The sequence below is a fragment of the Dipteris shenzhenensis genome, chromosome 23 (assembly GCF_047967505.1).
Source record: "Dipteris shenzhenensis isolate YYH24624 ecotype China chromosome 23, Dip_SZ_1.0, whole genome shotgun sequence".
Taxonomy (NCBI): domain Eukaryota; kingdom Viridiplantae; phylum Streptophyta; class Polypodiopsida; order Gleicheniales; family Dipteridaceae; genus Dipteris; species Dipteris shenzhenensis.
Genome location: NC_141618.1, coordinates 42122151 through 42194080, shown reverse-complemented (window position 1 = coordinate 42194080; position 71930 = coordinate 42122151). Strand labels below are relative to the sequence as shown.

Sequence of the window (71930 nt, the reverse complement as noted above, 5' to 3'; positions counted from 1 at the left end):
TCTGTGGGAGGAAGGAGAAGCTCTGTGGGAAGCTTTGTGGGTGACTTTACTTGCATCCGAATGTGTAGAGACCTTGGAGGAGCCTTTGGAAAAGTCACTTTGGTTTTGCGAAGTGGTTTTGAGAGCCTGTTAAGTGTTTTCAAAGAAAAAGTCGTTTTTTGAGCTTTTCCCTATTCCGTTCGATGACAAAGACTCCGTATTGACTTGTAGAGGAAACTATTGCTTGCTTTTGGTGTCCACTTCACTTTAGGAGCTTGGAAACACCTTCATTCTTGAATCTAGGATCATTTCATTGGATTTTTGACTCACTGTGTCAGTTTCTACGTTTTTCTGCCCGGGTGTTGGAACTCAAGTTTGGAGCAACCATTTGTAGATCTATAAGTTCCGATGGACTCAGGAGGTCCTAAAACTTCTATGTTGCTCATCATTCGCACTCCGATGGAGTTCACAAAGAGCTCTGTTTCCAAAAACGTTTTTCAGTCCGTGTGTTAGACCCAGTGATTAAGACCACGGTTTCCAAAACCGTCTGTCCCATTGTGTTCCGGATGCCCAAAAACCCTGTCAATTCTTACGTGATTCGGTGGAGGATTTTCAGAGTTATAGATCTCTGCTATGCATTTTTCATTCTAAGGTTTTGAAACCTTAGATTCATGCCACATGGCAGTGGATAAGTGTTGACTCCCATTTCTCACTCATCGGTTAGGATTTTGGAGTTCCGGCAGAAGAGAGATATTTGCAACTTTTCTTGCTGAGTCCGATTATGCAATGGCGCCCATGTTTTGACGCATCTCAGGTTCTATTTTCAGTAGCAGTCATTACCGTGGGACTATGATTTCTTGAGCATACCTTATGCAGGTCACTCTGGTTGTAGTTTGAGTAGTGTGCGCTCATTTGTGGTGTGCATTAGGTTGCAGTGGATGATTTATAGGCCATTTGGATGCATTGCGGTCCTTATTGGATGCGCTGATAGGCCCAAAATTACCTTGTGGGATGCTATTTTTATGGACGCTTTGCACATGGATGCTATTTTATGCTGAGGGACAGCTTTGACACATTGCAGGTGATCCACTGATAGTGCTATGGTCTCTTGGATGAGATATTATTAATACATATGCCAGTGGATGGTGTTTATGCTTGAGTCATTTGGCACTTACTGGCATTTTGGATTGCCATTGCAGTTGGCATTTTCTTTTAGGCCAGATTTGCTCATATGGATGCATAGTATATGCACATGAGTCAGATGCTTTGAGACATGAGTTTTGGTGATATTTCACTCTATTGTGGCATACACATTTGGGTGCACCTGGTATTTGGTGTGATCTCTCTTGTAGGCACTAGCATTTGGGATTTTTGATTCATTTGCATTATGGCATCCTCTTCCATGTCTGAAAAGGAGTTTTTTAGCATTAAAAAGTTTGATGGGACAAACAATAAGGGATGTGCTTATTCAAAAGAAGCAGATTAAACCCTTGGCAAGGATTGAAGCTAAGCCTGCAAATATGTCTGAGGATGATTGGAATGAGTTGGATGCATTAGCAAAATCTACTATTAGAATTCATCTTGCAGAGTCAATTTATTTCACAGTAGTAAATGAGTAGACTACGGAAGATTTGTGGAAGAAACTGTGTGCCATTTATGAAAAGGAAACTGCCTCTAATAAAGTTTACCTCATGAAGAGGTTGTTTGAGCGCTGCAGATGAAGGAAGGGGTCTCCATTGCTTCTCACTTGAATGAATTCAATATTATTTTCAGCCAGCTTCAGGCTCAGAAGATGAATTTTGATGCGGAGACTAAGGCAATATTTCTCTTATGTTCATTGCCATCCTCATGGGATACCTTCCGTACAACTGTCAGTAACTCTGCACCTGGTGGAGTACTAAAATTTGATGATGTTGTGGGTAGCTTGTTGGCTGAGGAGATTAGACGGAAGTCTATGGATGGCAACAAGCAGGATGCAGCCTTAAATGTGCAAAGGGGCAGATCACAGTTCAGGGGGAAGTCCCAAGAAAGAGGAAAGTCTCGTAGCAAATCTAGGGCACGGAACATTGAGTGTTACCACTGTGGCAAGAAGGGCCATATGAAAAAGGATTGCCACAAGCTAAAAAGAGAGCAAACGGATAAGAAAAAGAATGCAAATTGGAGTGCAAATCAAAAGGAAGAGAGTCCACCAAGGCAGGACAAAGGAAAAGTGAAGATCGGGGAGATCAATGCAGTCACACATGATAGTGACAATGACGTTCTCTTCATGTCTAGTTTATCTGCAGAGTTGCTTACCACTTCAGATGATCATATTCCCAGGATTGGATTTTAGATTCTGGTGCTTCATTCCATGTTACTCCCCATAGGGAATGGTTCTCCACTTATGACAGTGGAAAGACAGGTTGTGTGCATCTTGGAAATGACTATGCATGTGACATAGTGGGAGTAGGTGACATAAAGTTTTATTTTGCAAATGGGTCTGCATTTATTTTGAAACATGTGAGACATGTGCCTAAGTTGACCAAGAGTCTTATTTCAGTGGGTCAGCTAGATGATGCTGGTTTTCACACCACTTTTGTCTTTCAGAGTTGGAAAATTCAGAAGGGCTCTATGCTTTTAGCCAGGGGTGCCAAGTGTGGGACTTTGTATCCCTTACATGTATCAGGGGTATTTGATCATGTTGTTACAATAACCGAGCAGCCAAGCACTTCTTTATGGCATTGCAGGTTGGGGCACTTGAGCCAAAATGGAATGAAACTCTTATGCCATTTGGGTTATGTACCGCATTTGAGTTTCTCTGATTTTGAATTTTGTGAGCACTGTCTCTATGGGAAGTGGACTAAATCAACCCATAAAAGAAGGGGAAAGAAAGAGTTTGAAAACCTTGATTTGGTGCATTCAGATGTATGTGGTCCCATGCCTACACAATCATTAGGCAGGGCTGAATACTATGTGACATTCATTGATGATGCAACAAGGAAAGTGTGGCTTATGCTATAGCTCAGAAGAGTGATGTGTTCTGGGTATTTCAAAAATGGCTGGCCTTGGTTGAGAATCAGTCAGGTAGAAGGCTTAAATGCCTACGGACTGACAATGGTGGAGAGTATCTCTCTCATGACTTTCAGCATTTCTGTGATACACGTGGGATTAAGAGGGAGCTCACATCCCCTTGTACTCCAGAGCAAAATCTAATTGCAGAAAAGATGAACCATACCATTCAAGAAAGGTTGCAATGCATGCTTTCCAATGCAAGTCTTTCTGGTGATTTTTGGGCTGAGGCAATGAAGATTGCAGTGCATGTGATCAATAGATCACCTAGTAAGAGTTTGGATGGTGGTATTCCTAAAGAGGCATGGAGTGGCAAGAAGCCCTCTTACTCTCATTTGCGTATATTTGGGTGTGAGGCATATGCACATGTGCCAAAAGAGCTTCGAAAGAAGCTAGATCCTAAGTCTAGGAAATGCATCTTTCTGGGTTATGGTGAAAGTGGAGAGATGGGCTATCGTCTCTGGGATCCAGAAGCAAAGAAGATCATACGCAGCCATGATGTAGTCTTCAATGAGAAGAAGATGCATAAGGCACCCATAAGGGATGTGGAAATGAGGAGAATCACTTTCCAGGATGTGAATCCACCTACATATGTTGATAGACAGCAATCTGTCCATGCACCAAATGTGCAAGAAATGGTACCACCAAGTACTCCCACAGGTATACAATCAAGGGTAGATGATGGATCATCTATTGGTGGAAATGATGAGCCAAATGTGGCTGATATATGCAGGTGGGACAACAAGCTGAAATGCCCTTGAGAAGATCATCTAGAGTGTCTAGACCGCCTGATAGGTTTGTTCCAGGGGTAGACTATGTGATGCTTACTGATTGTGGGGAGCCTTCTTGCTATAGAGAGGCTATGATGTGCGAGGATCAATGCAAGTGGAAGTATGCTATGCAATCAAAGATGAGTTCACTTATGAAGAATAAGACTTGGGACTTGGTTTCTTTACCACATGGAAAGAAAGCATTGCCATGTAAATGGGTCTACAAAATGAAGGTCACAGGTGATGATGTGCCTAGGTACAAGGCCTGTTTGGTCGCTAAAGGGTTCAAGCAAGAGAAGGGTGTGGACTTTGATGAGATATTCTCTCCGATTGTGAAGATGACCACACTTAGATGCATGCTTAGACTAGTGGCATCAGAGGATATGGAGCTTATGCAGATGGATGTCAAGACAGCTTTCTTGCATGGGGATTTGCATGAGGAAATTTACATGGTGCAGCCGGAAGGCTTTGAAGAAAAGGGCAAAGAGCATTTAGTTTGCAAGCTGAAGAAGAATCTCTATGGTCTTAAGCAAGCGCCTAGAGAATGGTATCAAAAGTTTGATGCTTTCATTCGGTCCCAGGGTTTTAGAAGGAGTGAAATTGATCACTACCTCTACACTAAAAGGGATAAGGATAATAGCTTGATAATCTTGGCACTATATGTGGATGATATGCTATTGGCTAGGAAGAATACTTATGAGCTAGATGCATTAAAGGCCAAGTTGCATGAGGCCTTTGATATGAAGGATTTAGGACTTGCAGGTCATATTCTTGGTATGCGCATCACGCGTGATCGGAGTAGGAAACTCCTTTGGCTTTCACAAAAAGAGTATGTTACAAAAGTATTGCAGCGTTTCAATATGGAGGGGGGGAAGGCAGTGAGTAATCCATTGCCTCCATATGTGAAACTGAGTCATACAGATAGTCCCAAATCAGATGAGGAAAAGGCCATGATGGCCAAGGTTCCTTATGCATCAGTAGTTGGGAGTCTTATGTATGCTATGATAGCTACTAGACCAGACATTGCATTTGCAATGGGAGTTGTTAGCCGGTATATGGCTAATCCAGGAAAGAGGCATTGGGAGGCAGTTAAGTGCATCATGAGGTACATGAAGGGTACCAAGGAGATGTGCATTTGCTTTGGTAGAGGAGACATGCGTGTACTTGGGTACACAGATTCAGACTATGCAGGGCATGTGGATAGTAGGAGATCCACTTCTGGTTATATGTTCACCTTTGCAGGTGGTGCAGTGTCGTGGATGTCTCGCGCATAGAAGTGCATTGCTTTGTCTACTACAGAGGCTGAGTATGTTGCAGCCACAGAGGGTTGCAAGGAGGCTATATGGCTTGATCAGCTAGTGGGAGATTTGGGGATTCATACAGGTGTACCGATATTGCATAGTGATTCCATGAGTCCTGTTCAGCTAGCACGAAATCCGGTCTTTCATGCAAAGACCAAACACATTGAGGTCAGGTACCATTTCATTAGGGAGGTACTTAAGGACAAGCGCATAGAGCTTGTCAAGGTTCATACAGATGATAACCCTGTAGATATGCTGACGAAGAGTCTACCTAGTCAGCGGTTTGAGTATTGTCGTGTATTGATGGGCATTGGATAGTATGTTCACTAGTTGGTCTCCCTTAAAGGCACATTGTCCTTTAAGTGGGAGATTGTGGGGGTTAAAGGTCACTGTGCCTTTACCCCGGTTATGTATAATACTCAAACACATATATAAATGAATGAAAAAGAAGATTAGGATGGTTCTGCACCCACCAAAACTTGTGTGGCTCTCTGTTTCTCTCTCTCCCTCTTTTGTTCTTGCTTCCGTTGAGAGCACTCTTAGGGATGGCTACAATAACAAGGGAAGTGGGAAACTTTAGTTATCTAGGGACCATGTGAACATTTTGTGAAGTGCATTTTATGAATTGTATTCCAAAGCACTCATAAAAGAGATGTGCATAAACAAATGGAGTGATAGGGAGATGGCGATATCAGGAGCAAGATGGTTAACGGGAAATGAAAGTTAGTAGCAAATAAAAAAATTGGTATGAAAAGTCTACCTAGTCATGGTTGTCCTTCTCGATATCAAGGTGCTTAAGGAACTCATTGGGATGAAGCCAAGGGGCATATCAAGGGAAAATAGGCAAAGTGGGTAAAATAGAGATATGTGGAGACAAGGGAAGTTGTGAGCTAATTCTAATGGTCCAATAATGTGAGGGTATCTGAAGCTCACTTACATGACAAAATAAATTGAGTATACATAATGTGATCCATAAAAGGAAAGTTGATTTTGTTGAACTCCATAATATGGAGGCACTTTCAAAATGTTTCATTATGGAGGAGATCTTCAAATTATGGTGATGGAGATCTTGAAAGAGACCCAAACTTTTGAAGAAGATTTGGGGGAGGAAAAACTTTCAATATCAAGATGGGGGTCCTAAGAACTTGTTCTTTTAATGGTGCATAATTCTAGCATGCTTGTTTCAAAGGACAATGAATATTGATCCAAACTCGAGGGCACAAGACATGCTTTGATCTTATTCTTGGGGCTTCTTGTTGCTCGAAGTGTCAAGATCATCATCCAACCTATGAACAAGCACAACTATGACTATGCTTAAAGGTCACCTATGTATCAATGGGGACGTTTGTGTGAAGTGCCGCCTTTGTTTGTTTCAAATATGCAAATAAGATTAGTACCAAACCCACCTAAGATCCATAATAGCCAAATAGTCTAATAGAGTAGAGTATCTAAGATGACTTTAAGTTGATATTTTTTCTTTAAGTACATGGATAACCAAAGCATAACCTTCATGAAGTTTGATACTTCTTCACTCATAGATCGTTGATGAGTGCTCCTAGTAGTCTCTATTCTAGCGTGGCTAAGTAAAGTCTCCAAGTTAGGATCACCTTCATAATAATGTCCACCCATTGATGAACTTGGCCATTATTCCAAGAGCTTGCTTGAATACCAAATCATCCACCGTGGCCTTGCCTTGTTTTCTATATTTTTCCACACTTGTTGGATAAACATTGTCTCCGTTCAATGCTCTTCTAGTTAATGTAGATCTGGAAACCTTATATTGCACAAGAGATTTCTTTTGCATAAAATGAAATGGCAATCCCACATTGCTGTGTGGTTTGGTGGCTTAGATTTCACTCATCGAGTAGGTGAGATCTCACTTGGTGAGTTGGTGGCTTTAGTTTCACTAGACAAAGTCCATGGTTCCAATCTCACCTAGTGAGTTGCATGGAGTAGGTGAGGTCTTACTTGGTGAGTTGGTGGCTTTAGTTTCACTAGACGAGTCCATGGCTCCAATCTCACCTAGTGACTTAATATGTGCATCCATCTATAACGATCAGACTTGAATATCTTCATTAGTATATGTATCTCTCTCAATAAGCTAGTGTGGTCTCTTGCTTAGTTGGAATGCATGGGCTCTAGTGATTAAGCATATCCTCTCAGCCACTACTAAGGATAGTGGTACATGTAGAATGCATTATATTTCCTGGAATGCTCTTAAAGCCACTAAATGTCAAGGGGGACTTGTGTTTCTAGATGTGGTTGTTAAGAATGTCTCTTTAATTGGAAAGTGGCTCCCCTGCATATTCAAAGGTGCTGATCCTTGGATTGAGCTAACCAAGTGGTTCATTGAGTCTAGTCGTAATCCCAAAGTGGGTGCTTGGAATGGGCTTCCGTGGTATGAAAGACTCTTTCCTGACTTCCCAATGAAGATAAAGGGTTCGGATCTGATCAGGGGAACAGTGTCAGCCTAGAAAGTGCTCATTAGGAGATGCCCTTGGAAATGTTTGGGAGGTCGAAGGGGTGATGCAGGTCTGTGTGAGTCCATTTGGTGGAGTAAGGCAATGGTATTCAATGGGTAGCCCCTAGCCCTCTTGAATATAGCTCTTGCTAGAACTATTTTTAAGAAAGGTTTGCGTTGTTGGTCTCAGATTTGGGATTCAAGGAAGGGGAACTGGCTCCCTTTGGTGGACATAAGCTACAATTTTCTTTTGAATACTCATGAGATAGCTCTCATTCATTTAATCCTCAAATGCTTACCTGAGAACTGGCCTTCAAACTGTACCAAAGCTGAGGATAGGCATGGGTTGCATTGGTATGTGGGGAATGTTCGGCTAAGAAGAGCTACAGCAAGGGTTCTGTATAGACAAATGATGGATGGTCAGGTGATGGTGGTTGATGACCTAAATAGCAAATGGGGTCTACGCAGGTCAGAAGGATCGTGGAGAGCTAGACTGAAGGAGATTTGGCATGGTAGCTGCTGTGGTAAACTGAGCTTTATCCTATGGAAGTTGATGCATTGGTGGTTGCCAGTGAGAGCCAAGTTAGCTAAAAGGATTAAGATTAACCTGGGTTGTGTTTTGTGTGGCCATGCCTTTGAGTTAGCCATGGAGATGCCCAGTGTCTAGGGGTATTTGGCTTAGGATTGAGGCTTCCATAAGAAAGTCAAGGCTGATGTTCAAGTTCAGGATTGGTAGCAACTGGAAGCTTGTTCTGCTAGGTGATTCTCATGGCCTTCCTTCCACCATGAAGGCTTGTTGGCCCTACATACGGGGGGTAGTCAGCGGGTCTATTTGGTCCGTGAGGAACCAATTAGTCTTTCGAGATACTAAGAAGGTTGCCTTTGCTGCTGATAGCCTCATATTAGCAGGTATTAAATCTTCTCTGGTGGATATTTCCAAGGTTCTGGAACCGACGCAGTCCTTGGAGAGTGTGTGTTTGGCCAAGCCTTGACTTAGGTGGGCTGGGTCTCTTATGCTTTCTAAGTGTACGCCTAGGGGTTGTGCCCCATAATGTAGGCCAAGGTTTTTGTAAGGGTTGTTTGGGGGTTTGCCCACCCATCCACCTTTAATACAAGTCGGCATTTATATTTAAGGAAAAAAAAGAAGAAGAAGAAGAAAAAAAGGTAAGTGAAGCTGCAAAACTAGAATGCTTGGCGAGTTGCTAACTATATGGGCCAGTTGCTAACTATATGGGCTATTGTAAGTAGCTAATAATAGTTCAGTTGATCTAAGGGTTTCGAATGATTTGAGTTTGATAAAACTCTAGATTCTCCAGTGCTGGCGAAGTAAACATTTGTGTGAGTAGGATTTTAGAGTTTCATAAGAGGACAACCCCTCCGGAGAGGTTAAGTCAAAGAAAAAAAAGGAAGAGGGAAAAAAAAAGCAGAGGGAGGTGTGTTCGAAAATTTGAATGAGCGCGAAAAAAGGCAAAGGGAAGGGGCTAACGGCTAAATTTTAAATGTTAATTATAATTAATATAATAATAATAATCTTCTTGTTAATTGGGAATCAAAACCATTCTTGCTTTCAATTTTGGTAATTCAAATGCTGTTGGTTCATCCGCCATAGCCAGAGCTCTCTCTGCTTCTTTGATTCATCCGCCATAGCCACACCTCGCCATAGCTCCTCTCTCTGCATCCATGGATCGTTACGAGAAACTCGAGAAGGTCGGTGAAGGCACCTACGGCAAAGTTTACAAGGCTCGTGAGCGTCGCTCCGGTCGCCTCGTCGCCCTCAAGAAAACTCGCCTCGAAATGGAGGAGGAAGGCGTCCCTTCCACTGCCCTCCGTGAAGTCTCCCTCCTCCAGATCCTCTCCCAGAGCATCTATGTCGTCAGGTTAGTCCTTCCCCCTCCTCCCTCCTGTTTTTGTTCTCTCCCCTTGATTCGCATGCACCGCGGCTCATTGCTCTCTGTCGTTCTTCTGCTTCGAAGCTCCGCATTCTCTGTTGCTCATTTGGTAACCTTTGAACCTTCCATTTGCTCTGCATCAATCCTGCCTTCCATTTCTTTCAATGCTTCGACAGTAATGAACTCTCTCTTCCGCCCCAGACAGAGATACCATAGCATCATCTTCATCATCGGAAGTATTTGTCTAGTTTCGCGAAGCATTGCCTCCTGTCGTGCTTGTATGCGTCTTCAAGATCTGCTCCCAGGTTGACGATGGCTAAGAGGAGGAGGCTGTTGAAAGAGAGAATGGGAAGGATGTATGAGGAGTATGATCGGAGGCGTGAGCATGTGCTTCATGTGGTCAATCAGGCAAACAGGGAGGCGTACTCGCTTGCCACAATAAGCTGGGAGACTCAGGATGCTATTAACAAGTCAAGGGAGCAGATTTTTGCGGCAATTGTCCAGACTTGGTGGAAGGAATGGCACGAGGAAACCTTACAAAACGAAGAAATGAGGAAGATGGCGATTGAGGTGCAAGATGCTCAGAAGCGGATCCTGGTGGCTATACACACGAGACTCGATTCCCTTGATTATATCATAACAGTAATGCATCCGAGTGAGGATTTCGGATTGACAAGCAAAATGTCGAAGTTGATAAGACTCGTCTCTCGTTCTGAAGCAGCAGCAGACACTGAGAGGCTACTCCGCAAGGCGCAAGAAAGAATCGACCGTCTTAAGAGAGCACAAGGAATACTCATAGAGGACTCAAACCCCCAGCTAGGAAAAATCGTATGGTCCCATGAAGAATTCCGATGGACATTAGAGCAGAAAGTGAAGCACCTTGATGCCAAGGGCTTAGAGCAAGCCAGCCTTGAGGCTATAGCGGACCTGGCAAGCTCAGCCAGAGAGGTGGTCCAATTGGCCATCAAGGAGATGTGGGAACTCACAACACTTGTCACCTTTCCGGTTGCTGCCCAAGACACCCAGTTGCCTGAAATGGAGAAGACACTACATATGAGGAGAAAATTAGTCGCTTTTGTGGAAGCTTCAAATCTAGAACCCATGGAGGCTACCAGGTGGAGGCAACATAGAATGCATGTAAAGCTTTTGCTATTGCATCATCCCACATTTGACCCTTATTCTATGCTCCTATGGGAAGACTTCATATCGCGGAAAGAGACTTTATGGAGCCTCCAAGAGGCAATGAAGGAGGAGGGATCTAAGGCGGAGGTGTTAAGGTGGGCAATGCAACGCTTGCACAACATAGCAAAGGAGCTAATTAAGTTGAGAGAGGAGCTCTTGGAACAAACTTCTATGGAACATGAATTACTAGGTGAGGAAAGCCTTAAAAGATGGATCATGGCCACCCAATGGCCTTACTGTCTTTGCATCCAACATTGCCACCGCATGCGAGAGCTCGATTTCTCCCAATGTTCCCAAATGACTCTTCGCCTCCATGAGAGATTGCTCTCTAAACATGGTGGAGATGGTGTAATCATGGTCAACTCTGCCTATAACAAACACTGTCAAGAAGCATAATTAACAATGTGAAAGCTACATGATGATGTTGAGAGTTCACGCTCAACATCATGTGATCATGTGTGCATAGCACCATCACGTGATCATATGTGCATAGCACTAACCTTATAGAGTGCTATAAAGGAAAGGGTTATTTCCCCTAACCCTAACCCTAAAAGGGTTTGTATATATTCTATTTTTTCAACTATATCTAGTGTACAGTTAGTCATTTGTGGTGTGCTCTCTAGGTGTGTCCTCTCTCCTCATCTCCACTCTTCTCCTCTCCCCTCTTCATATTTTGTCATGGTATCAGAGCATCCTTGTCTTCCGCTGAGACATTGAGATTCTTGAGAGTGTGAGAGAGATTGTGAGATTGAGAGTTCTCTTGAGTGATTGTGAGATTCTTCCCTTCACTTCCGTTAAGAGAAATTTTTGTCCATTTGAGAGGAATTTCCGTTCATCTCTTTTGATAGTTTGTGAGAGATCTATTGAACGAGAGAGAGTTTTTCGTTCATTGCTTGAGTTCTTTGTGAGGATTTCCATTGTGAGATAGATTGAGAGTTATCCATTGAGAGCAATAGAGAGAGATCATTGGAGGTTCTTAGAAAATTCAGTGAGAAAGAGAGATTTCTATTGAGAGATTCATTTCTGAGAGAGAGCCTTTGCACTTTATGTGAGAGAGAGCCTTTGCTTCTACCCTAAGTCTCGACTCTCCAGTGCATCTACGAGTCTACATCATCGAGACAACGAGCTTCTACAGTGCATCTACGACCAAGCATACTCCAAGCTTTAAGGCTTCAGCGACTAAGGCTCAGCCTTCAACGATCAGGATCCTACAACGACGGCTCCCCAGCTCCTGGCATACAACCGAATGTGACACGACCTCTACGAACTTCAAGCTACTCCAAACGGCTCTCCCTTCAGCCATCGACCTTACCTCGCATAGCGCTAGGCTCCAACTCCTAGCCGCCGCCAACAACAACCTCTCCAAGCAGCCTCTCCAAGCAGTCCCACAGTGGAGCAATGGCAGACTTCTGTCTCTACAAGCCTCCGAGCTTCCAGTCTACAGGCTATCTCAAGACTCACAGCTCCTAAACCATCCACAGGCATCCAACTCCAGTAGCACTATTGCATGCGCCTCTACGAGCTTCTACGACAACACGGCTAACTCTATCGCCTTCCACACGGCTTCCCAAGGTGCAACAGCGATCGATTGCTATTTTCTGCAACCTCTCCAACCACCATTGAATGCGCGATCTCCAAGGCTCTCACAGCCACCACAGCCACTGACGGCTCCTTAAATCAGCTCCCCAACACAACTAGCACCAACGACTTGATGGGCTCCATAGCTCTCGGCGCCAGTCGCCATAGCTCCAACTACAGCAAGCCAGTGAATAGGAAAGCCTTCCAAACCTTCAACAGGGACCGCTCTACTGCCCACAGCTTCCACAACGCCCGCTCTGACGACGCTCTCTGCTCTGTAGTCACGGGAAAACAATGAACTCCCGTAATCTCCCGTAGATGTCGACATAGCCTCCTAAGGCTCGAGCGCCACCCGTGCCTGTAGCAACGACGGCCTCGACGGACATGAAGATGGAATCTTCATAGATTCAGATTCCGTCGATTCTCAAAAGATTTCGTAAGAATCTCCAAGTGACATGTGGCACCTTATCTTCACTGCCACGTCAACAGTCTCCATCGCATACCACGTGGCAACCTTATCTTATCGTGCCATGTCAGCACCTAGCAGCTCGTCTGCCACATCATCTCCTCTGTTGTTGTGCCACGTCATTTGCAACGATGGCAGCAACGTCATCAGTGCCACGTCACCATCGATTGCCATGTCATCATCGACAACCACGTCATCAGGCCACGTCATCTGCCACATCACCAGTGACACGTCATCAGTGCCATGTCATCACGATTGCCACGTTAGCATTGCCACATCAGCTTGCTGACATCAGTAGTGCCACATCATCTGTGCCACCTCAGCACTGCCACCTCAGCAGTCCAGTCAGCACTGACCCCTGCCAGGCACACACAGTGCTCCACATGCACTTCATGTGACCATTCCTGCCACATCAACACAGGCTTCACAGGCACACCTCTTGCTAGGCACAGTGCCACATCATCACTGCATATGTGACACAGTGACACATCATCATTGAGCACCATTTGCACTCCTTTTGCCCCTCCACCTAGATCAAGTCATATCTCTTGATCCAAGAAGAATTTGAGGGTGCTCCAAAAAGGAAAGTCGCTCGTTTTTTTGTGCTCTACGCGCTCGTTACATCACGCACACATTTCGGTGCAAGTTACACTCACATTTGAGCCTCGCCGACAAAACCACTTCCTTCATGCACATTTGCCTCTACATCGACGCATCTGACCCAGCACTTAAAAAGAACAAAAGAAAAGGAATTATTTGTTGTTCTTTCATCGATCGATGGTTGGTTTAGATCTAGATCAGAGTAGACTAGATCGCCATAGAGGGGACGCTTTGAATTTCTCCAAGTTGCCAATCTAAGCCATGCTCGAAATTCCCGACTAGTACCTACTCGGAGTCAGTCCATATGCTCACATCCGATTTCACATCATTACATTACCTGAAACCTTACGTTCATCAGTTCAGTGAGCAGACTTCAGAGTTCAGAGGCATTGCAGATTGATTCAGTGGGCAGATAACATTTGATTTCACACACATGCCACCATTGTAAAGCTTATTTAGCTATCTCACGGCATCGTGCACATCATTTTCAGCCTTGTAAAGCCTCTTGGCTATTCTCAGCATCATTGCCACAAGCCTTGTAACACAGATCAGATTTTATATACTGCAGTTCTATCTTGATCGACGGTACATATATTTCACTTGGCATCTTCAGTGTATTTGCAGTTGATTCATACAGAGATTTTCATGACACTTTTTGAGTACATTTTTTGCACCATGTCGACTAGCAACCTCAATCTGGAGGCATCTGCTAAGTCAGACAACTCCAATTATGGTACATGGAAATACTGAATGGAGACCATTCTTGTGCTTCAGGACAAATGGGAGTATGTCGATGGGTCTACACCTAGACCATTGGCCGATCTAGCCACTAGTAGCTCTACTTCATCTGTTGTCACAACACCAGCAACGGAATCTACATCTACACAAACAGTTTTTGCACCAGTAGTAGATCCTGCCATTGCCCGAGCTCAAGAAGAATGGGATAAGAAAGACAAGTATGCCTATCACCTGATCAAGCAGAATGTGCAAGATGTCATGCTAGGACAGCTCAACACAGTCAAGACAAAAGAAGCATGGGATATGTTCGCAGCTCTCTACAAGTCCAAGAACACATCCAGGATTCTCACCCTGAGAAACCAGATCAACCAGAGTTTCCGCAACAGCGGTGAAACCGGTCATGCTTATGTACTCCGCATCAAAGACTACAACAATCAACTTGCAGCAGTAGGAGAGACTATGAACCCCGTAGAAATGGTTCAAGTAATCCTGAATGGACTAGGAGAAGGATATGAGAATCTAGTCCAGAGTATTGCCATCCAACAGCAAATTTCAACACTGGAAGAACTTCAGTCAGTTCTACTTGGTGAAGAACTCAGGACTCAGGCCATTCAAGCACGTAAAGGTCATTCTAATGATCAGGCATTCACAGCTTCAGACAGAAGCAGAGGCAAAGGCAGAAACAGAGGTAGATCATATCAGAAAAGTGGTCATCATCAACAAAATCAAAGTCAGAATCAGCATCAGCATCATCCTCACCAACATCAAAATCAGCAAAGAGGAAATCATTCCAATCGAGGAAGATTCCAAGGATGAGGGAATGCATCCACCAATGTGTCAAACATTCAGTGCAACTACTGTCACAAGTTTGGACACTATGAAAGAGATTGTCGCAAGAAGCAGTACGACCAAGGCGGTCAATCCAGTAGTAATCGAGGGAATTCTCGAGGAAGAGGAAATCATCGTGGTGGACATTCTAGTCACAGTCATTTTACAAATGAACATGGAAATATGTTTCTTGCAAGCGAGGAATTGCATCAGACTGATACAATGCACCTAGATACTGATTTCAATCCCAAAGAGGATTTCAGCTATCAAGTCGACCAAGTGGAACAGGATCCTTGGTACATTGACAGCGGTGCATCATCTCATATGACAAATCATCAGGAATGGTTCACAGAAATGAAACCATTAGAAGGTCAGAAAAATGTCATCTACACAGCAGACAATACACCGAATCCAATTCAAGGGACAGGTGTTATCCCTATGAACAATTTCACTGGTACAAAAGGATTAGTCAAAGATGTGCTCTATGTTCCGAAGCTCAGTAAGAACCTTTTGTTAGTAGGTCAAATGACGGAACACAACTACAAAGTCATCTTCAACGGTGATGAATGCATTATCAAAGACAAATCCAAAAGTTGTCAGCTAGTAGCAAAATGTGTCAAGGAAGGACGCTTATACAGAATGCTAGCTACAGTACCAGATACGCATGCCATGTCAGCTCAAATGCAACCGATGCCACTATCTGCAAAATGGCACAGATATGGTCATGTCAACTTCAAGTACTTGTTCGATCTAAGGAATCAAAATATGGCAATTGGGATTCCGAAGCTATAGTTTCTTGGAAAGGTTTGTGAAGCATGTTGCTTCGGCAAACAAAAGTGAACCAACTTTGTCAGAAGTACCTCTCGTGCACGAGGTATTCTTGATTTGATTCATACAGATGTATGGGGTTATGCCCAGACCCGCAGCATCAATGGTTCACTTTACTACTTGACCTTCATCGACGACTACAGCAGATATTGTTGGGTCTACTTTCTGAAAAAGAAATCTAAAGTGCTTTCTAGATTTCAAGAATTCAAAGCCATGGTAGAAAACCAGACAGGCAGAAAGATCAAGGTCATGAGATCAGACGAGGTGAATACATGTCTTCAGCATTCATGAACTTTTGCAAAAATCACGGCATACGAAGACAACTCACATGTGCAGATACTCCTCAGCAGAATGCAAGAGCTGAAAGGAAGAATGGGACTTTAGCAGACAGTGCTAGAGCAATGCTTAGTGAAAAGCATCTTCCGAATCAGTATTGGGCAGAAGCAATAGCTACCGCTAACTACTTGCTTAATCGGCTTCCTACCGAACCCATACAAGGTATGACTCCTTATGAAGCATTCATTGGACACAAGCCACGCATTGGGCATCTCCGCATATTTGGTTGCATAGCATATGCCCACATACATCATGATCATCGCAGGAAATTGGATGCGAAGTCACGCAAATGCATCATGGTTGGCTACAATGAAGAAAGCAAAGCATACAAATTGTATGATCCCATCAACCGCAAAGTCATTATCTCCAGAGATGTAATTTTTGATGAGGAATCAGAATGGAAAACCTCACCTACACAAGAGATAGAAGCATTGACTTCACAGTCATCTACAGAACAGGTTGATGAAGAAGAGCAAGAATTGCCAGCAACACCCCAAGCAGCGCCATAGAAGCTCAAAGGGTCTACTAGGAAAAGCAGACCACTAGCTAGATTGACATATGCTCAGAAAGGCAAAGCAATTCAGGTGGAAACCACCAACTATGCTCTTATGACTACCATCATGGCTACAGAAGAGCCAGTGTACTTCGAAGACGCAGTAGATAAGCCAGAATGGCAAACTGCTATGAATGAAGAAATGGATGCTTTGTATAAGAATAATACTTGGGAATTATGCGACCTTCCACCAGGAAAGAAGGCCATAGCCAACAAATGGGTATACAAAGTGAAGTACAATCCAGATGGCAATATTCAGAGATACAAAGCCAGATTAGTTACAAAAGGATTTGCATAACAATATGGTCAAGACTATGATGAGACTTATGCTTCAGTAGCAAAGATGGATTCCATATGGTTCTTGATATCACTAGCAACACTCAGCAAATGGAATGTGTATCAGCTCGATGTCAAGAATGCATTTCTCAATGGTTATCTAGACAAGGAAGTCTACATGCAACAACCTGCAGGTTATGTTGAACCAGGAAAGGAGAACAAGGTTTGCCATCTCAAGAAAAGTCTCTACAGCTTAAAGCAAGCACCCAGAAGTTGGTACAGCAGAATTGACAAGTCATCCATGGTTGCATGGATACTGTGACAGTGACTATGCTGGAGATCATGAGACCAGGATATCGACACAGGGATATGCATTTTTCCTTGGTCAAGGTGCTATTTCATGGTTGTCAAACAAACAACCAACTGTTTCTTTGTCTTCGACTGAAGCAGAATATAGGGCACTCACTACAGGTGCATGTGAGGCTATATGGCTCAGAAGACTATTGTCAGAAATAGATTACTTTGATGAGTCAAAGCCAACAACAATATATTGTGATAATCAATCGGCTCAAGCATTGGCCAAAAATCTAGTATATCACTCCAGGACAAAGCACATTGATGTCAGAGAGCACTTCATCAGAGAAAGAGTGTTACTTGGTGACATCACTCTGCAGCATTGTGATAGTAAAGAAAATGTTGCAGACATCTTTACCAAACCACTCGGTAAAGAGCTATTCGAGAAACACCAACTAGCTCTTGGTTTGATGCAGAGGAAGGACATTCCCATTAAAGGGGTGTGATGGAATGTAATGCTCAGTCCTTCTTCGATTCCCCAGAATCATCATCTTGAGGGAAGGCCTACTTCATGATGTTGATCTTGAGGGAAGGTGTTGAGAGTTCACGCTCAACATCATGTGATCATGTGTGCATAGCACCATCACGTGATCATATGTGCATAGCACTAACCTTATAGAGTGCTATAAAGGAAAGGGTTAGATCCCCTAACCCTAACCCTAAAAGGGTTTGTATATATTCTATTTTTTCAACTAAATCTAGTGTACAGTTAGTCATTTGTGGTGTGCTCTCTAGCTGTGCCCTCTCTCCTCATCTCCACTCTTCTCCTCTCCCCTCTTCATATTTTGTCAGATGAGATAGTGCAAGTGGATGGAATTGTTGAAAAAAGTGGATAAGGAAGCATTTTTCCAACACAAACATTAAAGGCAATCGTCATCCATCATCATATCAATTTGTATCCACCACCTACACTCACTCTATTTAAAATATAATGGAGAGAAACTCTTCATCCACACAATTGTGTTATTTATCTTTGTACTTATTTGTTTATGAAATTATGTTAAGTTTATGTTTCTAATAAATTGTGTATTCAAAATAAGTACAAATACATTAATTATAGTTTCATTATATATTTAATATAAATTAACACTTTTGACTTTTGCTCTCCATGGATATTTATCGATGTATATCTAAGAAAGTGAAAAACATCATGAAATTTATACAAAAAGTAGGTTATTGCTCATACTATGGAAAGATACACATATGCTAGCCAAGGTCCCAAACTAGAAGGATTGCAGTCATTCAGAGTAATTCTTGCAATGAATATATATCCCATAGTTGCACATGTGTCACAAATGTGTAAGTATACATATTGCAATTGGAGCATGAGTTGATGATGCTAAAGTAAATTCATAGAAGTTAGAGCATGAGTCGGTGACACTATATAAATTCCTAGAGGTATGGAACATGAGTTGATGACATAATATATATTCATAGAAGTTGGAAAATGTAAGGCCTTTGGAAGACTATTTTGAGTGTAGCCAAACACAGGGCTGTCTAGAGGTTTGTTAGATGTATGGAGGTTTGGATGCAAGTCGACATGAATTTGTGAATGGAGGCAAGATGGGCAAGGAGATTGTCTAGTGACATCAAACTATGGAGTGGAGACATGCTACTGAAACAAGAGGCCCCAAAACCCCCTCCATCGTGAATGCTTGGGTGGATTTCAAGAAAATGTAAAAATACAATGCAGCGGAGAGATCATTTCACAACAACGATAGTACACTAACAAGAGGATAGACAAAATAGAGCTAAATTAAATTTTATATCAGATACAACTGATGGTGTTGTCCACCCGTGCGCTCTCCAGTACAGCTTCGATGGCGATCTAGACAGACTCTGGATGGAGAAGACTGGAGGTAGAGGTATTGGCATTCGATGATGAGGCTTGAGAAGTGGCCTCCTTATATAGCCCTTCGTAGTAGACCAATTCCACCACAATGGTGGGCTGGCGTTGGCACATGCATATTGACTTACCACACTGTGTGACGAAGTGTGAGGACGGTGGCACATGTTGCTTGACTTTCGCCACCGGCCAAAGACCATTGACCACCGACCATCGATCACACGTGCGAGGGCAAATTCACACATGAATGATCGTGTGCATGCAACGGAGGGCATACCGTTGTGGGCCAGGGCCTATCAGCAAGCTGTGGACCTCACCGTTGGGGGCATTGCTCCCACACCCCCATCGAGCCCGCTGCCCCCAAGCCTCCGAGGAGTACATTGATCCTTCTACCATCTCCTAACCATTAAATGGTCACCATGAGAACTCATCTAGTGTCAAAACTAGGATCCTACCAATGTCCAGTGCTTACACCATGGCTTCTCCTGATAATGGGGGCCTTACAAAAGGGCACTATGCAACATTGGTGGTTACATATGAAAGGTGGGCATTGCACATATACCAATAGAAAATTTGTCAATTCCTTTACGTTCAAGCTTGCATGTATTGGAAAGTGGAGCTTCTCCTGCTCTTTGTCCATCTGAACTCTACCCTCCACTTCCATAGTTTGCCTTTGACTAAAGTCTTTATTGTAGAGCCTCTGAACAAGCTATCAACGATGTGCAACTAATTATAGCAATTTGACCTCCAAACAATTATGCATGTGACCGTGCTCTAAGGGAGTTAAAGGAGTTGGAGCAACAAAAACAGAAGGCTTCTCAAGACCCTCAACAACCTCTCAATGCTCAAGCATGATGCAACGAAGAAGAAAACAAGGAACCTCTGGACTTTTGGCAAGCACCAAAAATGAAAATCTCCTCAAGACCCTCTCAACCTCTTGGTGCTCAAACAAGAATGCAAGGAAGACAACAAAACTTTTTGGCTTCTAGCCCAAAAAAGATTGTCATGTTTTACTATAAAAGTGAATCATATATGTAGGATTTAGGGTTTACCACCACAAGACCTATCAACAAAATTCCACCACTCTTCCACCTAGTGCCCTTATCATTTTGGCTCATCATGTGTATACCTCTAGTCCTTTTAAACTAAATCCTTATAAAAGAGTAAGCAACGACCATACTACATGCTCGAGCATTTTTGGCATGGTAGATCAACACCTTGCTTGGGCCATGTTAACAACACGTCAATGAAGATCACGTAATCACTCGAGTGTAGGGATGGGTTGTAAGAAACTGTGTTGATGCTAAATCTTTCTTTTTAGTTTTCCACCCACCATGTTTTGATTCGAATATTCGTTCTTTATGAATGCATTCAAGAGCTATGTAAAGCTCTTTGCAAAAGATTTAACAAAAAATGCTAGTTGCAAATTAGTAGGTTGTCCCTTTAAAGGGTTTATTTTGCAAGACTTTCTAGTCACAAGGTCTATCACATGCTTATTTTCTTAGCCTTAAGCCCTTTTCAATCCATGTTATCATGGGAAAATGACCCTCTTACTAGCTTCCCATAGCTAAGAACTATGGCAATGATAAGTTTAGACTCTAAAAGGACTCTTGTGGTTTCGTTATAAAAGAAATTTGTGGATCCCATCTGATCAATAGAACGCTTGAAATACCAGTTTATTTGTGGGATTGGAATGCATTTCAATCACCTTCTTATGAAGTTCTAAGCACTTCCTTGTGGCATTGAAAGCTTGGAAGCCTCACTTCTATTATTAAAGTCTTATTGGGGTTTTTTTGGGGGTTCATTTGGTTGATGCTCAAGCCAATCATAAGTAGCGACAAGTTATCTATCCAACTCGTTGATAGTCTTCTTTCATTAATTCCAATGAGTCTTAGATTTGACACTATTGCATATGAAGAAACGAGAAAAAATTTGGAATATTCTTTTTTTGGGTAAAAACTGAGAATTTTTAATAAGTTTTCAAAAAAGTACTGCATGGTATAACCATGTAAAAAATAACATACAAAAAGAGGTCCAAATTTTGAACAATTTTTTAATATAAAATTTTAAAAGTGCATAATTTGGAACATTCTTCAAAGCATTAAAATATACACACATGACTTTTTTGATAATCATAGCACTTGAATCTTTTAGCAATTTTCTAGCATACTGTAGCTTAAAATGTTATGTATGTGATTTTGTTACTTTAACAAAATCACAAGCATTTAATATAATTAATAGGTATTCTCTCAAGATATAAAAAGTAATTATAAATTTAAAATATGGAAGCATGAATAGTCCTATTGTAAAATTGTAAGAATTTTGACTCAAAGCTTCAACATGTCAAATTCGGTTTTTTTTAAAACTGATCTTGTTTGGACTTGAAAGACCTTCCCTTCGCTCTTTATCTTCCCATCAAAGATTGGTTTTGAAACCCCGATTTTGATTGAGGAGATGAAAGAAAAGGCTAGGCCTTACATCCCCTAACCAAGACCGGTTTTAAAATCGATCTGGGTGAAATAAAACTTGCATTGGGGCTTTAGCCTTCATCCCCAAAGGCTAGTCCTTACATCCCTTAACCAAGACCGGTTTTAAAACCGATCTCGGTGAAATTGAACTTGCATTGGTGAACTTGCATTGGGGGCTGAAATTCATCTCCTAATCCAAGATCAATTTTTAAACCGGTCTTGGATTAGGGTATGAATGTAAAAGCCTTTGTCGTTCATCACCTCAACAAAGATCAGTTTTGAAACCGATCTTGGTTGAAGGGGATGACAACGAAAGGCTTTTACCTTCATCCCCCAATGCAAGTTCAATTTCACCCAGATCGGTTTTAAAACCCAATCTTGGATTCAAAACCGATCTTGGATTGTGGGATGAAGGTTAAAGCCTTTAGCTTTCATCCCCTCACCCAAGATCGGTTAAAACTGATCTTGGTTGGAGGAATGAAGGGAAAAAGATAGGCTCTTTATTCCCTAACCAATATCTTATTGAGACATGCAAGGCCTAACATTTGCCCTTCATCCCCCAAGCATGGTTGGTTTTGAAACCAATATTGTTTGGACTTGAAAGACCTTGCCTTTGCCCTTTCTCTTCTCATCAAAGATCGGTTTTGAAACTAGAGACGAAGGAAAAAGGCTAGGCCTTCCATCCCCTAACCAAGATCATTTTTAAAATCAATCTAGTTTGTTGAGGTAATGAAGGCCAAACGCATTTACATTCATCCCCCAATCCATGATTGGGTTTAAATTCAATGTAAAATCAATCTTGGATTTGGGGATGAAGTTAAAAGTCTTTTGCCTTCATCCCCTCAACCAATCTTGGATTAGGAAATGAAGGTGATTGCCCAATCCAAGTTTAATTTCATCTAGATCGGTTTTAAAATCGGTCTTGATTGAGGGATGAAAGGCCTAGCATTTTTCCTTCATTACCCCAATCAACATTGGTTTCAAAACCGATCTTCAATTGGAGGATAAAGAGAAAAGGCAAGGCTTCCAGGTCCCAACAAGCTCAGTTTTAAAACAAATCATGGTTAGGGGATGAAGGGAAAATGGTTTTCATGTCCCAATAAGATATTGGTTGGGAGAGAAAGAGCCTAACCTTTGGTATTCATCCCTCCAATCAAGATCGATTTCAAAACCGATCTTAGTTATTAAAAAATGCAAAGTAAATCAAAGATTTCTGCCACGACCTCCCGCGGCAACAAATCTCATCCCAAAACCTCGAGCTCACCTGAATCATTGTGTTGTGAAATAGGACATGGCAAGTAAGAGTACCAAAATGTCAACCAAGAAGTAAAAAGGAAAGTGGTAAGCCTTTCAAGAACTTCCACACATTGTTTGTTAAAAGAAATGATTCTTTGGTCTTTGAAGATGTCGAGCGTGTAACATGAGTAAATAAGGGTTAGTGGGTCAAGAAGGTGATGAGGCCATCTTCATCCAAGTTGGCGTAAAAGTCTACTAGCTGTCACTTACATATTATGTTGAATCAAAACATAAGAAGGGAAAGAAGGACTCGATTGAAAAAATGGGTTGGAATATTGTGATTGATGAAAACACAACTCTTGACATGATTATTGATGCAATCAACACAATCGCTCAAACCATTAGAATGCCAAGAAAAACAGGTGAGGGTAATGTAACACTAGTAAATACTAGGGAGTACATGAATGAGCCTTGATGACTATCACTGAAGCAGAGCCATTGAGGATAGTGCCATTAGAGGAGGACATTATTGGTTGGAAGGAGAAAGGAGAGAAGGGAGACTTTTTAATAGTACTATCCTTTTGGGTCAGAGGGGTTCTTGATCCCTGTTATGAATTGTATACAAGCACCAATCGATTATGTGTATAGGCCCCTCACGAAACAACATGTTTGCAATTTACTCAAAGAATTCTGCATGAATCTAAAGGACTGCTCCACTATAGCAGATGTGATGCCATATGATCCAAACACCAATTTTCCACTCACCAACGTGTCATCTAAAGACATATACACAAACTCTTATCGGGTGCTATTAGGGAAACAATCAATTGAAGCAGCTAAAATTTTGCAATTGACTAATTTCCCAGTGATAAAACAAATCCAAGGTGTTTATGCAAGAAGAACCACAAGAATAGTATCGAATTGTCCAAAGAAAATGTGTCAGGTAATTTCACAAAAAACACTATAGTAGAGAATTTGGGGATTCCCAAAAGGTAAATATTTGGTCACATGGTCAAATCTCAAGCCCTTACTTGAAACTATACTCTCCCTACAAATATCAAGGTACATGCTCTCATTACAAAGTTTTTGATGGTCAAATATCGGTGCTATTCAAAAACTAACCACCAAAAAATACATAATACATAATAGAGGATTCTCCAGACGAGCTCATTAATTGTCCCTTGACAACATTGATGACATGGAAGTTGCCATTGCAAATTATTGTGGTTTCAACTATGGTAACATGAGGCTTTAAGCTCTCATCCAGTTATCTTCTCTTCCCAATTAGAAATAGATTTTGACACACTCTTATTTTGTAATGATTTCGTGAAAAATACACCGACAAAGTAATGATTCGTAACCAAGGAAAAATCTTTTTTCACTATTCCCTATGACCTTGAACATGCATGGGAAGATGGGACCGCATTGGCTAAATCTAAACCAAATCATTTTTGAAAGTATTGAAAACTGAAAAAAAAACATTTACTTAGGGAAAATGGGATCCCATGGTGATTCAAAGTCTTCCCTCCATCATTCTTTTTATCCTTGCAAAACCATGGGCCAAATGAATATGGAGAAACGGTCTTAAAATTGCCAAAAAATGTATTTTAATGATATTGAAGGTTGAAATGGATCCTTAAGGGATATGACCTTGCACAAATCTCCATCATAAAATCTGGATTTGAGTTTGTGCTTCATCTTTTCACATATATCAAAAATTAGCATTGAGTAGGTTGTTGAGGTCTACTCTCAACTTTCACTTGAACAACTGGGTATGGTTTAGCCTCATATAGTTCTTGAGGTGTCCCATGATCATTTGAACTTCCAAATGTCTCCCGCCTTTAGTCACCACCATTGTGATAGACAAATTCCTTCTAGTGAGCCATTATTTCTTGGTTAACAATGCTAAAATTAAGGCATTGTGATGGTATACGCCGTGAAGAAGTTTTGCCACTATTTGTTGGCAAATAAATTTGTGTTCTTTGTATACCATCAGGCACGTCTTTATTTAGTGAACAAACCCTATATGACTGGACACATCATGTGGTGGATGCTTATACTATTAGAGTTTGATTTCACCATTATGGCTTACAAAGGAAGAACCCATTTTATAGCAGACCAAATGTCTAGGATTCCCAATGGAGAGCCATTGACTGGCATTGATTATGATATGCCTGATGCCCCATTATTACTTGTTGATTTAATACTAGAATGGGCTCAGAGGGTTGGCCACTTTTTGGCCAACACATTTTCACAAGACAAGCGCCTTTTAATCAAGACATGACCTAGAAAATTATTAATGACGCAATGCCATACCAATTATTCAAAAGTCATGCTATCGAGTCAATTATAGATCGTATCCAAGTTGTGCTGTCAAGCTGGTGGCCATCGTATGCCACCAAACCCCCAAGCCCTTGGATGGGGGTTGCCCTCCCACAAACCCCCTACTTCTTGGGGGGGCTACGCTCTATCCCACCTAAGTAAATGTCAATTCCACATAGGCCATCTCATAGCCATCTAGTCTATGGACTAAGACCCCTTCCAATGTCTAGACTGGGGACCCTCCCAATATCTAGTGCCCATCATGGGCTCTCCTCATATGGGACCCTTACAACATTAGGAACGTAATATTGGTGGGTAACTTAAAGGAGATGTGGACATTTGACCTAACTCTAACAACCCCCATCAATGTTGACCCAGAGGTGAACTACTTGTTTAGCCCAATGTTGAGTCAATAAGATGCCAAGCTGCACTCCCAATAGCCTTTGTGAAGATGTATGAACAATTGTCTTGCGTGGGACAACACGTTTCTTCCACAACTCCATCCTCGATGAGCTCTTGCACATAATGATACTAGATGTCGATGTGTTCTGTGCAGGCATCGAACACAAGGTTCTTTTAGTAATGGCCATGCAACTTTGATTGTTGCAATTCAAATTTGTTTCTTTACTAACTAAAACTCCCATGTCTCTCAAGATCCTCCTAAGCCAACTACTTCACAAGAAGCAAAGCATGCTGCCTTGTATTCAACTTTTGTGCAAGAGAATGTCACTATTGGCTATCCTTTGCTAATCCAAGAAACTCCTAATCCAAATGTGAAACAATATCTAGAACCAATTTCCTAGAATTTTGCCTCATGCATTCCATTTCTTCTAGACTCCTTTTCCTCAAGCATGTATTTAACCCAATCTGGATTGTGCCAACCGTCTATCCATAGCAAGACTGCCTTGTGATTTTATGCTTGAAATCTAGAGCCCTTGGGTTTGTTAGTTAAAACTACAGGCAGGACTATCAAACTAGTTGAGAAGACGCCAGCTTTAACTGAGAAAATATTTTGTGGAACACTTACCTTGCTCTTTCAGATATCCACCACTAGGAGCGATCATTGAACTAGTCTTGCTAGCAATGCTTTAAGAGAGGGAGCATGGGGGGGTGGGATCTACGAGGGGGGAAGCACATGTGTAGGAATAGAGAGGGGCCCACACACACAAATACACACTAGGGGAGGGGGGTATATAAGAGAGAGGGAAGACAGACACACTCCAACTACAAGAGGGGGTACGAAAAGGAGGGAAGGGGGGGGGGGGGAACACTACTAGGGGGCACATGCACAAATAGGGACATGCACATACTACTTGAGGGGAAGAGAGGTTTACTTTTGGGGGGCGGGATCTAGGAGGGAGGAAAGCACATGTATAGGCAAAGAGAGGAGTCTGCACACACAAATATAGGAGACAGTAAAGACCCACACAGGAAGTCCCACTATAGGAGAGGGAATAGAGGTCGTGCAAAAGAGGGGAGGGGAGCACACTCACACTATTGGAGGGAGGAGAGAGTTGGGTGGGTTCAAAGGTACCTTAAGGATGAGGGCGCTCCATGACATACACTATTTTTGGCCTGCCCTATGAGTAGCCTTAGCAATGGTTCCAATTTTGCAAAGCTAAAAATCTTGATTATATCTATTTGTTGGGGTGATAATTTCCTATTGGTTTCTAGCAACTTTGGCAGGCCGGAATTTGTTACAAAAGTCATCATTTATTTAATGACCTACATGTTCTTGAGTATGACACTGGACAAGATTCGCTCCTTCATTACCCTTCTATCATCCCGTTCATCCTCCCAAACTCTTTGTCATCTTCCACTCCCACCATAGCTCGTGCGTAGCTTCCTCTTGGCTTTTCCCTTGTCCACCAGTGTGGGCAGATGGGAGCACAGCCTAACTTAAAGAAACGAGAATCCTAAAGGAACTCACATTTTCTTGCTTGGAATCGAATGTACGACTCATAGAAGCCATCGTAATGATGAGAAGAAAAGCACATTGAACAATTTATCCCCTTTTTGAATGCTCTTCTGTGCGGTATTGGATTCTCGTTCTAGGTTTTGCGCTCAATGAATGTAAATATTGTAAATGTGCTCAATGAATTGCAAGAACTCAGTATTTGTGGCTTTGTTTTGATGAAATCTGATCAGTAGAGGCTCGTTTCACGAAGGAAAGCACGATTTACTCAAGGAAGGTATCTTGCTTTGTTATAGTCATTTCCGTCCCTCCCTCATCTCAGCTTTGCTTATGGAAAAAGAGTCATGTTTTGTGCGAGAGGAGGAGATGATGGAGGTTCATCGGTGGGATCAAAGGCAAGAGGAGCAACCTCAACTAGAGCGCAAATTGAGGCTTTCGAACCAGCTGTAGATCACGAAGACCATCGTGCTCTCCCAGTATGAATCTCAAAGTTGCCTGGCTGCTTACAGTCTCCCATCCCTCTTTGCCAGTGCCTCCTGAAGTAGCTTCGTCTCTTCCTCCATTGAAAGCATTCATACTAAGTAGTTTCCCATTCCTCTTTGTGAATGCCTCTTGAAGTTGCTTCATCTCTTCCTCAATCGACAACATTCAGTCTGTTAGAATTTTGATTTCTTTCAGCATCTTGAATATCTTATTAGAACCATTACATATAATGGGCAGGCCCATTGAATGTAATTCACCTTGTTTATTCTTATAATTGATTGTGAACACACACACACTCAACCCTTGGGGCAAGGGGATGAGCAACACATACAAAAACATGCATGCACGTTACCTTAGGGGGACGAGAGAGGGTTCAGTGGTTGTCATTTTTTTTGGGGTCGGGGGGGATGTAGGAGGGACGGAAGGGCAAGATTAGGAAGAGAGTGGGGAAGGGGGTGGGGAGAAGTGAACAAAATACATACACATGTGTGGACCTCTCTCTCTCTCTCTCTCTCTCTCTCTCTCTCTTCCTGTGTGTGTGTGTGGGTAGATGCCTTTGCTATAAAGGAAAGGGTTAGATCCCTTAACCCTAACCCTAAAAGGGTTTGTATATATTCTATTTTTGATCCCTGTAGACCTCGCCCGAAGGTAGTAAGTCATAGCCTCGGCGAAGAAGAGAAACAGGTAAGGAGCAAGGGGGCAGTCCTGACGCACTGATCTCTCCAAGCTAAAGCGCTCACCCATCCTGCCTCCAATGATGACCCTGCTAGAAGCTGTCCTGTACAAAGCTGAGATACCCTGAATCCAACCTACTGGGAAACCTAGCCGCTCCAGAGTCCCCTCCAAAAAGGACCAGTCCACTCGATCGTAGGCCTTCTCAAAGTCGAGAAGTAGAATGGCAAGGTGTGATCCGTTGTGCTGAGCCCACTCCGCCGCCTCTGAAAAGGTGAAGACATTATCCAGGATACTGCGATCCTGGACAAAGCCTGTCTGAGTGTCATGGATGAGGTCTGGGAGTAGAGGCCGAACTCTGGTGCTGATCATCTTGCTCTCATCTTGGCGAGGATTTTGTAGGCAGTGGTAAGGAGAGTGATCGGGCGCCACTGATGGATCTCCTGTCTATCTCCTCCCTTCGGGATGAGGCAAATCAGTCCCGAGGAAAGGCTCTCTGGCATCTGACCGCTGCTGAAAATCCTCTGCAGAGCTGCAAGGAGGGGCTGATGGATGTGGTCCCAGAAGGAGGTGAAGAATGCCCGGGAAAGCCCATCCTCACCTGGGCATTTATGTCCGTCGATGGCCATCAAGGCCTCCAACATCTCATCCATGGTGAACGGTGCCAACAACGTCGCCTGCATGCTAGGCTGGACTAGGGATGGAGTGTGCCTCCACACCTCCTCACGGGCACGTCGAGTACGAGGGGGCAAGCGGCTCCTGCTGGAAGAGGGTCCTGTAGAAGTCAGTGGCCAACCCCAAGACCTCCCCCGGATCCGTAACGATGTGACCATCCGCTGTCCTGAGACTCCGAAGCTGATCACCTCTGCAGCTCTCTGGCCATGCGTCCTGAAGAACTCCCTGCACATCCGGTCACCTTTCCGGGCCCAGAAGGAGAGAGAGGCGTGATAGGAAAACTCTAAGCGACGCTGGAGTGTCTCCTCCAGAAGGGCTCTGGCTCGAAGGGCCTAGATCCGAAGCTCCTCCGAGCCTGGGGAAGCCTGTTGGAGTCGCTGAATGGAGGCGAGGTCCCTCCGAAGAGCTCTCTCTTTGCCCCACCAATCCTGTCGAACCTGTAGGGCTGCAAGCTGGCAGATCTGGCTGGACTCCTGCAAAGCCTGCGCCACCTAGCCAACCAGATCCACGCACTCGCCCCAGTCTCTGTCCCAAAGACTGCAAATATTGCTGCGCACATCCTCCCTCGAGAAAATGGAGTCAGGAATCCGGCATGAGCGGGGGGGAAGGGACTGAGCTGCCGAATCTAATGATAAGAACACAGGCGCATGGTCGGACAGTGTTGTCCCTGGAACTATACCCGCCTGACCGCCTTTGCCGATGGCCCAATCACTAACATAAAATCTATCCAGCCTCTCCAGGAGTCTGCCTCCTTCCCTGCGGAAGCCCTATGAAAAGTCCAAGCTCCCGTGCCAGCGTCGGAAGGACGGGTCTCGCCAACTGTCCCTTCCTCCTGTCGCAAAGATAAAAGAGTCCCATGCTGACTGCTCTGCCTGAGACATACCTGTAAAATCCGGTCCTCTGCCCTGCTGGTCCTCCAAGGTCTCCAGATTGTTGAAGTCACCTCCAACAATCCAGGAATCCATGTCTGGGAGAATCCCTGTAACTGTCCTCCAGAAGGTGGCTCTACAACGGAGATCTGTGGGAGCATAAATGTTGAGGACTCCAACTCTGGATCCCTCCAGTTCCAGGCCTACCCAAAGGGCACGGCCTGGTATCAGCGTGCCATGACCGAAAACTCCCTAGGCTAGCTGCTCGCCCACGGAGGTACAAACACCACCACTCCTCCCCAGCGTTTGGCGGCGCAACGCCACCGCAGGCGCACGTCACCCTCGGACCACTGAGTCTCGAGAAGCTGCCCACCGGACGGGCCTATCCAGGAGCAAACCTGAGCATGTGTCTGCTCCCTGAGAGCCTCTCAGACCGAGTCGTCTGTCCAGGTCTCGGTGCCGTCGCTAAGGAACGTGAAAGCAAAGCTAGGGCCATCGTTGGGGGCCAAGGCGGCTATCTTCCCATCCGCCCCTTTGCGGAGCAGGAAGATACTGATGTCGAGGCAAGCAGGGAAAGTCCCGAGGTCAGCCACATCCAAGTAGTCCCAGGGGCCAGATCTGTAAAAGTCGCGGGGGAGCTCTCTCTCCTGAAGATGAGGCCCGTCGGAGTCTGCTACTGAGGGGCTAGCGGACAGAGAAGCCTGCTCCGGTGAAGGTGTAGACTCAGGGTGTCCTGCTAGCGGAGGGGGAGGGGGAGGAGGCTGGGGAATAGGCAACACAGACTCCTCAGGGGCGACTAGTGGAGGAGGAGGAGGAGGGGGAGCGGGGGCTGCCCTCGGCTGAGGAGCCGTCGGTGCAACTAGCTCTGCGGGAGAGCTAAAAGAGGCCGGGGGGGGAGGGATGGGGATGCATCTGGAACTGGGGCTGAGAAGGAGGGGGAGAAGACTGAGGAGGACGAGGAGGGGGCTGAAGCTACGGGTCGGGAGAAATGGGGTGCAGATGGGGGATGGCCTGGGGCTGAATGGGAAGAGGCTGGGGGGAGGAGGAGAGGGGGACCTGAGTCTGTGGAGGGCGGGCTACCATCGAAGAAGATGCTCTCCCAGGTCCCTGGGGCGGCTGCCCGTCAGGTCTCTGAGGTGCAGCTGCAGGTTGGGTAACCTCAGCCTCTTTGCCTTTATCAGAAATCTTCTTGTTCTTTCCTCTTTTCCTTCTAACCTCAGTCCATAACCTCAGTCCAGCCGCCAGCTAACTCTGGTCCGGGCTCCGGCTGCCTCTGCTCCTCCTGGCGTGGCTGCCCGGAGGGGGGGGGAGGGGGCGGAGAGGGGGGGGCGGGGGGGGTCGAGAAGAGCTGGCGAAGCGTGGACAAACAGCCGCCAGGTGCCCGAAGCCGTGACACCTCAAACACTGCCCTGGCTGTCCGGTGACTACCATGCTCTGGGTGATGCTGCCGGCATCTGTCACGATCTCGATCACTGTCGGGAGAGTCGCAGGATCCGCCACAGCCACACGGACTCGGGGGGCTCCTGCCGTAGTCACCGCATCGGCGAAAGTATCGTGCATAACCCAGCCAAAGTGGGAGCCCAGGTCCCTGACAATCGGCCGTAGCTCAGTAGCAAGACCTGGAAAAACTAGCGCCACTGGATGACGAGGTATACGGAACCGAGCATCAAAATCCGCTGCGCTAAATCCGCGGTACCACGGGACTATCATGACAATCTTTCCATCCACAGTCGTGGGGGAGCCAGCAATCAGGTTGCTCGCCGCTTTCGCATTGGAGAGTTTGAGCCAGAAGATGCCCCTTCCCATAAGGGCCACCTCCTCAATATGGCCGTCCTCTAGCATGAGGGTGGACTGGAGCCAGTCCCTGATGGCTGATCTGGAGGGGGAATGTCCAATGACTCTGCCATAAACAGAGGTAAGGGCAAAGTCATTGGCAACCTCCTGAACCCGAGATGATTGTTGCTCTGTCAGGATGACGCGGTAGGCATCTGGAGAGGGAGGGTCCGTCTGGGCCTCCGGTTCCGGGCAAGGGGCCGCCATACCGCCAAGACAAACTGCGAGGCTTCCGATGAGGAAAAGGCTGCCACCCAAAAAAGGGGGGGGGTAGATGCGGGAGGGTGGAGCCTGGGTGTGGCGGGAAGGATGGAGGGCGGGGGGCGAAGTAAGCGGGATGGGGGGGCAGGAAGCGGAGATGGCGCGGGGTGGAGGAGTGGGGGCGGGGATCGGGGGCGGTGGAGAGGAGGCGGGGGCGGGGGAGAGGCGGAGTGGGGCGAGAGGCGGACGGGGGGCGGGGGGAAGGGTTTTAAATAAATTAATTAAAAAAAAAAAAAAGGTGGAGCGAAGGGGCGGGGGGCGGAGAGCGGGAAGGGAGACGGGGGTGAAATGGAGGGGGGGCGGTGAGGCGAAAGGGGGCGAGGGCGGGGGGCGAGGGGTGGGTGGGCGGAGCGGGAGGCGGGGGGGGTGTGAGTGGAGCGGAAGCGGGGAGGGGTGGAGCGGAGGGGCAAGGGGGAGAGACGGAGCGGGGGGGGTGAGCGTGGCGAGGCGGGGAGGGTGAGGCGGGGTGAGGGGGTGAGGGGGGGTGAGGTGGGGTTGCGAGGAGGGTGAGCGGAGGTGCGAGGGGGGGTGAGGCGGAGGTGAGCGGGGATGGCGAGGGAGGGCGCAGCGGCAGCGGGTGAGGGGGAGGTGAAGCCGAGGCGAGGAGGAGGAGGGCTAGGGGAGGTAGAGGTACGGAGGGGGAGGGGGAAGCTCGCAGGAGCTTACGGGTTCTTATTCACTCAAGACATAGATTGAACATGGCCCCCTTTGCAAAGTTATGCATTTGACCTTAGCTTAATTGGGCTATCTCCACATTTTCACTAAAGAAATAGGTTGAATTTCTCCATTGAAGAATAAAGGCCTTTTCGATTAGGTTTAGCTTAGCTTTAGGTGATTTTCTTCAATGCTTTAGGTGATTTCCTCCATTGAAGAATAATTGCCTTTTCCATTAGGTTTAGCTTAGCTTTAGGTGAAGTTATATTTATTGAATAATGTGTCGAGATTAAGGACCTTTGGCAATGAACTAAGGGGGGTTTCACGTGCAGGCGGATGCTCGCATAGATATTCTCCTTCATCCAATCAATTTTTGAGCTGCTGTCAAAAGGTTTCACATGTGGGCGGATGCTAGTTTGCAAAAGTTAGTTGGTAGCCTAGTCACGCCCGAGCGTGAACTTAAACTCGGGCACGCTCGAGCACAAACTTAAACTTGGGCGGCCTCACTATGGACCCAAGATCGCGTCCGATAATAATAAACAACCAGTCAACAACAATCGGCGAGATTTGAACAAGATGATGTCAACGGCATCCTTGGTGACATGAATGTGTCACATTTATTATATATTCAAAACTTGTCCGCCTATTGTGAAAAGGTCGATGGACAGACGCCTTCCAATTCCTCAAAACATTGTGAACATCAAATTTTCAGACCTCGGACGGGTATGAAACTCCCCTAAGCCTACTTAGACTCTTTACAAAAACAAATGCCATAGGTTGCCTAGGTTCTTCAACCAACCGGTTTGGTAGAAGCTAAACACTTACTATGTAGATCCCTTATCAGGTCCTTTAGACACCGCCCAAGTCTCGCCTGCCAAGCCTCGTTATAGGGGCGTGGAGCCACATTGAAAAACCTTATTGGATCCAAAAAAGAGGAGGGTAGCCAAGGCCCCCGACCCAAGAGCATGGGCGGGGTTTTCTAGATTGCATTGTACTATAACTTGCCACATACTCCTCGCCCTTCACGGCGGTGTGTAATGATCCTTGCCCGCCATGGAGGAAAAACTAGAGGCTTGGGCGGGCGGGGGCTTGGTTTGTAAAGGCTCTCAACCCGGTGTCAAATCATGGCATGTGTTTTGGGTCGCTAAAAACTTGAAGAAAAGTCGATAAGAGGGCTGGAAATGCTGGCATTGGGCAGCCCTTTGTCCACCCAACAAGTGTTGGAAATGTTGGCAACCCTTTGCCCACCCAACAACACTTATAATATTGCAGTCGCATGAAGGCTTGCCTTTCTCGAGAGGCTCATTTAATGAGGCTCAAGGCAAGTTTTGCATGCTGTCACAACGGCTATCGATTGTTTGGGCCAATGTAGAATCCTGAGATTTCAGGATGCTGGCCCCGTCCACGGGTGCCGTGAGACTTGGCTGCTAGTGGGACTATCCCACCCGCTGCCGCACTAGCATACGCGAGGAAGCCCTCTAATTCTTTCCTGATGAAATGCAACCAGCATTGATCAAGAACAATCTGTCACGCTGGCAATCTTTTGTAGATTGGTGAGCCGAGCTTTCAAGAGCGTGAGTCTGCTTCCATCAGACCTTGTATCGTGTCCAGGATGAGATGATGAATTTGCATCATAGTTTTATGACTCAGCTAATCATGGGTTATCATTACAGAAATCTCACGATTGTCTTACCTGTACCTTGCATCATATTTTTCTGACTCAGATGATCATGGGTTATTACCACGATGATGAGCTTACATCATAGTTTACAGAAATTCCACGAATTTCTTACCAGAACCTCAGTTTCCATTGCTGATTTATTGAATCTCGTAAATTTGCCCACATTGAAAGAACCAAGAGCACTCCGCTATCGTCTTCTAACAGCACGCAACTGTCTTTATTGTGAAGCAGAGCAGGGAGCTGTGCCCGGAACTTTAGTCAGGTATGTGGAAAGGCTGCAACTTACATAAGCTTGTTGGTGATAGTGTAAACTTATCTAGATAAGCCAATTCATATTATGAGCTCAAAAAAGTCCTCCCGTGTTGTCTTTCTCGTAGAGGTACCATAAATCTGCTCTCTGGTGCTGGAGATTTAAGCAAACTGCACAATGGAGAGCAGGTGGATGAAGCTCTGCAGGCAGTGGAGAAGGTTGATGATCAAGAGGTCCCTATTACAACAGACATCGTTTACTGTCTTCTTCAAGGATGCACAAAAAAGAAGGATCTGGCAGCCGCCAGAAGACTGCGCTCCTTTATGGTCAAAAGGGGATTGGATAAGATTGCCATTTTTGGGGATCACCTTATTCGCCTTTTTGCCTCTTGCGGAAGTTTGCTGGAAGCAAACGATATATTTCGGATGGTTTCAAAGCCAAGTGTTTATACATGGAATGCCATTATTGCAGCACATGTCAACTTAGAACGAGAGTGGGCTCTTTAACTGTATCATAGAATGCAACAATCTGGCATTAAACCAAGCAAGGTCACTTTTTTAGTTATCCTGAAAGCATGTAACAGCGTAGAAGCCTCAGGACAGGGCAGAGAGATACATAAAGACATTCTCAGGTGCGGTCTTCAGTCAGATAGGGCCATTTGCAACACCCTTATTGACATGTATGCCAAATGTGGGAACCTTAAAGAGGCTCATAAACTGTTCAATGAATTGCAGAGTCGAGATGTTGTGTCATATGGTGCCATAATAACAGGGTATGCTCAGCATGGAGATGGTCATACTGCTCTAAAACTCTTTGAGAGAATGCAACAGGAGGGAATAAAACCTAATAAAGTTATTTTTTTGTGCCTTATGAAAGCTTGTGGCAAAACAAGAGCGGTAGAACAGGGCAGGGTGATACATTGTGAAGTCGTTAAGAATGGACTTATATCTGATGTGGTTGTTGGAAGCACACTCATTGACATGTATGTCAAATGCCATTGTATTAATAAGGCACGGGAGATATTTGACAATTTGCTGAATAGAAATGTTGTGTTGGGAGCACCCTTATTGATATGTATGCAAAATGCAGGAGTTTAGAGGGGGCCTGTAAAGTTTTCAACAGCTTGCCAAAGCGAGATCATGGGGTGCACTGATTGCAGGGTATGTCCTCCATGGGAACTACAGTCTCGCTTGGCAGTGTGTCAAGGAAATGCAAGTAGGAGGCTTGAAGCCAACTGAAGTAATATTTACTAGCATTCTTGCTGGATGCAGTTAGGCTGGTATGGTAGATGAGGGCCATCAGTATTTTGAAGCCATGATGATAGATTTTTGTATCACACCAAGTGGAGAGCACTACAATTGTATGGTGGACTTGCTTAGCCGTGCAGGACATTTACATGAGGCTCATAAGTTACTCCAAAGTATGCCAATTCAGCCAGATATTGTTGCATGGAGGTCTCTTCTCACTGGCTGCAAATTTTATGGGAACCTGGAGTTAGGGAAGCGATGTTTTGACGAAGTAGTCCGATTGGATCCCAATGGTGCCTCTGGGTATGTACTAATGTCGAACATTTATGCTGATGCCCACTTATGGGACAATGTGGGGAACTTACAAGACCTGAAAAAATATACAGCTTCTCCAAAAAAGCCTGGAAGGGCATGCATTGAGATAATAAATAGGATGCATGAGTTTACTGTAGGGAATCAAAGCCATGAACAGAGTGAGGAAACCGATATAAAAGTAAAGCGATTGGGTAAAGTCATGAAGGATGAAGGGTATGTACCGGAAGTCAATGTCGTGTTGGAGAAAATGTCAAATGAGAATAAGGAAGATGTTTTTTTCTGGGAACACCAAGGAAAGGATGTCCACGACTCTCAGTTGTGTCAATATGGCTGTAAGTGCCTATGTCCAAACTGCTGAGGATCATGTATCTAGCAACGGCCATAATATCTGTGAGACTATGTCCGAGATGCCTAGACAAGAACCTAATGTAACAAATGGATACCATGTTAATCATTATAAGAACAATGTGAAGATAGCTTTAATATAGTCGTGAGTGGTTTGCTAAACTGAAATTTTGCTTGTTTCAAGGTGGCTTTGTTTGATTGTGTTTTATTTATGGAAGAAGTGGCAATGAAAGGAATAACATCATTATTAAAATTGACATTGAGATCCTTATGTACTCATTTGTGCCCATCTTACTTGTGTGTTTGTTCAAAGTTAAGCTGCTCCTGCAAGAAGAATAGAGAGATTCTATCCCAACAATGAGTTGAGGAGGTACCGCTTCTGTAATGCATCAATCTGTAGACTAACTAATATGTTTCACTTAGGTATTCTGGGGATCTGGTAGGAAGGTCCACCATGTGTAAAAAATGTTGTGAAAATGCACTCTTTGAAAAGCCTTATCGGCACTCCAAAATACCCTTGAGGGTTAAGTGGACTGGGTGGTGCCAGCAGTAACCATGGGGGATTGCAAGAACGATTGAGTATATTGTTACTGGCAGCATGTCCCAACTCAGCACTACTTAAACTATAGGATGGTGCAAGGCTAGATCAAATAGGGAAGAAGTCAGTCTGATCATGTGGAAGTCTAATCAGTCTAATCATGTCGAAGTCTAATCTGTCTTTTGATATGCATATAGAATACTTGCAGTGTGAAATACATGTTTGAAGTCTGCACTTGGTTGGTGTTGGTTGCACGCTTTCCATGTTCTCACTTTTGCTATGGGTTTCAAAAATAAAGGAAGCCTACTACCCATGCGGTGTTAAAGCATGGGTTTTTCATCCTCCATGTACACACTTGTATATTTTGTATACATGGTCTTTGCAAGTTGTGGTGTTCACTTTCTTGAGATAAATGCATAATCTAATTTTGCCATTTCTTTTTTAGCACTATGACAATGGGGAACACCCAATCTATATGTTCAATCTCGTAAATGAACCCTACAGACTATTTGCTTCTATATCTCTTCTCGGACAATCATTGCATACTTTGGGTTCATCGATAGGGTTGCTACCGCACCAATCTGATATCATCCATCATAGGGATGGTATTGAATAAATATGGAGAGTGTAAAGGAGAAGAGGGGAGATGAGGAGAGAGGGAACAGCTAGACAACACACCACAAATGACTAACTGTACACTAGTATTAGTTGAAAATGATAAATATATACAAACCCCTTTAGGGTTAGGGTTAGGGTTTTCAACTCTTTACTTTTTAGCACTCTTTTGGGTTAGTGTTGACCCATCAATATACTCCCATTTGTCTTGAAATACAAGAATGGTCTCCATTTGGTATTTCTATGTGCCATAGTTGGAATTGTCTAACTTAGCAGATGCCTCCAAATTGAGCTTGCTAGCAATAGACATGATACAAGATGGTACCCAAAGTGCTTGGAAAAAGTGTTGTTTGAATCAACTGCAAAATACTATCTGTATTTAGTGCAATCCGAACTATCGATGAAGATAGAACTAAATTATATTCCAATCTATTACAAGGCTTGTGTGGCAAATGATGCTTAGAATGGGCAAGAGGCTTTACAAGGCTCAAAATGATGTGCACAATGCCAGAATAATAGCCTATAAGGCTTTGCAATGGTGGCATGTGAGTGTAAAATCAAATGATGTGCAATCTACCCACTGATCAATTAGCCAATGCCTCTAAACACTATATAATCTGCTCAATAACCTGAAGGTGGTCGGGTTTGAGAAAATGTGACGATGTGAAACTGCAAGTGAGTGTAGGGACTGACTCCGAGTAGGAACTATTTGGGAAGTTTTTGGCATGGCTTCAATTGGCTGCTTTGGGATTCTCTCCTCTAAGGATGATCTAATCTACTCTGATGTAGAGACCAACCGTCGAGCGATGAAAAGTAGCAAATAATTCCTTTTCCTGTTCATTTTAGGTGATGGGTCAGATGCGTCAATGTAGAGGCCTATGTTGATGAAAGAAGTGGATTTGATGCAGAGGCTAGAAAGTGTGTGATACACGCATTGAAATGTGTGTGTGATGTGACGAGCACATAGAGCATGAAAAATCAAGTGTTTTTTCTTTTAGGAGTACCCTCAAATTCTTCCTAGATCTAGAGATATGGCATGATCTAGGTGGAGGGGCAAAAAATGATAAAATGATGATGTGGCAATCGAGCTTTTTTCCTTTTGGAGCACCCTCAAATTCTTCCTAGACCAAGAGATATCGCTTGATCTACGTGGAGGGGAAAAAAAGGATGAAATGATGATGTGGCAAGTAGATTCACATGTAGAACTATGTCTGGCAACGGGTGTGCCTCTGGAGCACTATGTGATGAGGTGGCACATGTGTGCACATGCAGCATGTAGAGTGTGCTTGTAGAGGATGATTGTGCCTAGTAGGAGGCTATGCCACATGGCAATGCTGAGGTGGTAATGCTGATGATTAGACTAGTGATGTGGTAGAGTGGCACGGTTGATGACATGTCAATTGACTTGGACTACTGACATGGCACTTGTCTTAGATGTTGCTGTAGATGGTTGTAGTCGTTAGTGTAGGCTGTGGGAGCGTGGTCTCATTGCTTGCTACGTTGCAAGGCTAGAGTACCTTTCGCTTGATGGCCCTACTTGTTTGCTTGAGAGGGTTGTAAGCCATTGGAGTTGCTCATTTATACTTGTTAGAGTCAGTTAGTTTCTTGGAGTCGTTGATGGCAGCTAGCTGTGGATGGAGAGCTTGTAGGTGTAGCACTTGTTGGCTACAATTGTAGAAAGCCTTGTTGAAGCTTTGTCGAGTCGATAGGCCTTAGTTGTGAGCCGTCGATGGAGGATGCATAGTTTGTGAGATTGTTGTAGAGCTTAGGAGTAGTTCTTGAGTCAATAGTCGAGGTCGAGGCTTGTAGATGCAGCTTGTAGATGGTCGGCTTATAGATAGTCCTTTCTCTCAAAACTGAACTCTCATGTTTGAGCAGAGACTCTCTCTCTCTCTCTCTCTCTCTCTCTCTCTCTCTCTCTCTCAATCAAACTAGACTTCTTTCTCAATCAATTCTCAAAAAAAATCTCTCATAGATCTCTCAATACAGTCTCTCATGAAGACTTAAAAAACTCTCTCTCACACACCTCAAACAGATCTATATCGCTCTTTGTCACACAAGAACAATCAAAATGAATGGACGAAAACCTATGAACAGAAATTCTCTCAAATGAATGGACAAAAATTTCTCAAATGAATGGGTGGAAATTTTGTTTCATCAATAGAATGAAAGAACTCTCTATCTTTCAATCTCGCATGCTCTCATACGAATTGCAATGCCTCAACAGAAGGCAAGGGAGCTTTGATACCATGAACAAATATGGAGAGAGGAGAGGAGAAGAGTGGAGATGAGGAGAGAGGACACGGCTAGAGAGCACATCACAAATGACTAACTGTACACTAGTATTAGTTAAAAATGATGAATATATACGAATCCCTTTAGGGGTAGGGGTAGGGTTAGGGTTTCCAACCCTTTCCTTTTTAGCACTCTTTTGGGTTAATGCTATGCACATATTGAACATGATGTTGTGATGAATCCTCAACAGGTATGCTGTACAACTTTTGGTGGCACTTCCTTCATATCCGTATATTTCTAGGAAAACCAATCTTCAAACTCATGTAGCAAAGCAAGGCCTATTCTTGATTAGGTGTTAGATCATCGACTATGTAGACTGGTTTGGGATCTTCACCTTCATTGGAAAGGTTCATTTCCTTAACCTTAGCGAGATCGTCAACCATATTGGTCTCCTTGCTTGGCTGACCATTTAGCCTGCTCCAGGAGTATCTTGCGATCCTATACCATGTAATCCTTGAAATGCTTAGGGACTTGTTGCATATCAATTTCTTCCTCCTCCTTGTCCTTTATGTCTTTTGGGGCAAGTTGCCTGTCCTTGCAAGAAGCCTTAGTATCCTTGTTTCTCGAGACCTTGTTTTTTCGGAATGGTTTCTCTTCTGCAGGGGGCTTAACTTTGGCAAGAGGAGCTTCCTCTACTTTAAGAGATCCAAGGGGGGCCTTAATTCTATCCAATCTAGCTCCCCAATTGGATGAGAACTCATGGTGTGCTATAATAACACCCACATATCTCAATGATTGAAGATCTATCTTCACCTTTCCTATGCCTTTTTCATTTGCTAGCCCCTCGCTAGCGCCCTCAAAACATTTATCATATTTAGGGAAACTACAATTCCCATCCCCTTGGGATCATAAGCCACCATTTTGGTTCCAATATTCTCAATCGCATCTATGGTCGCTAAGACATGCATCCAATTTTGAGAGAATTTGATTTTTGGCATTGGAGCATACCAATGCTCATCCCAGTCCTCTCCCATGTCCTTCTCGTTATAGGCTTGGAACACATTAATGGGCATAATTCTTTGAGTAGTGTTTAACTCGGTTGCAAATAGATTGCCGGTCATGGAGTGGGCCTTCTAGGTTTGTAGGTTGACCCTCACCATCTATTCGTCCTTGTGGTGCAAATAAATTCTATTCGAGGCCTGTCATGGACTAGACCTACAGCGCGCATAAAAGGTCTCCCTAGAATGACATCATAGAGCCATCTGGCTTCTTGTAGAAGTCCATCACCACAAAGAAAACCTGGTAGGTGATACCAAAGGTCTTGATATCTATATCCTTCAAGACTCCCAATGGCTGCGCTATCGCACCATCAGCTAGTTTTATGATCAAGTTGGTGCTTTCCATTTCAGGCTTTTCCCATTTCGCTTACCACTACTTCATGACAATGCTGACATTAGGGGAGAATTGGGGTCTCAAAAGGGCCTCATAAGAAATGGATCAAGAAATGGATTAGTCCTAATGAAAGGGCCAAGGTAGGTCCCAAAAAGTCCTAACCCCCCCTCACCTAGGTGGGTTAAGCCCAAAAGTGACCCCACCTCTTACACCTCTTACACAACTCTTACTCCTAGGTGGGAACCAAAAAATTCAACATTCAAAATTCAAATTTTGAATTCCCTCCCTCCTTCTCTCTCTTCCCTCCCTCCCTCCCCCTCCCTCACTCCCCCTCCTCACTCCCTCCTCCCCCTCCTTCCTCCCCCCCCTCCCTCCCTCCCTCCTCCCCCTCCCCTCTCCTCCCCTCCCCCTCGCCCTCCTCACTCCCTCCTCCCCCTTCCTCCTCCTCCCCCTCCCTCCCTCCCTCCTCCATGCCTACTCCTCCTGCCCTCCCCCTCCCTCCCTCCTCCACACCTGCTCCTCCTCCCCTCCCCCTCCCTCCTCCTCCATCGGCTGCTCCTCCTCCCCCCTCCCTCCTCCACGCTTACTCCTCCTCACCCTCCACACCTGCTGGTCTACCCCCCTTTCCTCCTCTTCAACTACTGGTCCTCCTTCCTCCTTCTCGCCCTCCCTCTTCCTGCGTGCTGCTCCTTCAAGCCTGCATCTCCACACCTTCTCCTTCTCTACACTCCTTTAGTTATGGCACCATTCGAGGACGTCTCCAACAATTACTAGGTTCACTTAGAGTTGGAGGCTGAATATGCAAGCACAGTCTTCGTTCGCAAGGAAAGAAGCATCTCGACCTGTGGGTAGAAGGATCCTTGTATCCTTTAGATTCTGCCAACCAAAAGAGCCCTCCTTTCCATACAATGCATGAGCTAGTTCGGTTTGTTGGAAATGGACATGCAGGGTTGCTTGGTTATTGCAATCGGTTAAACAATGCTCAATCAATGGCTATGCAAGCAAGCGAGATGCGTAGAGCCCAAGCAGAGATGCTAGCACATTTAGGAAGTAGCACCATTGTTGCAATGCATAACTCTATGTAGGATCTTCAAAGGAAGAACCAGGATCTTCATGATAAAGCCAAAGCATTAGACTTGGAGCGAAATGCATTGGACTTGGAGCAACATAAATTAGAAGAGTCACTCTATAAGCTAGCTGAGTCCAAAAAAGGCTTGGAAAGATCTATATACAATCAAGTTCGACGAGCCATAGAGAAGGAACGAGAGAAGGCAAAAGAACGAGTGCAAAAGATGAAAGAAACACCTTTGGGATTGAAGGAGAGGAAAAGAAGGTACTTACATAACATGGATGCATTGGCACCCACTGGTGGTGCTAGAAAGAGGAGAGTCTGGGCTACAAGGTTGGTTATCAAATGTTCCAATGAGATTACACTCTTTTGTGCTACACTGTTTGTGACTAAGTTTTTATTGTGTTCTTCTTTGGGAACTTCATGGAAGATGTGCTGGGAAGAATGGACGAGGATGATATTGACTGGTCATATGCTCTAGCTAGTTTATTAAAGTCAAGCGATGTCATTGGGATACTAAGGGACCCAAGACACAAGCGCCTACGTGTGCAAGTTGCTGAAGAGGTGATGAAGAACTTGAAGGATATTGTGGATGCAAAGGAGATGCTTGCCGCTTGTGATACTATTGGTGTAAGTCATGAATCTTACACATTTGTTTTCAAAATTTTCAAGTCTGCTATTTTGGGAAAGTATAAGAAGTCTACAGTGACCCTACCCACACCTTGGTCGGTGAGATGTGCATGGCGAGAAACAAACCAATGTGCAAGAGAAATGCTTGGAGGGTACAATTGCGTAAGGGGCACAATGACTTGGAAGAGTAAAAAGAAATCTGGCTTGCAAACCTTTGAGATGAATGCTTTCAACAATGTCTACTTAGATATTGAGAAGCTGCAACAAGCAATGGTCAAATTCCATGGCATGAGAGAAGATGGTAAGAGGAAATCCATTATAGCATTGCACTTTACTTAGTTCATTTCTTATATCATGTTTATCCTAACAAATTTTCTCTTTTGTTGTATAGATTGCAATGGAAAGCTCATATTTGTCATCAAAATGAATGAAGCTCAATTGGTGAAAGAACACAAGTTAGAGAGAGTCAGCATCTGCATTATGAATAAAGCCTTAGCCTTTGTTCAAGGGGACGAAGTAGAGCAAGATTTCTCAGTGCAATCAGAGAAAGATATATGGTGGCTTACAGCATTTGAGACTCCGAAAGAGTGCCATGAGACATTGACATGGATTCTAGATAGAACAGGAATCCCATCGACGATCTGAAGACAAGAGGAAGGGCAAATATTGACAGTCGATGGCCATGGAACCTTTCAAGTTGAGTGGCATCTTGCTGGTGATTTGAAAACCCTCAAGTGCTTGCATGGTTGTGATACAGGGGCAAATGCAATGAACACATGCCTTTATTGCATGTGTTTGCAACGTAAGCAAAAGGCTGGCTTACAATGGGAGAATGGCATTCTATCTTGCAACCAAACGCAAGCTCCCAATTGCGACAAGAAGGATCCAAGGTGGGATCCCATCCTGCCCATCCCACTTGAGAGAGTACACATATGTACTTTACACGCAGAACTACGTGTACTTGATAAGTTGTATTTGCATCTTGTTTATGCTTGGAATTTAATTCTGCAAGAAGTATCCGCACGATGCATTGCAGAAGCTGAGAAGTTGCTGTTAGAGATGGGATTCCATGGAGGACATGTCAAACTTAAGGAGGATAAGAAAATGTCTGGGGCAACACAGAATCTTCGTGCAAAAGTGTCCATGGGTGGAGGGAAGGCAAGGAGATTCCTATCGAACCACAATCTCGATAAAGACAAACATACATTGTCTCAAAGTAGTTTGGGTTGGGAATAGTGGAAAGCATTGTGTGAATGCATGACCAATAAGGCTTCTCATCCTCAAGTAGCAACTTTGAGAGCTAAAGTATGGACAAAGGTAGATGCATTGATAAAATTGCTTCGCCAGGTTCAAATCGATGAGATGTATTATGAAAGGTTCAGGATGGCTGTGAAAGATTTTATGCAATTAATGGTGAAAGCATGGGGGGAGTTGCACATTACGCATTACATGGTAATCTTGGCACCATCGTAATATTTAGCACTTGCTTTATAAACAGTTTTTGTTGTTGCTGAAATGATTCTCATCATGTTTGTAGTATATTCTCTATGCTTACGGACCATGGTTTGTACAAAATTAGGGTCCTTTGTCCATTTGGAATACACAAGGAATGGAGAAGTCACATTATAGAGCCAAGGCAGCCTACTTCAAGAACTCAAGGCATGGTGGTGGTGTCACTCACAGTAGCAATGCGTTGCGTGAGATGTTTGACTAGTTTTTCCTTGTTATTGTCACTCTATCCCCCTTCACTCCCTTCTCCTCTTCTCCTCTAAGAGAGTGTTTTGGGTGTTCTCTTGTTTCCTTCACAGTGCCCTTGTGGTTGTCACTCTATCCCCCTTCACTCCCTTCTCCTCTTCTCCTCTAAGAGAGTGTTTTGGGTGTTCTCTTGTTTCCTTCACAGTGCCCTTGTGGTTGTCACTCTATCCCCCTTCACTCCCTTCTCCCCCTTCCCCTCCTTCTCCCTCCTTCTCCCTCCCTTCTCCCTCTCCACTCCCCTCTTCCTCTTCCCTCTCTCTTGCGTGAAACCACATTGCAACAATCTGGAGGCCGCTTGCGTGACACTTGCAGACGACTCATGCTATGCATACTAGAGGAAGGACTTTGAAGTTTGAAATTGCAAAGGCATCAGAACTTGCAAAAGCAGTTCAAATTGTATCAAAGAATAGAAGGCATAGTGCTTGAAAAGCATCCATAGGGAGTCGAAGAGTCGCACGTTGGTTGCAAGCTAGAGTGAGAGAAGGGAGCAGATGGGTCCAACCACCAATAGAAGCTATGGTGTGATTGTATACAAATATGAAATAAATCTATTGCTTATTTTGACCACAATTTGTGTACTCACTCTTTAATATCTTGCTTATTTTGACCACACAACGTTGGGGAAAGTGGGACCTGGTGAAGGAGGGGGGAGAGAAGGAAGGGGCATGGGACGGGGCAAGGGGACGGGTGGAGTGGTAGAAAGGGTGGGGGGAGGGGGGGATGGGGGCATGGGGGAGGGTGACGGGTGTGGGTGGGGCAAGTTGGGGCAGGGCAATGGGGGGGGGAGGGCAACGAGGGTGGGGAGGGGGTTGGAGGGGTTAGGGCAGGGGCAGGGGGCACGATGAAACCCTAAATGTAATTAAAAGGGATGTCAAAACATGATGGGCCCATATAAAATGTTGAAAAAAACCCTAACTCTCATTATTCAATGGCAAGAGTGAAGAACACTGCTAGACCCACTAGACGCCGCCTCCACCCTTTCTCCTCTAGCTCCACCACCTCCATGGCATCTACACACATGAACCTATCCGGATCCAGTGGTGCCTCCCTCGACTCTCGTGAGCCCTCCCCCAACTCTCATGAGGTCTCCAGGACTCTTGTGAGCCCTCCCCCAAGTCTCGTGAGCCCACTCGCCAGTCTCGTGAGCCTTCTCCTCCTCCCAAGTCCTGTTAGCCCACTCCGCAGTCTCCTGAGCCCACTCCTCAGCCCCAAGAGCATGATCCTTCCCCTTAGCCTTCCCCCCAGCCTTCCCCTCAGCCTACCCCTCAGCCTCAGCCTTCCCCTCAGTCTCTGCCTCAGTCTAACCCTTAGCCTTCCCCTCAGTCTTAGCCTCAGCCTGACCCTCGACCTTCCCCTCAGCCTTCCCCTCAACCTTCCCCTCAGCCTTCTCCTCAGCCTTCCCCTCGGCCCTCCCCTCCCCATGAGAACCCTCTCGCGATCGAACAAAATGTGTTCAATAACTTCCTGGACATAGAGAGGCTTCCTGAGGACCAACAGACTACCAGGAAGATCACCATCTTTCCTCTCCCGGTGATACAGCCCATCGTAGAGATGATCCCTGTGCCCATGAAGAGGGTAAAGCAGACGCCGAGGAAGCCCCATCCCAAAGAAGGACAAAGCTCAAGACATCCGTGAGAGGACTCGGAGGAGGATCAACGCAGACAAGAGAAGCGGAATAAATTCAAGGTAGACATGAGACTGTGGGATCATGTTCGGGTACTTGTAAAGCCTCCACCAAGAGTCAGGAAGCTGTACAAAGCAAAGCCAGGAGCGCAGGCCCTAAGGGAGATCAGGCAAATGCAGAAGACCACCGACAACCTAATCTTGCGTGCTCCCTTCCAATGTGTGGTACGGGAGATAGCACAGGGATACAAGGACGACGTGTGATTTAGCACATGAGCTATGGGGGTGCTCCAGGAGGCTGCAGAGCAAGTGACCACCGCTCTGTTCGAGGATGCCAACTTGTGTGCCATCCATGCAAAGCACGTCACAATCATGGACAAGGACATGGCTCTGGCGAAGTGGCTATAGAGTGACCCATTTTTGAAGCCCTAGATTCTCTTGCAGCCCACTCTTAGCACTTAGACCACCCCCTGCCCTTGAAGGCACTACCTTGTATCTAAGGCCCAAGGGTCGATCTTTTTTAATAAAATATATCGACATTCTCTACACTATCGTATTGTTGTGTATTTTCCATTTCTATGACTGTAGTAACTGATCATTTTAATGTAAGTTTTGAATTCTGTCAAATCTTGAAGGAATTTCACCATCGCACAGAAGGGAAAAGTGTCCGGCACATCGCCAGGAACCCAGAAAGCCCAGAACCCATCACGGTGCAAATTTGGGCATTTTGGCAAGTCCAGAATGCCCAAATTCGCGCCGTGGCGGGTTTTGGGCTTTCTGGGGTCTTGGCGAGGACTTGCCAGAATGCCCAAATTTGTGCCGTGGGGGGTTTTGGGCCTTTTGGGATCTTGGCAATGTGTTGGACACTTTTCCCTTCTGCGCGACAGTGAAATTCCTTCAGGATTTGACAGAAATGAAATTTTGATAAGAATTGGTGAAAATGATACTAAATTGGCTAGAAATGTATTAAATTAACACAATTAAAATGATGGATAAAATATATCATCGATGACTTAAACAAAATACAATGGAATTCATGACGAGCAATGATAACTTAAAACAAATAATAAAGACATGTAGTCATGTATCCATTGAAATATCCATTTAAATATATGTTTATATATACAAAAGGCCTCACAGGCTATCTTTCTTCTTGGCCAGTTTGATTACATCGAGAATAGGGGTCTTGGAATCCCCTAGATATAAATCTAGCTGCAACAGCACTAACATCCTCCTCTCCTAATGCCCTGCCATGAATGTTCGATCCAAAGGCATTGATAGCAGCCAAGCGGCGTACCAAAATGACTTTGTCGGCATTCTGAGTAATGTTGGAGTATCCGATAGTGCGCGACAATGCCTTGCACTTTAGCAACTCTGAAGGACCTCGAGGAGAAAATTTGCTGTAAAAGACCACGATATGCTTTGTGACTTTGCCAAGGTAATGGGCCAAAGAATGATCTTGCCCAAATGCGCTATGAACATTACCCCATCGAGATGAGAATTCATCAAGCTCAAATGCATCCTGCAACAATTCAACAAACATTAGAAGACCGACAAAACAAATTATACTGAAAGAACATCAAAATAAAAAATATTGTTTGAACTTACCACTACATCATCGTTGGCTTCTATCCCTTCCTCATTTGCAATGTTGATGGAACCAGGTGCTATGTGATGTTCCATTTGGGAGGTGGACGCTTTCTCCTGACCTGTGTTGGAGGTGGAAGCTTTTTCATGAGAGGGTTGTGCATCGTATACGAACATGTCTGCATCCCTCATTGAAAGTAGCACTGTCAAGAGAAAGTCTTCCATTGTCTGGTCTTCGGTACCTAAAACCCCGGGATCTTTGACACTTGTGTCAACATCAAGCCCCGATAGGACTCCGAGTGCCTCATCCTCTCATAGTCCAAAAATAATCTGTATGTCATGGAGGAATACGTACTCTTCTCCATCGAGTAAGTCAAAACATCGAGCGACTGCGTTCGAGCAAGCCCAGAGTTCGAGCGATGCTTGTGATGAACTTTTTCTGAACCTATAGTAGCAATAGTTTTTTACTAGAAATGGTTGTTCTTACTTATTTTTCGTATGATTCTTGGCAACATACAAAGATAAAACCTACTATTGGATATAACTGATAAGTCCATACAAGTCAGCAATGATTCAATGAATACCAAATGAAAACTTATTGGCAACATACAAAGAGAAAACCTATTATTTGATAAATAATAAATCCATGCAAGTTAGAAATCATTCAATAGATACAAAAGGGAAAATGTTGCAATGTCTACACCTCAAGGTAGTCACTCAAAATTATGTAAGGTAGCACGTGAGTTGAACGGGTTTCTTTATTTTGTGGACTTACATACAAACAAAAATAGTCCCATCCATGATATAGAAGCTCCTCCTATAAAAATCCTTCACAAAAAACTATTTGTACTATGTAGCTCATCGATTTTTATGCTACCCATATGATATGATCCATTTTGTACACAAAATGATAACATGAATAAAATGTTTAAACTATGGAGCTAATAAATTATTGATCACCTTCTGACCATGATGCTAACAAAATATGGATCACCTTCATATGTCCATGACCATGTATATACTTGTGGGAGGGAGGAAGAGAACCAAGGACCCGAACTCTATATGAGAAAAATTTAAGAAAATATAAGAGTTTGATAAGGTTTAGCCCTAATAAAACAAAGATAAGTACAAACTTTTTAAAGTTGTAGAATTTAGACATTCTAACATAATAAATGGATTCATTCATATCATTTCGATCGTTTTGACTACAAACATGACCATATTTGGAGTTTGATTGACCAAGTTATGGCCCAAATAAAATTGGCAGAAGGAGCCTCCCAAGTGCATCATTTTTGACAACGTCACTCATGTGAACCTCAACAAGATAGCAAAAGAGAGAAGTATTCATCAAGAGCCCAGCTGGCCAAGCACTCTAGTTCTTGTGAAATTTCCATTTTCAAGGCAAAAGATAATGGGAGGAGGAGCCTCCCAAGAGGCCGCGATATCGCGGCCTCTTGGGAGGCTCCTCCTCCCATTATCTTTTGCCTTGAAAATGGAAATTTCACAAGAACTAGAGTGCTTGGCCAGCTGGGCTCTTGATGAATACTTCTCTCTTTTGCTATCTTGTTGAGGTTCACATGAGTGACGTTGTCAGAAATGATGCAGAAGATTGATGTTCAATTGCATGCAACCTTTTCTAGAGATTTCGTTATCATCCAGTCCTGCTTGCACTTGATGTCGTTCATGTCGACAGTAAAACGTAGTTTTTCTTTTTTTCAGAGGAAGACAAATTCATATTCTTTGCACTGTAAGCAAATCTATTGTCATTCCACTTCAAGCGAACAACGGGGAGATGTATTTCAGAAATGTATAAATAATAAATCAAAACCAAATTGAGCCAAAAGCATGCAACTGTGACAGGAAATATCCAAACCCAAAGCTGCATTGCATGTACGACAAAAGTTCCAACACCATTTGCAACTTCATTGGATCCCTTTTTTCGAAGGCACAAATGTTTATTTTTTGGGTCAAATTATGTTCCTACGCTTTAGGAAATAGTACTTCCGCGCTCTAGCCGGATGGCCCTCGAGCGTGTTGTAACCTAATGGACCTGTTGTGTTGTGGCTCCTTATGTAGTACTGCTCTAAATTTCGTGCTTTGTCTACAGTGTCTGTTGTTTCCAAAACTTTGATTTCGAAATTTTCTTCGAAGGGCTTGTAACGCTGCAAGTCCTCTTTCATTTTCGCCGGTGGTTTTTTATTGTGCTGTTTGATCCTCCGCGGCAGGTCCGTCGTGCTCCCTATGTATTTTCTGTTGTTGGGCTCGCACGTGATGCAGTAGACGACGAGGCTCGCGCGATTCCCTTGCGCGGGCGCTTCAGTGGAGGCTCCTCCTTCATCTGGAGGCTCGCGTCTTTCAATGTCGTACCTGCGTAAACATTGACAATTACGTTAGTCATCGAGGTTTTCGGTCTTTTTTTTTCCGTTTGAGGTCCATAATAGAATGCATTTATTTACTTGCCCTGGTTTTTCTCTGTTGGCGTGAAAGGATCGTTTCCACTACCGAAGCGCTCCTCGTATAAGTCCCTGTCCAAAATATACGTAAGCTTCTCCATTGTCGTCACCGGGTGCGTCGCGTCGTGCGTCCCTCCAAATTGTTCCATGAATTGTTCGAGTATAGCCGTTGCTTGATCGCGCGTCGTGTCCCTCAGCAACTCCAAGGATACGTTGTACCCATAATGCAGCAGCTCGCACGCATACGCTGTGATCCCTTTCGTCTTCGTGTCTAGTAGCTTCTGCCCCTCCAAACTTTCCATCATCCTATCGGTCTCATCGAACTCAATGTCAAGCTCGACAAGGATCTCTTTGAGGAGTCCTGCAGGAGAAGTGCAATCCATGATGAGTTTGTTGTTCTTGCAACTCGTTAATTCTTTTTCTCAATTGTTGCGGTTTTTTTTAATTTTCGGAAGCATTACGCACCATTTGCGAATCTCAAGCCTCCCGGCTCTCTTTTAGCTGGCAAACGCCTATTGCAGTTGTCAATGAAGTCGCGTAGTTCCGCATACGTGTTGAAGCCGTTGATGTAAGCTCCCTGATGTTCTCCTGCATTGTTTGCTAGCCGGAATTGCTTTGTGGTTAGAAAGAACCTCCTCTTTGCTAGTGGAGGTTTTGTTGCCTTCGCGTTGCTTTTGTATAGCTCAAATAGCTGCTTGCAGGCACGACTTATTACACCGTCTTTTCAAATGAGCCGTCTTTTTAAATCTTCAAGAAAAAAAGATTCTTTCATGCTGGTGGAATTTACCTTGTCTGCGTCCATGTCTTATGCTGCAATGTCCCGAGCTTTCTGATTCTCTGAACCTGTTCTTGACAACGGACAAGATATTAAAACCATTTTCCTTGCACGCATGTTTGACGTAACATATTCATGACTTGCTTGTGCCTTTTTCAATCTCTGGTAGTGAATACCTTTATGCGCATGGTTGTGTTTTCGGCTGTGAGAACTCTCGTGGAATTGGTCTGAATATGTCTGGATGTGGGCAATGTAGTATGCGCAGCCTCGTTCTCTCAGTCACTCTGGACAACATCACGTATGCTAGGCCAGGGGCAAACACTCCTCGAAATATGAGTAGCGCTTTGTTGGATATGGTTGCGCCTTGGGATTTGTGTCCCGTGATAGCGTATGCTAGGGTTAGTGGAAATGTGGACTTGTGGAACCATTTTCCATTTATTGCCTTTCGTTGATGCTTCGAGCGTCGTAATGTGAGCACGGCCGCTGTTGTGTCCATGACGATAGTGATACCGTTGATTTCTCCCCTTCTAGTTGCATTGATGCTCTTGATTTTGCACATTGCTCCATTTGCGGCACCTATTGCGAGGTCGATGTTTTCCGTTATCATTGCCTTCGCCCCCACGCAAATTTTTCCTATCTCGTTGAAGCTTTTGTCCTCCAACCATTCTTTGAGAGCTGGTTCGCTCGCGGCGTTACTGTGTATTTGAACATGCACAATCATCTCGGGAGTGTTGAATTTCTCCACAAGCTCATCGTTGAAGGTAGCGACATCGACTCTGTGCGTGGCATCGATGAAGTGGCATGCACCTTCCTTGTCGACAATGCACTGCCCCAAACAGTCGGAAATCTCGTCAGTTGTGGGCGTCCTGAGTCTTATGGTATGCAAGAATGCCAGGAACGGCATGTCTCGTGCATGTCGCACCGAGAATTGCATGTGGTACATTTTCGCTGCAGCCCAGTGTGCAGAGGACGTGATGTGGCACGGCTCGCAGAGATCCTCGCGGTGTTTGCAGACTGGCGGTAATTGCGCCAGGTCACCAAAAATTATGAGCATTTTGTGTCTGAATGGCTCATGCAATGTGCCATTAGTGACATTGACGATTTGTCTTACCACGAGATCGAAAGTCATCCTTGTTAGCATGGACATCTCGTCAATGATGATCGCGTTGGCTTCCTTGATTGCGAGGTGTCGCTCATCCATCTCATGGATGTTCAATGGGTACTGACTACTGCGCACAGGGATCTTGAATTGGTAGTATACAGTGGTTGCAATCCCGCTCAGCTGCATCGCAGCCGCCCCTGTTGATGCACAGAGTATTGCCGTTTTGTTTTGCGCTACCAGATGCGAAACATAGTACCGTATCAAGAAGCTTTTGCCGCTACCTGGTGCTCCACACACAACGTGCAGCCCCGAGCTTGTTGAAGCCAGGCTTTCAAAGACTCTTTGTTGGTCTACTGTCAATGCGGCATTGGCGACGGTGCGAAACTCGACCATTTTTTCCAACATCCTCGCGCGTGTTGGCCCTTCGACGGTTTGCTGGTCGATGTTAGGCGCTTCCATCGGGCAGTCTCGGATGATCGCAACCTTTTGCAATATCATATTGATCAACTGGTCCGTGTGGTCAGTCGCTAGCAAGTTCCTTTGCGTGTATTCGGTCACATACATCTCGAGGTCCTCGTTGCTCAATATGAGGCTGCGCATTTGGCATTCGACAAAGTAGGATCCAGCTGTGTTGGCAGGTGATATGAGCTCCGTTTCATTCCTCTGGTTGATGTCCAGGGTGGTAGTTAGTGAATCTGACTACTTGCTCACATTTTGCGATCCTGTTGCCGAAGAGGTCAACACCGACCGCTCCACGTTGCGTTTCCTTGGGCTTTCGGACCACATATTGCCTATGGTAATCGTAGAACGTGCTATCCTCGATGACGCTCGGTCTCTTGCAGTATATGTCAACCGGGTGCAGGGTGACGTTGTTGTTTCGCGAGACGATGCGTTGTCTTAGAGATGGTGGCGAGGAGTCGACATAGTGAACGGTCTCACTCATTGTGATTGTTGGTATCTGCATGCAGTTTAGCGCGGCCTCTGTTGGAGAGGTTGGTTTTGATAGGAGGCTCACGGCGATGAGTTTCAGCTTTACTTCGTCGAGATGTTGCAACCCCAAACGCGAGGTGTCTTCTGAACGGATGTTCAATTTGCCCATTGGTTCAGATTTCATCGCGTACTTGAGGAGGTAGTGAGAGATTGAAGAGTTTGTCACCCACTGTATGTTCATGTGTGCACCCCACAACAATAACACGGAAGGGTGGTAAGGGACGACGTTTCGGTGCTCATGTCCCGGCCGGTAATACAACCAACGTTGCGTCAGAGGGTCGAGGATGGGTTCATATTCTGGCTGTGTTGCGAAAGGGAAGCCGTGCTTGCAACTGTGGTGTGACGGTCCGACGTAGCACGCTTTCCTGGATACGTGCAACTGCTTCCTGAGAACTAGTTCTCGTAGCCTTGTGTTTCGAGGATCCAGGGCCTCGTCCCTGGGGACGTAAGCTGCAATCTCATTTGCAATTCACTGACGGTCATCATGGTGGACCCACAATATGACATGGGCGTGTAGGGAGCCCCTGTTTTGTATCTCATAACGAACGACATGGTGTTGTATTCGGCCAAGCAGACCATCGGATGAAAGCAAATGCTTGCGCATGAACATGTGGAAGCGTGCGTGGAAAAGTGCCACGCATTCAACAGGACAGTCCTTCCAAGTGAATTGCGCATTATAATGTGTTGCAATGCTCTCGATCACATTAATTTCTTGCCACCGTGTATCGGTGACCTCGTCTGCAGTGAATGTCAGAAAGAAATCTGGGAGGCCCCAAGCATCGACCATCGTTATGAGGTCCTTCAGTTGCCATCGATGCCACGATGGGGACCCTGGCATTGTTGATGGCATGCTGTAGCGAAGCACGTGTCTCATTGCATCTTCATCGGTCGTGGCAGGGTTGGCTTTCCTATACTGGTCGATGTCTCGTTGCAAGCATGTAGAGTTGCTTGAATTGGCAATCATCACTGCCTGTTTTAACTGGAACATGATCAACAAGTACGACTTGTAGAGCGTGTAGATAGAGAATAAGGTGCATATTCTCATTTTCACATAGTTGCTGAACTGTATGCAGCCATCATAGTAGCCCCGTCCGAAAGGGAACAGGAAGGGGAACACTGCTGACTCCATGATTATGTCAACGCACGCACTGCCAGCTGCTGCTACTCCATCGACGTGGAATGAAGCGACCCTCTCTGAAAGCATTTCTGTACCCCGTAGCTGTATGGAGACAAACTCATGCTTGTCCCTTGCATCAAAGGCGCGACGGTTTGCGGGGTCCACCATGTTTTGCAAAAGCAGGAGCTCAGGCTGAGATTCCGCTATTGACATTAACTCGAAGGGAGCTGTCTCATCGTGTAGTTCCAAGATACCAGCAATGGTTTGAGGACTCAAGATGCACATACCCATCTTGATGCCCGCACACTCTGCTAAAGAATTGTACTTGCGCAATATTGGATTGTTCTCGATGTTGTATGCGAGCACACCTGACAGCTCATTCGTCACGATTTCTTGAGCCGAGCTTAGTGGGACGTTTCGCCAAGATATCAGAGGATTGTCTAGAAGTGACCTTCGATCGTGTGCCACGAGCAATCGCATTTGCAGTCGTGGTAACTGAAATGGATACATCTATGATGCTTAGCAGTTGCGTGTGGAGGTGGTTTGTTTTAAGCAACTGCCGAGAGTACTGTGGCATCAATCGCATAATGTATCTGCTCCGTTGGGCATCTCGTGTGCAGCTTTGGCATTTCCAGTAAGTCACTTGCATGCCCATATTCTCGCAGGCATCCAAAAGTATCATGTTTCCGAGTGCGGCGCTGTGGCTCGAGATGCCTATGCCTTGCAAAGAAATGATCCTTTGGTTTGCAGACAGTAGCGTGGTTATGCCACAGACACCGCAGATTTGAAGGCTAGAGAAAATAGCCGCGCAATTACTAACCCATTGCTTGTATCTATCTGCGATGGTCAACCACGATGACGTAGCTGGCCTCAAGGACATCTTTCTTGATGTTATATCAAGTTGAATAGCTCGACCTCTGGCTGCTCTAAGCGTTGACGAATGGTCATGTTCGAAGGAGTTTCCGGTGGTCATTTCTACATCGTGACATGAATCGATGTCTTATGTTCGGGTTTAAACACCTACAGGGATTAATAATAAAAACCATCCGAAACTTTGCTACAATTTCACTCACGTGTTTTTGTCTAAACGCAACAAGAAAAACAAAATGGACTGAACCTCTATCTTTAGAAGGTGAAAGAATTGATAAAATAACTTGAATCAAGCAAATACATTTTGTTGTGCGTACCTTTAGGAGAAGACACTTGTTTGGAGGCTGCAAACATCTCGAAAATAGAAGTGTTGCAGACATGATTAGTATGTTGGTCGAACCAAGCAAATGTAATGTTCCCTTGCAGAAACAGAATGTGCGAAGAAGTGTGCGTGCTCAAGATGAGGTGTAAAAAAAAAAAAACCATACGTAATGTATGGTGGAGAGCCGGCACATATCTCTCCAAAAATTATATATCATAGGGGAACGTGCCATCCCCCCGTTTCGAATAGTCACCTCCAGTGTTGGAGGTGTAGCGCATTAATGCGGACCAGAGCAACAGACGATGCAGAAACATTTCAGAATTGAAATGACCGTACATTCTACTTACGTGGAGTATCCTTTGTGACGTCCACAGCTCGACGAGAAGTCGCCTATTTCTTTGCTGGAATCTTGGAATCTGAAAAACAATCATGATTAGTCAATATGCATTCCTCATGTTCTGCATGTTTGGATATGTTGGTTAGCATATATGCAATTTCCTAAAGATGATAAATTCAAGCACAAAAGCTATACACAATCCAATGATCAAAGATGTTCAAACCATCAAGGTAATCATCTTCACACATCTTCGAGCAGTTGTAGTTACAATTTTACGGAATGAACTGGGTGAATAAAGTGCTGAAGCCGAATGTATATCCCATGATCTTTGATCGGGTTAGCCCATGTCCCCGGCCAGTGCGTTCCATCCGCCATCAATCGCCATAGCTATCTTCTCAGCTCCATCTCCACTCTCATCATCGGCATCGCACCCCTTCCCTTCAGGTACTCCCTTCCCCCTCCTTGCTTTTCCTTCCTTCCTTTCCCCTCTTCCTTCCCTACATTCACCTCGCTCTTAGCCCTCTTCTTCCATTTAGACAAGATCCAACAATGGAGGTGAAATTGCTCCAATCCATGGGGATCAGGGCTTCTTCCTTCTTCTTATTTCCTAATTTATCACCGCCGGTCTGGCTTTTCGTTTCTTATTTGATCTTCCGACGCGTTTGGCTCTTGGTAGGACTTGAATTCTCTTCTACAGCACTGCTGTTATCAAACCTCGATGTTTCACAAACTGCGATGAAGTTTTTGCTCCTACTGCGTCGAAGCCGAGCTTAGGATTGCTACAGCTAATTTTCCTGGGGAATGAGGCTTATTTGTTACAGAAGTTTGTTTGCTAAAGGTACGCTAGAATAACAAGATCTACACATGAAATTGTGTTGGAGCACTTCCCTTCGATCCAGAGCTGCCTTGATTACGTTGATGAGAAGTTCCGTCAAGTAGATCGCTCGATTGCATGGATTAGTCTTTGGGCATAGAGCTGCCATTGTGACGTTGGCAATGGCAGGAGAAACCATAAATATGGCGGAACAATGTAAAAATAAGGCTAGAAAAAGGTGCTTCAGTGGCAAAAGCAGGCGTACTCTCTCTTTCAGCATTATGAGAATCATACAGATAGTTTGAGTAAGTTTGTCGAAAAATGCCCGACGCTTCACAAACGATTTGAGAGTCGAACTGTTCTTATGAGAAGTACTCGCTCATAGAGCTACTTTGGTGTTTGACGGTGTGAGCTAGAGAAGCAAACATACGATGGCCTGGACCCCGTAGATGTATGGAAGAGCAGCTGTTGACGTCCGTGGCGAGGAGGTGGCCTGTTTAGAAAGAAAGTGAAGCAGGTTCACCGCGTGGAGTCGTTGAAGGTAATGGCACTGAAACTGATCAAAGGAAGGTGAGAGTTAACGATTGGCTACTTTGAATCCAAGCACAAACAATGATTGATGATCTAATAAATGAGTTGAAGGCAAGTAAGGAAGTAGAAGCAAACCTGATGGTGATGATGAACAAACAGCAACACACTTGAAATTACAATGTTTTTTTATGTTTCGCCTATATTTAAAGGTTTTGCCTTGGCTTTTTACGCAGCTTTTCAAAAGCGTTCAAAGCTTTTGGGATTTCAGAATTTAAAAAATCTAAGGGTGTATATTGTGCCATGTGGAAGCACAGGATATCAGAATTTGAAAAAACGTCCTAGTGCTGGCCAAGTAAAAACACATACTCTAACCCCTTTCTTTGACCCATCCTTCTTCCTTGCCCCTTCCAAAAACATTGCAAAACATTTTTCAAAAATTGTTGTTTGTATGTAAGGCGATTGATTCCTCATAATATCATGGGTAGTACAACAACTGTAAAAGTAAGCAATGCATGCTACTTTTTGAACATAAATCATCACACTAGAATGTCAATTTTATGAAAGTCCTCGCTCGAACTATCACCTCGCTCGAACGCAGTCGCTCAAATTCTGGTAATCCTCTTCTCCATCGATGATGAGGGGGAACAAGGACCATCATTCGAAGTCTGGGTCAGTGGTTTCCGATGCAGATTCTTGCTCTACTAGGGGCTCTTAAAGTAAGCTCAATGCTTGAGCTGCTTCCATCTCCTCTATTAGATCGTTAAGACTCTCGTCCATGTAGATGTCCGAGTCTAGTCTAGGGGCGACCAAATCAGCAGTTCTACTAGAGGGGGTGCTAGACGATGAGGCTTCTTCCTCTAAATTTCCTTCTTGGAGAAGGAAGATGAATGTCATCTCCCATGAATGGAATTTGGTGCCTGTATTTCTTGTGATCCGCGCGTTTAGGATGTCTTGAACTTCGACTTTCCTAAACCCTTCGTCTGTAAGGTTGTCACAAAAGTGGGCCAAGCGCTTTACAAACTTGGGTTCCTCTACGAATGTATACTTTATGTAATCTATGGGAACCTATCTCTTTGAAGAGTGGTCAAGTGTATACGCAAAATTTGAGAAATTATCTTGCATGTAAAGGATGAGATTTGAGAAGTCATCCTTGGCTCGCATATATGTGCCTAGGACATCTAAAGTCCTATCAAACACTAAAAATAGCTCTTCCTCATCTCACGATTTGCAAATGCAGTTCGTGAGATGAAGTCATTGAATGCAGTTCTAGCTGAATCCATGGTAAATAGCAATTGATGGAGGGAGTAACTTCTGAGGACAGGAGTTTCTATGGCTCTCTAAATGTGAAAGTGAGAATGTGATGTAAAAAGGGCTCTCACCGCTTAATATATATCAAAATCCTAAAAATTAAAATTAATCATAAAATCCCCAAATTTTTTGAAAAACATTTACCATGAACTGAAAGGAGAAAACATTAAAAGAAATAACATTTTAATTTAATTGCTCATCATCTTTTGAAGCAATAACTGGGACTTGACAGACAAAAAATTAAATGCTACACTAGTCAAACACATTGTCAGCAATCTTCAAAGCTACAAGAGGAATGAAATTGGCACTATGCATGCACTTCTCCACATGGCGGCTGATCTTACCACCATTTAAGGTAAAGCAAAAGGACTCTGACATGACGTCCTCCATGACCAATAGGTGTTCTCGCACATCCCTTAGAGTCCATTGCGATGTGACATTCACATTCTTGACATCTCCCTCTTCAACATCAATAGACAAACTTTACCCCATATTGTCTTCATCATTAGAGTCTAGGGGAAGCCACCGGCCATTTGTTTTCTTCTAGCGCCTGTACTAAAAAGCTAAATACAACATTTGGCATGATAAATGGTATCTAATAACCACATTGTCTTCACATGCATGACATTGAAACACATCACCCTTTTGGTCGCCTGACCTGGTTCCCCAATTCATCCCAAGTAAATCTTCAAGAGCATTTTCATCTACATGCTTGCAGTATCGCATAGTTTTTGTTCTATGCATATGTATATTCTGAAATAAAGAAGCAAGAATGTGTAGAGGCATAAACCAAGATAACCTTGCCCATTTGGATCCAAATGTGTCTTCTCCTTGTTCGTACTCCTCCTCTTCTTTAGGCTTGGAAGCAAGCTGTGTATGTACGGCTCTTTTGTCTTGAGTGAAAGCTTGGAACTGTGTATGGGAGCTTCGAATCTATAGAAGTGTTAATAAAGAAGAAGGAAAGCCGCTCGCGAAGTTAAAAGAAAAGCAAAGCGAGCGGCGCGCCGAAAAGCATGTTTAAAAAACTCTGTGTTGCGTCTATATTCGCGGGTATAGTCGCGTCTATTAGCGCGTCTATATTCGTGTCTGAATACACAGAGTAGGCGCGTCTATTAGCGCGTCTAAAGGCGCGTCTAAATAAACAGAGTAGACGGGTATTTAGACGCGGAATTAGACGCGACGATAGACGCGAAGATAGACGCAACACAGAGTTTTTTAAGTTAAGCATTTGAAGAAGAGCAAATTTGGTGGGTTGTTTGTTTGTAGGATGTCTCCATCTTCAACAAGCAGCTCCAGTGAGGATGAATCCCTCCGTATCCACCATCGCGAAATGTGGTTTCAGCAAAAAATCAAATGTCTGTGTGATCGATGTAGAGGAAACATGTATCGTGCACGCAGGATTACGCTCAATCATATCTCAAAGTATGGAGAATGGGATGTGATAGTAAACAGGGTAAGGATTTGTAAGTTAAGGTTGATTGAGATATCTATGGGTGTTCATATGTTTGAGTTATAATGATCCCGTTTTAATTTGATACAGGATGCAGTGCCACACCCGCACATGTTACCCTATGCCCGTCGTGAGGAAGCGAAGCGTCGGCGATATGAGGTGGGATCTTCAGGAGGGACCGTTACGGATGCATGGAGTGATGGTGATAGTAGCCCTCCACCATTACCTCATGAAGCCGTAGAGGAGGAGGTGTTTGATGATATGGTGCGGGATTTATATGTCCATCAAGGGAGGGATAATAGCATGGAGCAGGATGATCTTTTTACCGCAGCATCGACTCCACTGTTTGAGGGGTGCACATTCTCTGTTCTACGTGCCTCCCTTGAGTTACTAAACTTGCAAACCATCTATGGATGGAGCAATGCAAGTTTGAATGCATTACTCAAGTAAGCTTTAAAGTCGATTTTGCAAACATGGTGAATTATGCGCGTGGGTCAATTACTCGAATGCTTTTCCTCATTTATGGTCTTCACGTGCAGGCTATTGTGTAAAATGCTTCCAAGGGAGAATAAATTACCGACCTCAAGAGATATGGCAAGGCAACATGTGACCTCTCTTGGAGGATTAGATTACAAGCGCATCCATGCATGTGTCAACGATTGCGTTTTGTTTCGTGGACTACATAAGGATGCAAGAGAGTGTCCTACTTGTGGAGAGGAAAGATATAGAGCAGATCTCAAAACCTTGGACGTGCCTCGTAAGGTATTGCGACATTTTCCCATAATCCCTCGCATCCAACATATGTTCAAGTGCAAATCTATTGCAGAGCTCATGTCATGGCATTCCTCCCATCGATCAACCGATGGCAAGTGGAGAACTCCTGCGGACTCTCCTGCGTGGAAGCATATTGAAGACACATGGCCAAGCTTCAAGGAAGAACCTAGGAGCTTGAGACTTGGATTGGGTATGGACGGTGTGAACCCATTTGGTCTCAAAAGCACGTCTTACAGTGTATGGCCAGTGGTATTGGTGAATTACAATCTTCCACCCTCTATGGCTATTAAGAAAGGACATGTCATGCTGTCCCTTCTAATTCCAGGGAAGCATAAAGTCAAAAACCCTGATGTTTATTTGGAGCCTTTGATTGATGAGCTAGAGATACTTTGGAGAGGTATCGAGGTGCATGATGTGAGCAGGCCTCCCTCGTCACGAGACTTCAACTGCAAAGCAGTCTTGATGTGGACGATGCATGACTTCCCAGGCTATGGCGAGTGTTCAGGTAAGCATTGCAATTTTAATTATGAATAGGCAAGGATGTGGCACCCTAAACCCACCTTCCACTCTTAATTGCATCTATTGTTTCAGGTCTCACTACATCGGGTTACCATGCATGTCCTGTTTGTGGTCCTTCGCTAGTTGCCTCACGGGCAGACGCATTAAATAAGGTCATCTATGAGAATCACCATCGATTTCTCCCACCTGATCATCCTAGATATGTTGCCCCTTGGAATGAAGTCCTCCCACAATCACTCACCGCGGGAGATTGGATGAGAATTTGGGACGGTTCCACGACTCCTCCACCACTTGGCATGAGCCGGTAAGGATTTGTAACTATTGGCTGGAAGTAAAGATTGGCTATATTGGTTGAAAGTGAGGATTGCACGCTAACACCATATTTTGTTTAGATACTCCATCTTTTATCGTTTACCATATTGGTCCCACCTCAAGATCAATCACCTGCTCGATCCCATGCATATCTTCAAGAATGTGGCATCTACCATTTGGGAGCATTTGAATGGGACACGAGATTCGGCAGGCATAAGGGAGGATCTACGTACCACAGGAAGGATGCGTGAAGCTTGGCCTCAAGAGAGACCAAATGGGCGTGTTTTTTTACCTCGGGCACCGTGGATGTTATCAAAGCTAGAGATGGCGACGGTGAAGCGCGCTATTACTACAATTCGTACTCCCACTGGATGCATGAGGTGTTTGAAGGGAGCCTTTACAAAGAGCAAGAAAAGAGGTGTAGAGCAATTATATGGCTTGAAATCTCATGATTGGCACAAGATGCTCCAAGTAAGTATTTTATATGCATAATATCTTTTTCCTTTCAAATTTGTGAGTGAATAGCTATAAGCATCTAATCAACCACCTCCTCGCGTGTTCAGTTCATACTACCTACTAGCATTTCACGTAGTGCATCAAAGGACGTGAAAGATTGTATTTACAAGATGGGCGAGCTTGTGAGGTATGTGAGCTCAAAGGAAATAGATCCCACCACGCTTGAGAATGCTCGAGTTATGTCGGTGGAGGCAGTTTGTCTAGTGGAGGAGACATTTCCACGTTCTATTCTCACAAGCCAACTACATCTCATAGTACATTTGGTGGATGAGATTGCTATATGCGGTACTATACATGCACGATGGTTGTTCTTCCTCGAGCGCTTCATGAAGACCTTGAAGGGCTTCGTGAGACAAAATGCAAGACCCGAAGGTAGCATGGCCGAGGGTTGGTTGGTACAAGAGTCACTTGTATATATTTCTGAGTTTCTTGTTGATGTGGATAGCTCTCTCCCACGACTATGGAGAGATGATGAAGACCTAAGGATGACCTCTATTGTGCCTCACGGAAAAGGACGCAACAAAGTAATAGACACGGAGTTGCGTAATAGTATCAACCTCGTTTGCGTGCTTAATAGTGATGTGATGAAAAGATGGGTGACAAGATACGAGGATGCAAAGGCAAGAAGACAAGAAGAAAGGACACTCTTTCGTACACACCACGGATCTCGTGTGCCATACCCTCAGCGTCTAAGAGCACTTCCAAAGGATATTCATGTGGATTGGCTACTTGATGAAATGGAGAAAGCAGAGAAAGACGAGGGGATGCATATCACAATGGAAGAATGGGAGTATGCTAGGGGATGCATGAGCAAGGTCGGTATATAGAATGTTATGTATAAGTTAGGAGCTTTTTATAATTTAGATTGCTTATTTAATTGATTTTTTCTTGGTGTAGTGCACTATGTTCAATGCTATATGGTGTGAGGGAAAGCATTTTCGAACACAACGAATTGATGATAAGAGAAACACACAAGATTGCGGCATCATTGCTAGCTTTGAGGGAGCCAATGGAGTCATGGATGATTATTGTGGCATAATCCAAGATATCATTATGCTTGACTTTCGACACTTCTTTGTGTATGTTTTCAATGTAAAGTGGTTTAAGGACGTGGTGGAAAGAGGCCCTAATGCAACAATCAAACGCCATGCAAGTGGCTTTGTAACTATTGACTCCACAAAGTTTTGGCAAAGTAGGAAGGACACACTAATACTACCGCAACAATGTGAACAGGTACTGTGCACACACATAAAAATACTCGCTTTTAAATATTTGATGCAAGAAAAGTAACATGATTCTATTTGTGTTTGAATTAGGTTGTCTATCAACCAATGGTGGATAATAATAGGTGGTGGCATGTCATACCTATTATGCCACGTTCCAAAGTGATGTATAGTACATTTACTAATATGGAGCATATGGAGGATGATCATGGCCATGGACGTGATGATGACCGTGATACAAGAGAGGAGGATGATCATGAGATAGGAGATATAGATATTGAGGCCGGCATTACTCGTGAAGACGAGCCTACCATTGGAGATCTTGATTTCGATGAGCACATGAGTGGCACAAGTAATAGTGGGTTGAATGTATTTGTAGATCTAAACACTTGTTTGGATTTTGAAGTAGATAGTTTGGCAAGGGTTGATCTCATTGAGGATGAGATTGAACCGTAGCCCCACAATTGATATTAGCAAAACTATTTTACATATTGTCTCATTCTCCTCATTTCCTTTAATTCTTGTATATGTGGGCTTGCAAAAAATTATGTGCTTTGGTAATCATGGGCAATGTTTGGAAAGCAATGATGTACACCAAAATCTCACTTTCTGTATTCTCTGGAGCGCGTCTATTTACGCGTCTAAATGCGCGTCTAATTCTCAGTGTAAACGCGCAAATAAACGCGCTAATACCCGCGTAAATAAGCGCGCTAATAAATGGGATGGTAGACGGGCCCATATTTTCTTTTGCCTAACGCGCAAATAAACGCGGGGATTAACGCGCAAAGAGACGCACATTTAGCCGCGCTAATAGACGCGCCCGTAATTTCTCTACTAAAACGACGCCTATAGACGCGCCCGCTATTTTGCGCGTCTACCAAGCGCGTCTATGGTTGCTTTGTGTTGTTGTGGTTGTGGAACCAGACAGAAATTGACTGCAAGAGATAAAGATGAAAGTGGTTTATACAACAAAGAAATGCTGCAGAAAGTGCAGATATGGCTTGTGGAACCAGATTATTTCCGACACTAATGGACGTACCCATGGAAAATGAGCTTCGGAATCGTATTTCCGTCACTAATCGGGAAGAATCGCCGGCCCCAACCGCACTGCATTTACGTAATTAGGTGGAAGATGAGCTGAGATCCCAGGCATCATCAGCCCCATCAAGCGCATCATCAGCATCGAGCTCGCTTCCTGGTATGCTTCCCCATATAGCCATCCTAGAAGCAATCCTTGCAGCAGCTCCCACACCGCATTCATCCGCATCGCCAAGATGAACAAAGGTGAGAAGAAGTTCTTATTTGGCTCCTCGGCATTACGAAAAGTCTGCAAATATACACAGCAGCGTTGCACATGCGTTAGGAAGATGGGTATCCACCAAAATTAAACAGATGCCGATTCGATTGTAGGGAACGTAATATACAAGAACAGATCAACAAGATTGAAACATAGGAGCGTTTATAGACCAGGTGGACGTAAACTTGATTCAAGAACATTCCAATGGCATCTTGATAACGGTCTTCATTGGGCCACATTTAGGTTAGAAATCGGACCAAAAAATATATATTGTTACGGTTGACGTAAACTTGACTGGAAAGGCACGACATTCTCGGTAGACTTAATTGTGTTTTTTTTTTTGCGAATATCGATTGTGCATCATAGAAGTGATTGTCAACTCGAACCTGCTCTCTGTAGCAACTATCGAAGTAGTAACATCGCTTGCCAAAGTGCTTGAATCCGAACACCCTATCGTCAAATGGAACCCTAGGCACGACGTCGTTGCAGTAGATGATCCTGTAGTACCCAAGCTTCAGAATTTCCAGGTTTCCATCCATAAATTGAGCGAATTTAAGGTCACCCACCCGAGGCTGCCCGAAAGTGTGAATCGCGGTGAGCTTCTTTACAATGTTTTCTTGTTTCTCGTCTCGGTTCTTATAGATCAGCACCGCTGCAAATAGAGCCGCAAGTGCACCCCCGAGACTGTGTCCTGTAAAATAGAGCTTTGCCTTTGGATTTTTCTCGAGGACGTCGCCCACATCCTCGCTAATGGCGTCAAAGGCCAGGACCTTGGCAGCAACAGCATTGGCCGATGTGAGGCCTGTCGTGGTTTTAGTTTTTCCCATAATCTTCTGGCAATTCATTCTGAATCGATGGAATGACTCTGGATTGTTCCTGCTAACCAACCCAAGTGCCTCCAGGAAACCGACGTGGAGTTTCCCCATTTCGGGAGCCAGTTCGAACCATGCGAAATCCAAGTCCGTGCTCCAATCGTTCGCATCAAAGGGCTCGGTCCCCCTGAATGCAACGAAGACTACTTCCGCATCTTCAGCCTTATCGGTGCTCGGCCCATACCAAAAGAAAGTTCTGGCTCACAGAGGTTCCTAGTTTGGAGTACCTTGTAAACACTTATACTGTGTTGTGTCAAATACATATAAAATATTAACGATTCCGCATGTCTCCGCAGGAGGAAATGATCAGAGAGGAGGAGGAAAGGAAAAGAGAGAGAGAGAGAGAGAGAGAGAGAGAGAGAGGACCCCTGCAAAGTGCAACCTTGACAAGAGTGCTGATAAAACCTCCATTCCATGAGAGGAAATTGAGAACCCACTGCAGCGATTGTCCGAGCTTCTGCAATGGCCAAGCGATAGTATGCAGAAGGCACAAGATGGCATAGGAAAATCTTGCCTGCCAACTCCTGTCAACCTCATGTTGGAGGTGCGGGGGACTGGAGACAACAAAGCGAGACAAGGAATGGAAGGGCGAAAGGGCAAGGAGGAGGTGAGACCAAGGGCGAGAGGCATCGAACAAGGTGAACAGGAAGGATTGAGGATGCTGAGTATCCATTATTGTTTAGCAAAAGAGAGGAGTCGATGAGAGAGTTGTAAACGATTTCTGCATATATACAAAAGCCGTGAGATCTACTTATAAAAGAAAGCTTGAAAGCAAAGGATGAGGAAGCGTCATGCATGGGTAGCCTCCTCCCAGAGGCAACACACGATGTGAGGACAATAGCCTAAATTTGGAGTTAAGGCTATGTGCATGGTAGACCTTATCAGTTGTGATGGGCAACTACTTCCTAAATTTGGGTGTCTTCCAACGACCCTCCAACCCATCGTCTAGATCACCCACAAAAAACGAGGTGAATTATATCATTCATTAGGCCTGCCTCTTGGTGAGTGAAATGCTTAAGAGAGCATAAAATTGGAGGCATGAAAAGGAAAGAGTGTACAAAGAGTAGTAAATGCAAATGGTCCAAAAGTCAACAAGATGAATTCATGTGGGGGAGAGAGAGAGAGAGAGAGAGAGGGGGCTTGCCTAGAGAGAAGAAGAAGAAGAAGAGAGAGAGAGAGAGAGAGAGAGAGAGAGAGGGCAGGGGAGGCTTGCCTAGAGAGAGAGAGAGAAAGGAGTAAGAAAGGAGAGAAATTAGATCCGCGAAAGTAGCTATCTTGACTTTTATTTGAATTTTGTAATTAGATTTTCAAGAACAGTTTGGTTAATAGCACTTTGGATCTACACATAGCACTTCACATTCCACTTTGCATTTAGCACATAACGACATGCATTTAGAGTTGGATTCATTTCAATTTGCATTCGTTATAGAGCAATCTGAATTTAGGACATAGCATTTTGAATTTGGCACATAACGCTTTGCATTCGGCACATAGGACTTTGCATTTAGCACATAACCACAAATTTGTATGGGGGGAGAGTTGGCACACTTCCTCTCCAAAAATTATAAGACCAAGGAACGTGCCCTTCCTTGGGTTCATATTGATTTGCATTTAGCAAAGACCAATTTGAATTTAGCACATAGCAATTTGAATTTGGCACATAGCACTTTGCATTTGGCACATAGTACTTTGCAGTTAGCACATAACCACATTTGTGTGGGGGAGAGATGGCACACTTCCTCTCCAAAAATTATAAGACCAAAGAATGTACCCTTCCTTGGGTTAATATCAATTTGCCTTTAGAAGATAGCAATTTGAATTTGGTAAATAGCACTTTGCATTTGGCACATAGCACTTTGCATTTAGATCATATGGTGGGATATCTGATTCTAGTAATGACATTGTTAATCTTAACTTTATGAAAGAACCCGTGTTAATTTATATTGACACAATATTGTATTTTCAAAATGTATTGAGAGCATTTTTTTAGAAATTAATAATGAATTGCCATGAGAAAAAACTCGATTACAATCATATTTCCTTTTTCTAAATGTGAGTTTGAGAAGCAAATTGAAAGACAATACGCTATGTGAAGAGATAATTTGCTTCTCATATTACATGAGAATGCAAATTCAATGAGAATTTGGTATGTGAAGAGAGAATTCGCTTCTTATATTAACTTTCAGAAAAAGAACATGTTACGTTCTTTTATGCAGAAGTAGAAGTACCTACTTTAATTATGTTCTTCTAGATCAAAGTCCAAAATAACTCGCAATTCACTAATTCAAGGATGGCATGGTAAAAATTGGTGACAAGATTGATAAGCACAACCTTCCATGCTTATCTTCCAAGTGTAAAATTGGAGGCAGCATCTTGAAGTCGCTCCATGAGGAAGATATACGCAAGCACAGACTCACTAGGAAGTATTGGAACTACCATAGGGAGAGTCTATGGAGATAGAGAGAGGGATTTTGATCAGTTCTTCGTCCTCCCTTGCAACAACAAGGCTCCTCAACCATGAAGTTTGGCTCAAGAGATTGCAACACTGAAGCATATCTATCATTTAGTTCCTCGATCATAATCACTAGTACAACGGGCTGCCTGGATTGTTGCAGTTTATCCACTTTGCTTTCTTGCCCCTATGGGTAGTTTTTTGTCAAAAACTGCACTCTTACAGTTGTGAAGTTGGCTACATCATTCAGATTGCATGTAACTGATCAGGACTAGCATGAAACCCGCAATTACAATAGTGGAAACAATTGTGGCTAAGGAGTATTTTTTGCTTAGAGAGAGTGTTATTTGCATCACAATGCTAACAATCTCCTCTCCGTGGGATAGTCCCTGGTTAAGCAACTCAGTTTCAAATTCTCTAATATTCTCACAAGTCTCTATCTTGGCAAGCTCCCTTGCATCCTCAAGTAGATCCAAGCTTGGTGAATTGGAAAAACCTTCTTGTGTAGTACTCAGTGAAGGAAACTAAACTGCATTATCATCAAACTGTGCACCTTCTGAGAGCAAGGGACTTTGTTCTAGCGTGTCACCTATAGAAATCTGAGCAATATCTTAGATGTCTTTAAGGCTTCCTTTTTTGTATGTTCTTATGAGTTGTCTCCCTCTCAAGATGTTCTTTCGGGAGACTCGTGCATTCTGCAAATTGTTGATCATCACAACAAACACTATCAACTCTTTGGGCTTCAAGAGCACATGCCAAATGATCAAGCCTGTCATCGCAACAAACATTGTAAACAAACACTGTCAACTCTTTGGGCTTCAGGAGACTCGTGCATTCCGCAAATTGTTGATCAACACAACAAACACTTCTGAGAGACTCGTGCATTCCGCAAATTGTTGATCATCACAATAAACACCATTAACTCTTTTGGCTTCAGGAGTGTGATCAAGCCTGCCATCATTGTTTTCCACAGGTGTTTCATCTGGCATTTCCATCCAACTTCTCTAAAATTCTGGGAAACAATTGGCAGACTCTTGCAAACTCATGTATCCCAATTCCTCAATTTCCCATTTCATCAAATCTGATAAAACGTCCTTTACCTATGGGGAGTCGCATAAGAGGGAGAAATTCTCGAGTATGTCCTTTGTCAACTCTCCGGCATAGCATCTAGGACAAACTTGTTCGCAGTCTCGAGATCATATATTCATGCAGCAGTTCCAATTCCCAATCTGGAAATGCAAGCATGCTCCACTCCTCTTGAAAGTCATGCACGTGAATCCAATTAAATTAGATATCTTCACCATGCCTCTCTCCAGTATGAGAGTTTTCATCCTCGTGAAGAAGTGATCTACACCATTCAATAAGATTGATGAAAAATCGTTGAAAATTGAACCCCATCCGACCTTGCTTCACCTGAGCATTCCTTCATGGATTGAAAAAATCCATGTGCTGTAAGTATGATGAGTCGGATATCTGCTCGAAGATAAGGCACGAAAGTCAGCTTGGTATTCCAAAGACCATCCATGCCATGGAGAAGCGCCAGAGCTAGTTGATGGTACTTGCTTACACACCAAATGGAGGAGATAGGATTGTTTACTAGAGAGGGAGGAAGAAGACCAAGGGAATTAGAAACAACCAAGGTGAGTGCTAGAAGGCTGCAATAAGTCTTTTCGCCCTGGCTCACCAAGAGACATCGTCAAACTCTAATTCATCCACGTCCATCGAATCCATAAAAAAATTAGCAACCTCATAGGTTGCTTCTCGTGAAAGTTGCCCTCCATTCTTTGGATATTCTGCAACAGCTACTTCTTAGATGAGATCCTGACCAACGGCAATGATATCAAGGCCATCCGCAACTTCTTTTGAGGCTCCGGGAGAAGCTTCATCATCTTCTTTGCCTAAATTAAGCGAACTTTGTCATCCTCTCCTTCTGATGCTTGATCTTTTAGGTTGGCCTTAGTGCTTTCCAACACCATGATGGCTTCCCCAGATTTCTCAACTGTTTCCTCGATTGCCATGCATTCCTTCTGTTCATATCCTTCCTTTGTGAACCCTTTCTGTCCATTTCGAAAGGTCATGGAGGGAAGGAAATGGGTGGGGGAGTGGCTATGGACAAAGAGAGGGAGATTTGGAAGGCTGGGGTGAGATGAACGAAATCGAGTGACATGAACAAAAGGGGATGGATCATATGATTTGATGAAGATGCATTTTCTTTCCATTCAAGAAAAATATGGATTTAATATTTTGAAATGGAAAATGATGACACGTGGCTCCAGGAGAAAGAAGTATTTCCTTTGATCTCACAATGCTATTGCCTAAAAAGAAGAAGAGAAAGGGGAGAGGGGAGAGAGAAGAAGAGAGAGAGAGAGAGGGGGGGCAGGCCAAAGAGGACAAAGTCATTAAATGCATACATTAAAGCCTCTTACAAGAAGCATACTTGGACCAATCACCTTAAAATAAAAAGAAATATCTAAAAAATACCTATTTTACCTTTGGAAAGCCAATAACCTTACCTATACCCTTCCAAAGGTAGGCCAAAAATATTCATCTTCTAGGGACAAAATAAAATAAAATCCCACAAAATGTTCAAGGCTTGAGAAGTTTTGGCCTGTAAAATAGGAAGCCACATGAGAACCAAAAATCGTGAAGCTCCAAACTCGCGAAGCTACAATCTTGTGAAAATGAAGGTGCAAGTGGAGCTTGTGGTTGGTTGCAAGGTTGCAAAAATGGAGGACAAGCAAATTTCACGCTTATTCCCTTCCATTTCAGTGATGTTAACGGGTGCTCCTCAAAGGATGCTGCAAAAGAGGGAAAGTGTAAATTAAGTTCATCTATGTTTTTGGGACGAAGGATCCGGGAGCATCCTCATCTGAATTCACCTTTACATCTCGGATAGAGATTTGGAGTCGGCCCCATGCACAAGCCCTCCGCAAATCTAGGGGGGAAACTACCAAAGGACTATAAACCTCTTCTATGAGCATGGACTCCATTTATTTATTTATATTAACATAAAAAATATGCTCTAATTCAATTATTGGGATGAACTACAATGATTGAGATGAAATTCCTAAATTTATTATAGAAAATAAGGCATATTTTTATAACTCTAAGTAAAGGATGTATTATGCATTACATAGTCATGCATGAATTAATAGTAGCACTTAAAATATAGGACCTAGTCATTGAGTGGGTTTTTTAATTTATTTTTTGTTTGACATGAAAAGCAAAAAAAACCCCACTTTTAAACTGGCAATATGTACATTTTAAAAAAAAGTTCAAAAGTTATGAACTTAGTTTGCAAAAGTTATGAAATTAGTTCTCTTTAATGTCTCCAAAATATTGTAAAATTGATTCAAATTTAGGAGTAGAAAAAATCTAGATAACGTGTTGCAAACGGCAACTCATGACTCATTGTCGTTTTCCATGACTCACTGCTGTTAAGAGTGACAAGTTAATATGGAGCTATGTAATGATTAAAAAAAGAGTCTAATAATCATACTCAATGGGATAGTACTTGTGCTTAGGCTATGAGCCTTGCTACACATACAGTAAATATAAAAAATCACCTAAATCCTCACATGATAATACTCCTATAATAGGAGTTATATGATGATAATGCCTAGTAAACCCCCTTGAGGCCACCTTTAATCTCTTGAAAATTGCTACAATACCTTTGAAAGCCTTTCATTAGGGAAGAATTGGGATCTCAAAAGGGCCTCATAAGGAATGGGTTAAGAAATGGATTAGGCCTAATGCAAGCCCTCTTGTGGGGTCCAAGGGAATCCTAAACCCCCCACCTAGGTGGGTTAAGCCCAGTTGATACCACCTTTGACACCTCTTACACCTAGGAGGGGGCCACCTCTTACACCAAGAAGGGGGCACTTTTCCCAAAGTCAAATTTTTAAATTTTGAATTTGAATTCCCTCTCTCTCCCTACTCCCCCCATCCTCTAAAGTCAAACTTTTGAATTTTGAATTTTGAATTTGAATTCCCTCCTCCCCCCATCCTCCTCCTTGTCTCCCTCCTCCCTCCTCCTCTTTCACACATCCCATTCCTCTTCCTCCTCCTCCTCCCTCCTCCCTCCCCCCCTCCTCCTCCCTTTGTCCACATGCCTCCTCCTCCCTCCTCCCACATGCATCCTCCTCCTCCCCTCCCCTTGTTGCTTTTTCCTCCTCCCTTCTCCCACATGCGTC

The 71930-nt window shown here is 44.1% G+C and overlaps 3 protein-coding genes across 3 annotated transcripts; 2 read left to right on the top strand and 1 right to left on the bottom strand.

The window, feature by feature from the left end:
• Positions 1-33796: 33796 nt before the first annotated feature.
• Positions 33797-35507, top strand: LOC147887397 (pentatricopeptide repeat-containing protein At1g71460, chloroplastic-like). Its single transcript, XM_087394901.1, has 3 exons — positions 33797-34364; positions 34480-35403; positions 35489-35507. The coding sequence occupies exons 1-2, from the start codon at positions 34168-34170 to the stop codon at positions 34856-34858; spliced, it is 576 nt and encodes a 191-aa protein (XP_087251027.1). The 5' UTR covers positions 33797-34167; the 3' UTR covers positions 34859-35403; positions 35489-35507.
• LOC147887396 (pentatricopeptide repeat-containing protein At3g57430, chloroplastic-like) lies at positions 35030-64146 on the top strand. Its single transcript, XM_087394303.1, has 4 exons — positions 35030-35426; positions 35512-35591; positions 35787-36127; positions 64041-64146. Exons 1-4 carry the CDS (start codon positions 35030-35032, stop codon positions 64144-64146), a joined length of 924 nt encoding a protein of 307 aa, XP_087250429.1.
• Positions 64147-64191: 45 nt separating this feature from the next.
• LOC147887395 (triacylglycerol lipase OBL1-like) lies at positions 64192-65339 on the bottom strand. The gene is made up of 2 exons (XM_087394302.1): positions 64800-65339; positions 64192-64443 (listed from the first exon to the last, which is right to left on the bottom strand). Exons 1-2 carry the CDS (start codon positions 65337-65339, stop codon positions 64192-64194), a joined length of 792 nt encoding a protein of 263 aa, XP_087250428.1.
• Between the last annotated feature and the right edge of the window lie 6591 nt (positions 65340-71930).

What these genes read in the sequence shown, in the direction of transcription:
- LOC147887397 (XM_087394901.1), top strand. Translation starts at nt 34,168, where the DNA reads ATGATGAGCTTACATCATAGTTTACAGAAATTCCACGAATTTCTTACC. An exon ending in GTGCCCGGAACTTTAGTCAG is followed by an intron (nt 34,365 to 34,479) that starts GTATGTGGAAAG and finishes TCTTTCTCGTAG; the next exon opens with AGGTACCATAAATCTGCTCT.
- LOC147887396 (XM_087394303.1), top strand. Translation starts at nt 35,030, where the DNA reads ATGTATGCCAAATGTGGGAACCTTAAAGAGGCTCATAAACTGTTCAAT. An exon ending in GAGGCTTGAAGCCAACTGAA is followed by an intron (nt 35,592 to 35,786) that starts GTAATATTTACT and finishes ATGCCAATTCAG; the next exon opens with CCAGATATTGTTGCATGGAG. An exon ending in AAAGTCATGAAGGATGAAGG is followed by an intron (nt 36,128 to 64,040) that starts GTATGTACCGGA and finishes TTGTGGAACCAG; the next exon opens with ACAGAAATTGACTGCAAGAG.
- LOC147887395 (XM_087394302.1), bottom strand. Translation starts at nt 65,339, where the DNA reads ATGGGGAAACTCCACGTCGGTTTCCTGGAGGCACTTGGGTTGGTTAGC. An exon ending in ATAGTTGCTACAGAGAGCAG is followed by an intron (nt 64,444 to 64,799) that starts GTTCGAGTTGAC and finishes GTATATTTGCAG; the next exon opens with ACTTTTCGTAATGCCGAGGA.